Below are 71,481 nucleotides of genomic sequence, written 5' to 3'. Positions count from 1 at the left end.
CGGTTCTGTTACATAATTTCGATGTCATGTAAAATATAAACATTTTCTTAGTGATGCCAACATTATTAAGTCTTATACATACAAGATATCCCGTAGCAACATGCGGAGAATCCATCTAGTTTATTTAGACGTGCATGTCAAATTCCTAGTTATTAGATTAATTGTTAAATATATTTTCATAATAAATATATTTGGAGATATACATATTGCTAATATTTTTTATAAATTTAGTAAAAGTTTGACTGACACATAATCCAATACGACACTTATTTGGGGACAAGGACGTATCATACAAATATCTTTATTTCCTTAGGTGCTTTTGTTTTTCATAAGCATTTTTAGGAGTTGGGAGATCAAAATGTAGTAACACTCGTAACTAAGAATTGTCATATTGTCACCACTAAAAAGTTTTAGATTAGGATGTGCATAGAAAACACTAAATAAATAATTGATTTAAACATTCTCTAAAATTTCCCAAGCTTATTTTGTTGTGAAATAATATAGGGCAAAATGTTATTTCTAAATTTTTAATTCAATTTGATTTATTTGTTGTGTTCATAGCGATTGTATTTATTTATTATGCTAAAAATGAATTTAATTTTTTATAATTTATAAATAATAAAATTTCAAAATTTAGACTTCAAAACAAATTGAAATTAGGTCCTTGTTTTTTGTTTCAAAAATAAATTTAATTTTACTTTACAATCTTTGCATAAATATGTTTTGAAAGAAAGTATAAAATATAATGAATTATTTTAAAAAAAACTAAGTATAAATTTAGTTCAAGATTATTGTTTTAAATTTAGTTCAAAATTGTTTAAAAACGATACTTAAGACAATGTAAAAATGTTTAGAAAAATGTGTTTCAAAATTTTGTTGCAAAGGTATTTGTAAATAAAATTTGAACTTTTAAGTAAGTTTGAAAAGTTATTATAGTTAAGTAGGTTGAAAACATGTTTGGAAACTGGTTTAGAAAAATATAAATGTTTTCGAACTTTATTTGGGATAAAATACTTTTATTTTTTAGCCAAACTCCTTCTCTTCTTCTATTTATTGGTTTCTTATTCGACCTGGGCCAAAACATCCCTACCGGCCCATTACACGTTGATGGGCAATTGCAGTCTAGCTCTACACGTTCACAAAACATTCAAAATGGCTTCGGAATTTCAATTTTTCAACTAAACATGTTGCCGGCCGGTCCGGCTATGCATGGCTGAAGACTGATGCAAGATATGGTCTTGTTCTTTGATCTCACGGGGTGTGATCACAGGTCAAACTCAAACCCCACTACCACTAACCTTTCCTGACTTATTCCAACGGCCATGCATGATGGAGCCTTTCTTGCAGAGGTGATGAGATCATACCATCATAGCTTGCCTCACCCCAAATAATACTTGAATTAGTACTAGTTTTTTTTCACTACTACAAAAAAGTATTTCTAGAGGCGGCTGGTAAGCCTTTGTAGGGGTGGTTTGACTAGCCGCCCCTACCGAACCGTCTCTACAAATCATGCATTTGTAGGTTCCTAGGCCGTAGGGCGGCTGTAGTACCAACCGCCCCTACAAATACCTGTTTGTAGGGGCGGTTCAATCTAGAACCGCCCCTACAGTACATTTTCCCGCAAAAAAAAAATCAAATTTACAATTCAAAATCGCGTTGTCGAACGTCCCGCGACCAACGTTCCGAACCGCGTTCGCGTTGCCGAACGCCCCGCGACTGCGACTACAAGCACAAGAGTATTATATAAACTACAATTACAAGTCCAATTCACAAGAATATATACAATCCATCATTAAATATACAAATTCCATACACATTGTTATCAACGTCCTAGAGCTAGCCTTTCAGTCTCACGAAGGTGTTGGTACTGAGGATTTCTACCTAAGTCAGACTCTCGGTAATGGTAGGCGCCTCTGACGTGTACAATCTGGTCCAATATGAAGTTGCAAAGGTCGCCGACGAGCTCTAAGAGTTGGTCATCCTTATATGGGCCTCTTTTCATTCCTTTCTCTTCTCTCCACCACAAGAGAACAAGTTTTGGTTTAGTATTTCATACCATGTACGAAGTTTTTATACTACGGGTGAAGATGTTCAAACTTACCCTTAAGGGGTGTCTTCTGTAGACACCGGTGTTACTCATCATAGAACATATATAGTATCCATAATGTACGCTCCTAGGCTTCTGCTTGGGGCACTATGTGTTTTGCATATGAAAATGTTAAGTAATGCTTTTGACAGCTATGTAACGGAGTACCGAAGAAGTAAGTTACACTTACCGCACATAGTGTTTTTATAGCCAGCTTTTCCTTCCTTGCTAGATCATGCCTTCCGTGATGATTAGTGACATAGAACCTAAATGCCATGTTCAAATTATTTTAGCAAATACAACTTGTTAGTATCCAAAAGTGAACGTTACAAGTTTGTATACAAACATATAAACTAATGAGGATTATCGATATATATACGTCTTGAGAATCGATATTAAGTCTTTGTATGTCATCGTGTCCCTATCTAATGAATCAAAGACCCATGCCATGCTCCTCCCAACATCGACGGCTATACAAATCTAGTGGTTGCTGCATGGATTTAATCATAGAACTAGATAAGCTGTTTTGCTTCGAATAAAATATATCGAACAAAGCTTTAAGTATAGAGTTGAATTTACTCGAAGTTGTATGGTAGCCATATAGTAGAGTGTTGTTGGAGATTTTTGAAAGCCAGGGCAATGTATGCCGCAACCTTAATGGACTCTTCCCTTAGTTTCGCCGTACGGATGCGCTCTTTCTCCCAAAGAGTCTTTACAGCAGCTAGCTCTTTGGCATCCAGTGTCCACCGTTTAGGGTAATTAAAATTTGTTTGGGCTATAGCTTGAGGGTCTACATACCTGGCTTTCACACTTGACATTTGTTTGATAATGTGCACTTGCATTCTACAAATCACGACGTGGGTTAGTTATAACAAAATTCAAAGATTACATTCATATCATATCGGAAGGACAAGGACTTACAGGCACCATGTGTGAATTAGATTCATCTCCATTTCTCCCAGGTGAAAGCATGTTTGCATGTCATTGAAGTCAAAGACAATTTTTCTGACTGGGCTTCCAAATGTGCCGGTGAGGAAGCATGCTTGTATGAGATCTATGCTCGTTGGGAGAACACGCAAGTACCAATCATGGAACCTTCTCATTCCAAGTGGTAGGCGCTGGATGTCCTGGTTTGGTAGGAAGGGCTTGCCTCTTTCACATGTTTTCGGGCAATCCTTTGACCATTCGTTGGCATCAATATTTGGATACTGCTTTGCAATTTGGTGAAGTTTGCTAGTGACGGCCTTCTCAGAACCTCGTGATGCGACTTTTTTAACTTGGTTCTCAGGCTTGAACTGGTCATGGGAAAACCACTTGAACACCGACGAGACGTCTTTGATCGGAACATAAACTGGGCTTATGGTGATTGGATGCTTCTTTCGAAGTTCCCATTCAGGCACATCCTCATCTTCTTGTGCATCACCTTCTTCAGGAGGCACTCGTTGTTCATATCTCGGTTGTGCTTGTTGAGAAGACTATGGTATCTCATGATGCACTTGCTCGGTACGAGCTGGAGAAGGTTGTGGCATCTCATCAGGCACATGCTCGCTAGGAGGTGGGGAAGAATGTGGCATCTCAGGAATGTGGGGATCACGAGATGATGAAAATATCTCCCCGACCTCAACAACTCGCTCTAAATTTGGGAGAGGGGGAGGCGGCGAAGAAGCAGTCAATATAATGTCCCATTTGTGCCAGAGGATGAACTGCCCTATAACGTCTCTGAGTAATACTAGCCCCTCGGGAGTTGCGTAGTCTATCCTCCACTGCATGAACTCGGGCTTCACTGTATGCACCTCGACCCTAGTGTAGTCCGACGGTATCTTATTATTGTGGTGTAAGCCACCGGGAGGATATGCCACACCCATTGCCACCTCCATCACAGTGTTCTGTCGGCCGCTGAGAAACACCATGGTGCAACTAGTTGGTTCCCGTATGCGATCGACGGGGGTTGTGGCTGCAGTGGAACCTTGGCTGCTAGGAACTTTCGGAGGGCTACCAACTAATGCAGTTCTCCCAGCGGCGTCACTAATATCTATGGCTCCGTAGATAGTCCTTGCTCCTCCAGCGCCTTCGCAACTAGAGCCTTCACTTGGAGCTCAAGACTAGTCTCCCGATCTCTGCCATGTTTCTTGTACATGTGCCTGTCCTCTTCGAATCCTTGCTTCCAGGTCATCCTTTTCCCTAGCCCCCTGGTGCGGCCTGTGTGCTCCTTGTTTCCCAAGCCAAGGCTAAGCTCGTCCCTCTCTCTGGAAGGATTGAATGAGCACTTCTCCTTGTCTTCAGCATATTTTAGTATCCTTGATACTGCCTCTTGGGTCTCCGGCTTATCAAACTTAAGATTACCGCCGGATGATTCTGTACTCCTCGCATATATCCAGTTCCTTAAGTGTACCTTCAAATTCGTCACATCGATATTCCCAGCAGCTGTGGCCTCTTCATCCATCTTCCTAAACTGCTCTTCCTTGGCATAGCAGCCACCGAGGCCTAGATGATGGTGGTGTTTGTTCCTCTTCGCCAGCTCGGTGTTACGGGCACTGAGCTCCAATGCCTCCGGTGAAGTCTTCTGAGCCACGAGCTCCTCCCATTGACTAGGAGTTATTTTGCCAAACTTGTTGAAGGGAGTTAACCTCTTTTGGATATACTTCGTGTCGAGCTCCGACCTCCAATGTTGGAATGACTCTCCCATCATCCTGAAAGCATTTTTTTACCAATTCGTGCTTACCCTCCGAAAATCTAAAATTGAGCTTCAGTTGCCCATCCCATAGTGCATTCTTTGTGTTCTCTGGTACCTCTTTCCAGTTAGGGATTGCTGGGTTCAATTTATCTCTTACTAGAGCCCCGATCGCATTACAGAATCATCCTCTTAATTCCTTTGGCTCAAGGATCTCCCCTGCTGGCCCGACCTCTGTTATCACATTGCATGCCTTATCTGGATATAGATTTTCTTTTCTATCCCCTCGTTTCCTCTTAGGCTTGGTAGTCGTAGTTGTGTCTTGAGGTTGTGGAGCAGAGGCATCGTGATCCGTCTCTGTGGCTGTTGCCTCTACTCTCCTTTCCTCTACTCCGTCTTGTCTAGCGAGATGTCACGGACGTCGACGTCGTCTTTTCCAAGTTTCAGGAGGGACCTGTATACACGACAGGTCAAAGTGTTAGCAGAGGTAACACAGCTAAAGATTTAGTAAAATTTATAAGCTAAGGCTTTTTCCCTACCTCCTTGTTCGGGTCAAAATCCTTGTCCAAATCTTCCTCCGTTGGCCTCCTTCTGGCTTCACATGGGAAAGGATCCTCGGGACTTACACATCCCTCTTCTGAGTCCTCATCATCATCATCCTCTTCTTCTTCGCCTTCAGCAGCCTCTCCTGATATTCCTTCTACTTCCCCTTCATCCTCGTCACACAGCTCCTGAGTAATCATCACTTCTAGATCCTTTTCTACCTCGTTATCGAACTGCTCCTGAGTAAGCTAGTCCTCTCGTGCTTGCTCCTCATAGATTGGTTGCTCATCATGCTCGGGGCATCGGGCTGCACTATCTGGTGTCCGCAATATTATTTTGTGCTTTGTTCTAATAGATACAAGAAAGTGTGCTTTAAGTACGCGAGAAGGTATAAGAAATCAAAAAGGTCTATAAACCAAAGTAGTCCTATAAAACAACAATATATAAAAAACGAGAAGTAGCAGTAGTAGAGGCCTTAGAAAATATGTCAATCATCATCTGATCTTGAACTTGGAGAATCAAGGCATCATAACAGAGAAGAGAGGAGAATGTAATGTAGGGGCGTCTGCTAATGATGACAAGTTCCTCACAAGTTCTTGATCATCAGCCCATATTCCATATAATGTATAGACTTAGACAATTTCATCATCGGCAAAACAAAGGAGAGGAGAGGAGAGATTTGGCAAAAAAAAAGCAATAGCTACTTAACAAACATACAGAGAAAAATGTGTAAAAACAAGTGGCTACTGCTTCCCAAACATAGAGGATAGAAAAATTAGCCAAAAAACAGTTGACTGCTGCCACATGGTTGGAAGACCCCTGCAGATCAAAATCTGCTAACTTAGATAGCCAGCTAGTAGTAGTAGGAGAGTTGCTAGCAGCAAGTAGAGTAGCTAGCAGCCAGCTAGTACCAGTAGTAGTTTCTAAGAGTATAGGGAAGAGGGCAGAGCAGCAACCAACACTAGAGTAGTATAGAGTAGTAGTAGAACGGCAGTAGGACAGTAGTATAGAAGTAGCAGCCAGCAGTGTAGTTAAGAGCAGCAGCCAATGTGTTCCAGGAAATAAAGCCATTAATAAGACCAATGTGATAGAATACAAGCATCAGTAGTACCATGTTGACAATGTGATAGGAAATAAAGCCAATTTGTTGACATATTAAATGAGCAATGAAGGAAATATGATTTATTAACTTGCAAGAAGACTCACTGTGCATATATAAAACAGTGGGCATATATAAGCATATATTAAAACTGTTGGCATATATAAAACAGTCTATTTTCAAGAGTTCAAGAGCCATCTAAGTTTGATCTTCATTAAGAGCAAATTTGATTCATTTAAGAGCTTCATTAATCCAAAATGTAATAGAGTAGCTCATACATTGGCAAAGCCGGTCACAGGTGATGACAGTCCGGTTGGTCACATGTTAGCCCGACTTGCATTGAGAACCTGATGATCGCAGATTGTAATCTAGGAAGTATTTGATGAATGAATCTCCCTAGTCGTGCAAAGAAGAAGAAGAAAACTTCTAGAAAAGCCGAAACGTTCTATAATTTAGAAGGGTGAGAGCATCAGTTGTCCTTTGTGTAACAGAAAGAAGAGAGGAGGCTGGTTTGGAGAGACGAGTGTGGTGGCCTAGATGGTTAAGATGGTGATGACGCCCGGACGCACGCCCGGTGGACGTGGACTACATCCTGCCAAGGGGCTAGCTAAGCAAGCTTAACGTACGTACGCTGGAACACAACCATGCATGAAAGCTGGAACAGTGAAATGATTGTGCACACTCTACCACGCACTCCACTACGTTTGACTGCTAGGGTCATCGAAGTATTTTGCAGCTGGCTCTTTCTTTGTTTTAGAGTTCGAGGGCAGATCGCCCCGGCCTTCCATTATCGTAAAAGACCATAACATCATTTCAGTTACAGCACAGTTTGAAAGAGACCAAACCCAGCACACGCCAGAAACCAGCTGGCTCTTATTTGTAGTAGTGGTTTTTTTAGAATTATTGTAGTAGTGGTTATCTTTTCGCAATGGAAAAGATTCCTTTTTAGTTTTTTAATATAATAGCAAAATGGCGCGTAGTTCTGCTATGGAGTTGAGAGAAAAACAAATAAAAAGATGCTTTATACCTCTATAGAAACCCCACCTCCAATTAATCCTCCATCACCTCAAAACCCATAGTAGGCAGATATATAAGTGAGCCGTAGGCGTAATCACAGTAAGCTAAGGAGGAAGGAGGCCTAGAAGAGATCTGCAGGATGATGACCGGATAGTCTATCCCGTCGAATATAATATGATCATTGGTTCCATGCTTGTTTAATTTCCTAATCATCTCTAGGTGCCGAATAATATATATATATAATTAGATGTATGTTCATTCCGGCGCGCGTGCTGTGAGTCAGAGCTGCGCACGCGCAGTATATAGTAATAACTAAAATCTTTCTACTCAAGACATGAACTCCCCACTTGAATCAGCCAGCAATGAATCAAGTAATTTGCTCTTAATGAAGAAAGCAATTTGCTCTTAATGAAGAAAGCAATTAACAGCTCTGACTCACGAAGCCCCGAACAGCCAGATCAAATTTTGATTTTAATGAAGAAAGCAATTTGATTCATTTGTTGGGCGGGGAATCAATTTGATCTTTCTACGCACGAACAGCCAGCAATGAAGAAAGCAATTTGCTCTTAATGAGGATGATTCAGAGCTGGTCTCTTCTTTGCCCAAAAGAGATGCAAGGCTAGACCCTATATGGATGACACGCTAGTTGGGTTGGGTCTGCCCATCAGAAACAAGTTCCTGAAGTTTGAACTCTATTGATATCCATTACAGCTGCTATTATTATTTATGAGATTGTTTTTTAGTCTTAACCTGAAAGCCCATTCCTATCGATCTGATTGCTTCTGCAAACTAGACCCTTGATTTCACAGGTTGCAATCATTACATGACGATGAGAATGGTTGAACGCGCTGCATCCACTGTGTGCCAATCAGAACAGGATTAACACGGCACCTAAACTTTTCATGTGAAACATAGAATAAAATTGAGGTAGGTAAGCTACCTGACAAGTTTACAACAGTAGCAAAACAAACACATCTGACAACAGTCTGGGTGAACTAAGCTAGAGACTTGAAATTTGGACATGAAATTGAGTCCAATATGAATCATAGTGCATGACATTGCAAGGACTTGATCTCTATTGCACTGAGATTCATAAAATTGACAAGACAGCCTCGGGTTTTGAATGAAACTAGAAGGAATTTAAGGATTCGACTGCAGTACTGCAGGATACGAGGGCAGGGTCGGTACACACACAAGATAATATTTGCATAAGTTTGAAGTTAGCCGGCATCAAATAGCCGAATAGGCAAGTAGCTTTAAGTCAAGGGTTTGGGGCTCGGTTTCGCACGGAGGGAAGGGCAGAGAAGGGGTGGGAATACCTAGTGTGTGCTCGTCGCCGGCGAAGAGACCGATAAAAGCCGAAGAAGGGGTGGGTGCGCCGCCGGCCGCCGGTGGAGGTGCGCGGAGGCCGCCCGCCGGTGGAAACCCTAGGGCGGGGAGGAGCAGGCGCGCGGGTGCTGGGAGGGGGCGCGGGTGTGGGGAGGGGGCGCGCGGGTGCGGAGATGGGGCGCGCGGGTGCGGGGAAGGGGCACGGGCCGGCATCGCGACAGGTGCGGGAGGCGGCGTCGGTGGGGCAGCCTAACAGCGTCGGAGGAGAAGTGAGCGCCCAACAACAGACAACACCCGTGCACCCTTGGATTTATAGTCAGGATGATTTGTTATGTTTTAAATTTGAAAAATTGAAGTGCTTAAAATTTGTCAAATGAAAAGAATGACCAAATCAACACACTAACTTGATAGGGCAAGATTTTAGAAAATTTTAGGAAAAAAATCATCACATTTGGAGTTAGTATGAGGGAGAAAGACTAGTTACAAATTTAACTCAGAGATTAACAAGTAAAAGCACAACTGTTCATGATGATCAATAATGAACATGTGTGATTTCTCTTTTTAATCTGTGGCAGAAACTTGTAACTAGTTTTTCTCCCTCATACTAACTCCAAATGTGATGATTTTTTTCCTTAAATTTTATAAAATCATGCTCTATCATTTTAGTCTAGTCATCTATCTTTGTCACTAATTTTGAACAATTTAAATTTTAAATTTCAAAAAATGACAGCTTCAAACCTGATTTTCAAACACTAAATGATTTCATCTGTAAAGGTGATGAATATAAAAGTTGTATAACTCGTTAAGATTTTCTACTTTTATTTTGGTCATTTCTTCATTTCATAAAGTTTTAGTAGTAATAGAGTGGATGCTCAAATAGAGTCATCTGGATATTGCAAAGGGTAGTGTCACACACATGCATAAAAGTCGTCTCACACACATACAAAAATATGTAGTCTTACACGTACATAAATATATAGTCTCACACGTATCCATAAATAAAGTCTTACAAACACACACTTATATAAACACTCCACGTTCAACAACTAGCTAGCCCGCTGTAACGACTTTCCCTTGACACATTTTCGTTCCCATGGCAATATGTCTTTGGGTAGGTTCTTTTCCACAACACTGATCTTCTTAGGAAAGTCTGTGAATAGCGGCATCTCATCGTAGTTATTGTAAGCTTCAACATCGTCCACACCATCAACTCTAGTAATGTGCTGTTTTCTGGAGGCAACCATGTGATTTGTTTTCTTCTTTGGGGGGAGGTTACTTTGTAGGTCAGACATATAGAAAACTTGTGCGACATGTGAAGCGAGCACCCAAGGGTCATCTTGGTAGCCTAGATTCTTGAGGTCTAGGACTCTCAATCTAATCTCGTTCAGTTGGTGTTGTTTGATCCAGCGGCATCGAAACAGGGCCACCGTTATATCTCTTTCATAGTCAAGTTCCTATATCTCTTCAATAATGCCAAAGTATTGGATCTTTCACCCTAATCCATCGAGAGCCTCTATTCGAACGCCACTGTTTTGGTTCTCATATTTACTATCCTTTGCGTGGGTATAGTACGTATACCCATTGATGTCATAAGCATTCCAAGATGTCACTTGTCTCGATAGCCCCTCCGTTAACCTACGGATGGTAATAGAGTCTATGATTTCTCCAGGCGGTATGTTTTGGTCCTTCAACTATGTAGTTAGTCGCTGCTTGTGTTGTTTCATGACCCAATCATCCGAACGGTTATTTCTCTCCGCCATAATGATAGCCAAGTGTTCATTAATGTACGGTTGCATCAGTTGTGTACTCTACAAGACACTATAATGCGCCCGACTCACCTCTTTGTAATCATGGTCGATGAACACTTTTCTACCACTGGTGCCCTTCCCAGCCAGCCTACCTTTGTGACGAGAATCGGGTTTACCGATCCCTTTCTATACTTTTAGGTACTCTTGACAGCACTCGACGACTTCTTCAGTACTGTAACCCTCTATCATGGAGCCCTCTGGTATGCTCGATTATGCATGTATCGACTTAGAATCGACATGAACCGCTCGTAGGACCACATTTCATGCAAGTAGCAAGGGCCCAGCGCCTGTATCTGATGAGCCATGTGAATCATGAGATGTGGCATTATATCAAAAAAAGCAAGAGGTAAACACATCTCCAGTTAATTTTGTGTCTCCACCACAAATTCATATAGGTCACTCAGCTCTTGCTTGCCAATCGTCTTCTGTGAGATCTTCAAAAAGAAGTAGCACATGCGGGTGATGGCCATTTTCAAGAACTCTAGCTTTATAGCCCTGATTGCAATAGGTAGAAACACTATCAACATCACATGGCAATTGTGAGCCTTGCAGTGTGTTATTGACAAGTCCTTCATCGACACTAGCTTCTTCACATTTGCTGAAAACACAGTCGGGACTTTGATCCCCCTCAGGAAAGTGCATATAGCTATCTTGCGTCTGGTGTTAGGTAGAAGCACAATGCAGGCAGAGTGTATTTTCCATTAGCCTCAGGTACTGGGTGAAGCTGTGGCATCACGTTTAGTTGCACCATGTCTTTCCATGCTTTCAAACCATCCTTTGACTTGCCTGTGTCCATCAAGGTAGCAATAAGACTCTCAAAGACATTCTTCTGCACGTGTATAGCATCAATGGTATGGGGGACCTCCAAGTTTGGCCAATAAGGTAGATACTAAAATAAGATCGATTGTTTCTTGAAAGGTACTCCTTCAATAGGAGATGTGCTTCTATCTCTGTTCGTCCCATCTGGATTCTTCTTTCCATAGACGACGCGTATATTTTTCACCATTTTATACACATGTTCTCCGTTATGACGTCTCTCCGGAGGGGGTTCAATCTCCGGGGCGTTGTCATAAAATCTAAAGGACAATTTGTTGCGGTACTTGTGACTTGTCTTTAAGAAGCATCGGTTCCTTAGGTAAACTATCTTCTTGGATACATCCAGGTACACCCATATAGTACCATCCAAGAAAACCAAGCATCCCATCTTTCCTTTGATCTGTCCAAACAAAGCAAGCAGCGTGGGGTAATCAATGGTAGTAACAAATATCATTGCTCTACATATGAAGTCCTCTTTCAGAACGCATCGTACATCTGCTCCCCATGCCTCCATAGCCTCTCCATTTCTTGCATCAAAGGCTCGAGGAACACGTCTATATCAATGTATGTTTGTTTAGGGCCAGAAATAAGAATAGTGAGGAGAAGGTACTTTCTCTTCTGACACAACCATGCTAGGATGTTGTACATGGTCAAGATCACTAGCCATGTGATGTGGTCGCTCATCCTCTCATTGAAGGGATTCATTCCATCGGTGCTCAAGCCAAAACGTACATTCCTTGGGTCATCGCTGAATTCTTTATGCTTCTCATCAAACCTTTGCCACTGACTACAATCAGCCAGGTGTGCAATCTTATCATCATCCACCTTGCACTCATCATCCCACCATGTCATGAGTGTGGTTTCTTTAGGGTTTAGGAAGATACGTCTCAAGCGGTCGGTCACTGGCAGGTACCACATTACCAAGGCATGAATTCTTCTCTGCTTTGCATCGTTGCCTAATAGAGTGTCCTCTAGGGCTGAGATTCTTGTACCACCTTTTTTTGTACCCTTCTTATTCCTCTTTTTCCCCGTGGAGGCTTCGTCCCCACCGTAAAGGTCATTGTTTTTGTATCGGCTTGCCCCACACCGAGGACATTTATCTAGTGACTTGAACGTTTCGCCACAAAAAAGTATACAGTGGTTGGGGCATGCATGAATTTTTTCAACCCCCATTGTCAATGGACTTATGACCTTCTTTGCTTGGTATGTGTTGGCGGGAACTGAGTTTGGTTGTGGAAGCACCCATGACAGGAGATGCAATAGATCATTGAAACTACAGTCTAACCAGTCGTACTTAGCCTTCAGGATGAGCAGCTCAAGCACAAAACATAGCAATGTTCAATGTGTCGGACAACCCTTTTCAACACCATACACAGTCTCCTTCGATGCTTTTGTCACCCTTTCCAAATTTTCTAGACCTTTCAGGCTATTTAGTAAAATCTCTGGTCCATGGGCCCGAATCATGTCCTCCAAATTATCTTCATCCCCGATATGTGCTCCACCATCATTATTGGCACCACCTTCGTCGTTACCATCCCAACCACCAGCATCACCACCTTATTCATTGCCAAACTCAAAATACATTCGTGCATCAAGCTCTGCTGAATATTGGGACAGGGATTCTATGGTTTCGTCATCGTATTCGTCCTTATCCTTGTCGTTAACAATAACCATTTCACCATGATGAATCCACACTGTGTAGTCCTCAACAAATCCTCGTATAATCAAATGTGATCTGATGATAATCACATTTGTCCATGCCATACGGTTCTTGCAATCTTTACATGGGCAAATAATTGTATCCTTATTCTCTTTCAATGTTGTTGTATGCTTCTTTGCGGCTTCAATAAATTTATCCACCTCTTCACGGAAACCTGCCTTGAACCTTAACGAACCATACATCCAAGAGTTCATGTACTCCATCTTTTACAACAACAACAAAACAAACATTAAAGGACTACTTATTCAGATATATATAAAAATGAAATAAATTAATAATTACTTGAGAATAATTGTATATACTTCAGATATATATGAATATAAATCTAATATAATTACATGAAGCATACAAACACACCATGGTAGAGGAAAATTAATTAATGGCCCATTTATCCATAAATAATTAAAATATATATTTATTGATTATAATAAACAATTTCAAAGACAACAATTAGCAACAATTATACTTTACCCAATATCTTTTATACAAACCCTAGTCCAATTTCATCAATCATAAATTTACAAAAACGAAATTAATAAAAAAACCAAACCCTAGATCTAGATCCACATGCACATGAAACGTCTATAAAACTAACTAATTGTTCACTAAAATCAAAAAACATGGACCAAATAAGGGTATGATCTTGTTCCCCTCCCTAATTTACCCTAGTACATTTAAAACTTGGGTCTAATTTGCTTCATAAGTAGCTCAAGCACCATAGAAGAAAGAGAAAAACAAAACTCTAATTACTCACTAACCAACCATTAAAACTTTAAAAATGTGGAATAGCATTTTCTTACCTACTACAACCTCTCCACCAAAGGATTTGAGACCAAAATCTTTCCCCCTAAGTAGAGCAATTTTTTGGAGGTGCCCCAAGGCCTCCCCACCTTTTTTTCATGGGTTGGAGTGAGTGACCCGAGGAGAAAGAAGGTGCTGCAGTTGTTTTATACGTGGGCCATTTGTAGGGGCGGTTGGTGATTGAGCCGCCCCTGCAAATCGGAGTTATATATACGGGGACATTTGTAGGGGCGGCTCAATCTAGTGATTCAGCCGCCCCTACAAATCAGACTCCATTTGTAGGGGCGGCTCGTATCACCAGCCGCTCCTGCTGTTTTATTTGTAGGAACAGCTGGTATCTGGGCATCCGAGCACGCCACTGTAGGGGCAGCTCCATCACCAGCTGTCTCTACAAAAAAAATTCGAACCGTTGCTAAAAATCATTTTTTACGTATTGTTTGTTCTTCTTCTTTTCCTTCTTGACTCTGTCAAAGTCACAGCCGTTGGTTGTCGGAGATGACTGAAACCGCGGCAAAACCATGTATTTGTGTTGCCAAAACGACAGTGCTCGCCAATATGCTTCTTTACACAAACAACAACAACAAAGCCTTTGAGTCCCAAACAAGTTGGTGTAGGTTAGAGTTGAAACCCAACAGAAGCAATCAAGGTTCAGGCACATGAATAGCTGTCTTCCAAGCACTCCTATCTAAGGCTAAGTCTTTGGGTATATTCCATTCTTTCAAGTCTTCTTTTATTGCCTCTACCCAAGTCAACTTCGGTCTTCCTCTGCCTCTCTTCCCGTTACTATCCTGACTTAGGATTCCACTACGTACCGGTGCATCTGGAGGTCTCCGTTGCACATGTCCAAACCATCTCAACCGGTGTTGGACAAGCTTTTCTTCAATTGGCGCTACCCCTAATCTCTCACGTATATCATCGTTCCGAACTCGATCCCTTCTTGTATGACCGCAAATCCAACACAACATACGCATTTCCGCGACACTTAGCTGTTGAATATGTCGTCTTTTCACATGCCAACATTCTACACCATACAACATAGCAGGTCTAATCGCCGTCCTATAAAACTTGTCTTTTAGCTTCTATGGTACCCTTTTATCACATAGGACACCAGACGCTTGCCGCCACTTCATCTACCCTGCTTTGATTCTATGGCTAACATCTTCATCAATATCCCCATCCCTCTGTAGCATTGATCCTAAATATCGAAAGGTATCCTTCCTAGGCACTACTTGACCTTCCAAACTAACATCTTCCTCCTCCTGAGTAGTAGTGCCAAAGTCACATCTCATATACTCAGTTTTAGTTCTACTAAGTCTAAAACCTTTGGACTCCAAAGTCTCCCGCCATAACTCCAGTTTCTGATTCACTCCTGTCCGGCTTTCATCAACTAGCACTACATCGTCCGCGAAAAGCATACACCAAGGGATGTCCCCTTGCATGTCCCTTGTGACCTCATCCATCACTAAAGCAAACAAATAAGGGCTCAAAGCTGACCCTTGATGTAGTCCTATCCTAATCGGGAAGTCATCCGTGTCTCCATCACTTGTTCGAACTCTAGTCACAACATTGCTGTACATGTCCTTAATGAGCCCGATGTACTTCGTTGGGACTTTATGTTTGTCCAACGCCCACCACATAACATTCCTTGGTATTTTATCATAAGCCTTCTCCAAGTCAATAAAAACCATGTGTAGGTCCTTCTTCTTCTCCCTATACCGCTCCATAACTTGTCTTATTAAGAAAATGGCTTCCATGGTTGACCTTCTGGGCATGAAACCAAATTGGTTCATAGAGACCCGCGTTATTGCTCTCAAGCGATGCTCGATAACTCTCTCCCATAGCTTCATAGTATGGCTCATCAACTTAATTCCTCGGTAATTTGTACAACTTTGAATATCCCCTTTATTCTTGTAGATCGGTACCAATATACTTCTCCTCCACTCATCAGGCATCTTGTTCGATTAAAAAATATGGTTGAACAGCTTGGTTAACCATACTACAGCTATGTCCCCGAGGCATCTCCACACCTCGATTGGGATACCATCCGGTCCCATCGCCTTACCTCCTTTCATCCTTTTCAACGCCTCTCTGACCTCAGATTCTTGGATTCTCCGCACAAAGCGCCTATTGGTGTCATCAAAAGAGTCATCCAACTGAAAGGTTGTGTCCATATTCTCACCATTGAACAATTTGTCAAAATACTCTTGCCATCGATGTCGGATCTCATCCTCCTTTACCAAGAGATGCTCCCTTTCATCCTTAATGCACTTAACTTGGTTGAAGTCCCGTGTCTTTCTCTCACAAACCCTAGCCATCCTATAAATGTCATTCTCTCCTTCCTTCGTACTCAAATGTTGGTAAAGATCCTCATACGCTCTACCCTTTGCCACACTTACAGCTCACTTTGCAGTCTTCTTTGCCACCTTATACTTCTCTATGTTGTCCACACTCCTGTCATGGTACAAGCGTCTATAGCATTCTTTCTTCTCCTTAATAGCCCTTTGGACTTCCTCGTTCCACCACCAAGTATCTTTAGCCTCACGTCCCCTTCCTTTGGTTACTCCACACACCTCTGAGACTACCTTCCGAATGTTGGTTGCCATCTTGTCCCACATATTGTTTATGTCATCTTCTTCCTTCCAAGAGCCCCCTTTGATGACCCTTTCCCTAAATACCTCTGACGTCTCCCCTTTCAGTTTCCACCACTTTGTTCTTTCAATCTTAGCTTGTTTATCCCTACGGGCACGCATCTGAAAACGAAAATCTGCCACCAAAAGCTTATGTTGAGAAACAACACACTCCCCTGGTATCACCTTGCAATCCAAGCATGCTCGTTTGTCCTTTCTTCTTGCGAGGACAAAGTCAATCTGACTATAGTGTTGTCCGCTACTGAAGGTCACTAGATGAGATTCTCTCTTTCTAAAGAAAGTGTTGGCTATCATCAGGTCAAAAGCTACCGCGAAGTCTAGAGCTTCCTCCCCCTCCTGATTCCTACTACCATACCCAAAACCTCCATAAACTGCCTCGAAACCTGCGCTTGTAGTACCTACATGACCATTAAGATCTCCTCCTATAAAAAGCTTCTCACTACTAGGTATAGCTCTAACCAGGACATCTAAGTCTTCCTAGAACTGTCTCTTAGCACTCTCGTCGAGGCCTACTTGGGGGGCTGAAAGGTCCTAATGGCTAGAGGGGGGGTGAATAGCCTAATAAAAATTTCTACAACAACACTTAACCAAATGGTTAGACAATTATGAGGCGAAGCGAGTGTTGCGCTAGCCTACTCAAAATGCAAGCCACCTACCACAATTCTAGTTTAGATAGTGTCAATTCACACAAGAGCAATGACACTACCCTATGTTAGTGTGCTCTCAAAGGCTAACTAAAGAGCCACACCAACCAAGCATGCAAGCTCTCACAACTAGCTACACTAAAGAGCTTGTCAACTAGTTTGCGGTAAAGTAAAGAGAGTGATCAAGAGGGTTATACCGCCGTGTAGATGAATGAACCAATCAATCATGAAGATGAATAACAATGATGACCAATCACCTCGGAATCAATGATGAAGACAATGATTTTTACCGAGGTTCACTTGCTTGCCGGCAAGCTAGTCCTCGTTGTGGCGATTCACTCACTTGGAGGTTCACGCGCTAATTGGCATCACACGCCAAACCCTCAATAGGGTGCCGCACAACCAACGCAAGATGAGGATCACACAAGCCACGAGCAATCCACTAGAGTACCTTTTGGCGCTCCGCCGGAGAAAGGTCAAGAACCCCTCACAATCACCACGATCGAAGCCGGAGACAATCACCACCTCCGCTCGACGATCCTCGCTGCTCCAAGCCGTCTAGGTGGCGGCAACCACCAAGAGTAACAAGCGAAATCCGCAGCGAACCACGATCACTAAGTGCCTCTAGATGCAATCACTCAAGCAATGCACTTGGATCACTCCCAATCTCACTATGATGATGAATCAATGATGTAGATGAGTGGGAGGGCTTTGGCTTAGCTCACAAGGTTGCTATGTCAATGAAAATGGCCAAAGATAATTCCCTTGAGCCGGCCATGGGGCTATAAATAGAGCCCCCATCAAATAGAGCCGTTATACCCCTTCACTGGGCAAAACGCGCTCTGACCGGACGCTCCGGTCAAACTGACCGGACGCTGGCCCTCAGCGTCCGGTCGCCCGATGGACGCCACGTGTCATCCCCTTCAAACGATGTTCGTCAGATTCCAACGGTTATGAAGCTGACCGGACGCTCCGGTAAAACTGACCGGACGCTGAAGCCCCAGCGTCCGGTCGTTTCCAGTAAGCTCCCCGAGACATGTTTTTTCGACCGGACGCGTCCGGTCCACCTTGACCGGACGCAGACCAGCGTCCGGTGCTCAACCCTACCTACTGTGCCGTCTGACAGCTCGACCGGACGCAGCCTTTCAGCGTCCGGTCGCTGAGTGACCCAGCGTCCGGTCAGTAGACCGACGCCAGCAACATTTCGACCAACTCCATTTCAACTCTAACTTCTTCACCCTTGCTCAAATGTGCCAATCACCAAGAATTTTGCATCCGGCGCAATAGAAAATAGACATTTTATTTTCCCGAAAACGCCGAATCCCGCCTCGCAAGCTCGGCGGGAGGGAGAGAGGGACCCAAACCCATCTCAACCCTGCAAACACCTTGTGCATATGTGTTAGCATATTTTCACAAATATTTTCAAGGGTGTTAGCACTCCACTAGATCCTAAATGCATATGCAATGAGTTAGAGCATCTAGTGGCACTTTGATAACCGCATTCCGATATGAGTTTCACCCCTCTTAATAGTACGGCTATCAAACCTAAATGTGATCACACTCTCTAAGTGTCTTGATCACCAAAACAAAACAGCTCCTATGGTTTATACCTTTGCCTTGAGCTTTTTGTTTTTCTCTTTCTTCATTTCAAGTTTAAGCCCTTGATCATCGCCATGCCATCACCATTGTCATGCTATGATCTTCATTAGCTTCTCTACTTGAAGTGTGCTACCCATGTCATGATCACTTGATAAACTAGGTTAGCACTTAGGGTTTCATCAATTCACCAAAACCAAACTAGAGCTTTCAGGGGCATACGCACTAATTACGTTCAAGACCATATCACCAACGACAAGCTTGACTAAGATAATCCTATCTCCTTGCCTTCTCACTCCCACCACACCATTCTTGAGGCTCTTATCAATCAAAACTCCTACTCCATTTCTATTCGCGACTGTCCCTGTATACCAAAGCTTGAAACCTGTATTGTCCACCTCCTTCGCCTTCTGACCCTTCCATTTAGTCTCTTGAACGCATAATATATTTACACGCCTCCTAGTCACGGTATCAACTAATTCTCTTAACTTACCTGTAAGTGACCCTACATTCCAACTACCTAAATGGATCCTAGTTGGTTCGACTAGCTTCCTTACCCTTCACACCTGTCGACTCTGATGCGAAGACCCTTGCTCATTTTTCACTACACCCAGGCGCCGATGTAGCGCGCCACTAAGGAAGCGACGACCCGATCCTTGGTTACTTGACACCATGCCCAGATCACGACACGGCGCGTCACGGGGGTGACGACCCGGCCCTTGCCCATTTAACACCATACCCGGGTTCCGATATGGCGCGTCGCTAAGAGGGTTACGCCCCAACGATTTTCTTTCGGGTTTCATCTCTATTTAAGTGGCTAAGTTTTTACATTGGCTCGCCACACCTAACACAACCCTCCTCCTTTATCAGGGCTTGGGACCTGCTATGCTGGGACACCAAAGGCGCCCCACCAAAAAAAGAAGAAGTAATGGAGTGGAAGCCATATATTGCTCAGGATATTTGTAGCATGTCCATGCATGTAGCAGTAGCAATCTCGGAAGGACAATGCAAGGGCCGAAAATCTCTAGCGTAAAGGTCACAAGAGGGCCTGCAAATCTGCAATGATAGACGACGTTGATCGATCAGAAATATGGTGCGGCAATGCCCTTATCCTCAGGCTAGTAGTACTACGTTGGAGGACGAGGCAAAAGCCTGGTGAGCATCGACCACATCTCACCAAGAAGAAGCATGCATGAATTGGTCAAAAAGCAAGCGCCGGGCCCGGAGTTGCGTTGGTCCAGGAATATTTGGTGATGCAATGGATCGATCGGTACAAATAATTTATGTGATGATATATATATATATATGTTTGTTATTAATTTTCTCTACGTAATGGTAATTAGCTTAATCTGTACCAGAGTGTAAATGTGACGTCTGGATGGGGCTCGATCGTACGGGCGCTGATGAGGTGAGAGTGAGAAGATGGAAAAAGGCGTGAGCCAACCTCCGAGGGCACCGGTCTAACAGCTCGCGTGCCCGGTTAACATCGCATGATGATGCTCTTACAGTTTTCCTCTCTCTCTCTCTCTCTCTCTCTCTCTCTCTCTCTCTCTCTCTCTCTCTCTCTCTCTCTCTCTCTCTCTCTCTCTCCAGTACACAGTGTGCACCGATGAATGATTACTCGGATCAGGTTCGTAGGAAAAGGGAGATCCTTGGACGTATTATTGTCAGTTAGGGCCGGGCAATGTATACACGCGAGTCGTCTCACTACTAAGTTTTTTGTTTTTATTAGATCGTGTGGATATATGAAATTAGCTATAGCTTGGTTATGTACAATCTGAAAACCAACAGATTTAATTTCAACTGTCAGGATGCATCTTCGCGGGTGTTTGTATCGAGAGACTAAAGTTTAGTCTCTATCACATCAGACGTTCGGATGTTAATTAGGAGGACTAAATATGAGTTTACTGTAGCACCATATTGTCGAATCATTGACTAATTACGTTTAATAGTTTCATCTCACAAATTTGTCTTATATGTGCAATTAGTTTTATAATGAGTCTATGTTTAATACTTTAAATTAGTGTCCAAATATCTGATGTGACAGGGACTAAAAATTAGTCCCTAGAACTGAGCAGCCAAGACTTTGCAAAGCATGGCAAACTAGCCTACTCTTACATATCTCACTTGCACATCAAAATTGCTCTTGGTTTAGATGCTCCGCGAAATTTAACATCGATTGTTGTGGATGATTATTGGCTCATCAATACAGGGGTTAAACAAAAGAAAAGTTCTTCTGAGGTGGCTGTGTGCCCTCTTTAGAGGAGCGAATGGTTATGTCGAAACTATCTGTAACATCTTTCTTAATTATATATGCAAATTTTATTTAGAGGCACATATTGGTTGATATTGTAGAGATTGTTGCAAAACAAGGCATAGTGAGAAGATATCACGATTCACGAAGGCATGCCATATGGCCATGTCATGGAGGTGGTGGCCATGGAGTTCTCTGCAATTGGTTTCACAGTACATGTAGGCTATGTGTTTGATGTTACTTGTCTCGTCCACCACGTTTTATTTTTGTTTATTATTATGCCATTCAAACTTTATGATTTTACATTAGGTAGTAGTATTTTGTAATGGTGGTAAGTGACGGTGGTTGTATGCATCATGGTGCAAAAAGAGCCTCAACGTTTTTCTTTATCTAAAGAAAAATCTCACTTGCACATAGTAAATTATTTACACTGTGGTAAATAATTAAACCTTAGACTTATAATTTCCTCGGAAATAACGAGCTACGTTTGGCTAGTTGGTATGTGAACAAAAACAAAACACTATGCAGCTCAATATGTTGCACTCAAATAAAGACAACACTAACACCTCACCTAAACATCAACCAACTCTCGTAGGGGCTAAAATACAAGACACTGGTCCAATTAAGCTCAGTGATGATGCCCTTTTTGCGTAGTCATATCGATCTGCAGCTGGCTATAATCTCTCATGGTCTCCTCCCTTGGTAGGCAAGTAGTGGTGTACATACGCAAGGAAACCAAATCGTTGCATGTCGGTGTGGGTACATACATGGCCAATGCGAGGCCACCTTTCTGAATCCTGCATGAGCCTGTACCACTAGAATTGTCAGTGTGTGCGGTGTATGGCAGATTTTTGGTTCGCCAAGTGGGCCCTCCGGGGAGGAATCTCAGTAACAAACTGGCTCTTCCTTCTGAAAGGCAGCCCCGGCGATGCCGCTGTCGATCTGCCGATCCACAAGGAGGGAACCAACAGCTGCTTTCTCCTACCCAATATCAGGTTGCCCCCTTCTATATACCCGATCCCTCCCTCTTCTTCTCTCTCTACCCCTCCACTTCATATATATCGGCAAGAGCTATAACCAACCTCGCCAGCTTCCTTAGTTTAATCTTGCACTGCTTCAGTGCTAGTGTTGCTATCTCTTTTCTGAAGAAAAAGGTTTGGTACTCCTGTTAATGTGCGTCTTGCCTGTTCATTTGTTCTTTGGGCTAGCTAGCTATTATATTGCACCCTGTTGTGTTTTGTTTTTGGTTATTACTTAACTCGATCTCCTTAATTCCTTTCCCTACACAATCCAATTTTCGTCGACCAGATGAACTTTTGATCGAAGTTGTTCTTCCCCAGCCCATCTCCTTTTATTTGCTTTCTGTTCGTTGGGTATAATCAGAAATGCAAGGCCTTTTCTAGCTAGGGCAAAGCTTCAACCACTTGCATGTACTGAACTCATGATGCATTATATTCCATCTCAGCCAGTACTCATCCTTTTATTTGCTCACAGATCAGTCACTGCACTTCCTTTTCGTTTCCTATGTCCGCAATCTTCTTCCTTTTCGTTTCCTCATGTCCGCAATCTTCTTCGTTTTAAGCTGTTTAGTTTCTCCCCATTTCTTGAATCATTATTGTTGGAACTTGATGTACTGATCTATATTTCTGTTTGTGTGTTTCAGTTCAGTGTGCAATTAAGCAGCAGCGAGCGATGTATCACCCGCAGTGCGAGCTCCTGATGGCGCACGAAACCCCGGACCTGGACGCCACCGGCCAGCCGCACCTCGCCGTCTCCGGCGTCGCGAGCAGCATCCCAGCAGAGCTGAGCTTCCACCTGCTCCACTCCCTGGACGCCGTGGCGGCGGTCAATAATTCCGTCACGCCGCAGTCCACCATCGACTACTTCCTCGGCGTCGGCGGTGCCGATCCTCACCAGCCGGCGCTGCAGTACGAGCCGCTGCCGCCCTCTGGGCACCACCAGCACACCATGAACATGCTGCGCGACTACTGCGGCAACGGCGGCGCCGGCCACTACACCACCGCCGAGCCGTACCTCCGCGGGACGAGGACCGGCGCCCTCGTGTTCGGGGCCGCCGAAGACGACGACTCGGCCGCTGCCTACATGCCCGGCGGGCCCTTTGTTGAGACCTCCCCGCCGCCACGGGCCACCGGCGGCAGGAAGCGGGGCAGGGCGCTGGGCGGTGGTTTCCATGCTGGGCTGGCCAACGGCGTCGAGAAGAAGGAGAAGCAGCGCCGGCAGCGGCTCACCGAGAAGTACACCGCCCTCATGCACCTCATACCCAACGTTACAAAGGTACAGCGTACTGGAGTATTTCTATTTGGTTGCTATCGGAACAAATTTCTTGACGAAACATCTCTTCTGTTCATCGACCTCAATTTACATTAATTCACGATTCTTGCTGTTTATTTTTTGGCACTGATGCAGCCTGATAGGGCGACGGTGATCTCGGACGCGATTGAGTACATCCAGGAGCTTGGGAGGACGGTGGAGGAGCTGACGCTGCTGGTGGAGAAGAAGCGTCGCCGGAGGGAGCTGCAGGGGGACGTCGTGGACGCGGCGCCCGCCGCTGTGGTGGTCACCGCGGCCACCGGTGAGGCGGAGAGCTCGGAGGGCGAGGTGGCACCGCCGCCGCCGCCGGCGGCCGTGCAGCGGCAGCCGATCCGGAGCACGTACATCCAGCGGCGGAGCAAGGACACGTCCGTAGACGTGCGGATCGTGGAGGAAGACGTGAACATCAAGCTCACCAAGCGCCGCCGCGATGGGTGCCTCGCGGCTGCGTCGCGCGCGCTGGACGGCCTCCGCCTTGACCTCGTCCACCTCTCCGGTGGCAAGATCGGTGACTGCCACATCTATATGTTCAACACTAAGGTACGTTAATTAGACGCCATCGATCTGTAATTCTGTATCCTGACGATTTCATGCATTACTTTTCCCGAGGTTTAAGTTCTTTGCTACTGTACCTAGCTACGTGCTCAAAAATTAATGCAATTTTCAGATGACAATATATACTTTTTCTCTTTAATTAATTTGTTCACTTTGATGCAGATTCACAAGGGTTCTTCAGTGTTTGCGAGTGCAGTGGCCAGTAGACTGATGGAAGTGGTGGACGAGTACTAGGCTACCACTTCAACTTCTAGCCTATACTGATGCCTGCTAGCTTCTACGTACTTGGATGCAACTAGTTTAGTTATAGCGTTTCTTGGATGCAACTAGTTTAGTTGTTACGTTCTATCTTTGCTTCAACTTACTCTGCTTGATCTATGATCAACAATCAGAGACTGAGTTGTTCTAAAATATCAAGGTTGTTTTGGTCAGATTGAATAAATTGGCACACTGGCCCCTGTGAGATTACTATATTTATGTGTATTATTATTGGTCTATTTGTCGGTATTATTAGATTTTTGATCAAGAAATGATGTGATGACCATATATGCATAGATAGGATGAGTAGGTTCACTTGCTTCAGTTCACCGGTATAATTCTCGATGCATCTGGTTAGGTGATCCTTTGGTCAGCTGTCAGCTTAATTCCACGCGATATATTGTCGTATTATAAGGGAAAACAACAATACGTAGCTCTTATTATGTTTTCCCCTAAAGCTTCATGACTCGTTTTGTTATCATCTTTATTCTCTACAGTCTACAAGCTAATTTATACTGAACTCATAGAAAAAAATAGCAGGCCATAGCGGCGCTATGGCGGCCGGAGAGACACAACGCTAAGCTATTTCTATTTGTGCCACTATGCCAACTTTAACCGCTATTATGTGCTATAGCCCCGCTAATTGCATAGCTTTGACGTTGAAATAGTGGTGCTATTTCAAATTTTACCATCACTAATAGACAATTTAATTTGTTATTTCCTACTTATCATTTGCTACTAATTTGGTATTTTGGATAATTAAACATTGAACTTTCATGAACCATGTTGTAATCTCATATTAGTAATGTTATCTAAACTTGTGGAACCTTAGAAACATATTTTTGTTCATTGAAATTCATATTTACCATGTTTTTTCATCAATTATTGGTGTTTTTCATATTTTCTATACAAAAACGTTAACCGTCGTAGCGCCGTTATAACGCCACTATAGCCTCATAGCTGTTGAAAAAAAGTTACCGCTATTTTCAATAGCCCGCTCACTACCGGACAGAGCATCTTTGCTGAGGGCCTGATGATTTGCCGAGGGAAAAATGCTCGGGCACTCGGCAAAGAGTCTTTGCCGAGGGCCTGACCCTCGGCAAAGAACAGCCCTCGGCAAAGACTCTTTGCCGAGTGCCAGACCCTCGGCAAAGACAAGCACACGGCAACAATAATTATTTACCGAGGGCTAAGCCCTCGGCAACACCGCCTGACACGACGTCCATCCCCTGCCGTCAATCTTTGCCAAGGGCATCACCGTTAGGCCCTCGGCAAAGACTTTTTAACCATTTTTGAAAATTTTCTTTTAAAAAATTATTTGTCGAGTGCCCCTGGACCAGCACTCGGCAAAGACAGTCTTTGTCGAGTGCCAAGCTGGCACTCGGCAAATTTTCAATTTTTTTTTTGTTTTTTTTACCCCAAATTTTTTGTTGGGCCCACCTACATTGTTTACAACTTCATGTTCAAATTTCGTGCTTTTTCTAGTTTTTTTTGTTATATTTGGTTGATTAATTTGATTATGTTGAATTTTTATATACAATTCAAATTTGAACTGCAAGTGCATGGAATATTGTAATCTAGTGCTTCAAAAAATGTTATTCATGGTATTTGGTGTATGTTGAGTCTCTATCCACGAACTCGCATTAAATTTCGCACATCTTCTTCACGTAACATGACGAGCCACTTGCCGGAAAAGTGTTTTAAAATTATATAAAGTCCATACGAAGTCCGAAAATCACGAAACTTGTCGAGGTGTCATGTTATTGCATGTGTAGGCTGTGGTAAAAAATTAAGAATGTTTCGAGCAAGTTGCGACGTTAGATGCATAAAACCGACGTAGAGAGTAGGAACACCGCGTAGATGCAATTCATGGTTACATTACTATGTGCTGTATATGTGGAAGGATGGAAGACCGTCAGTGGATGTACACGGGCCGGAGAAGCAGGAGTGACTTTGACATTGAGTGGGTGAATGGGACAGATGCTTTCTTGGAACATGCATGGAGCTCGGGTGTAGCTAAAGGACATTCTAAACTTTGGTGTCCCTATAGCAAATGTGACAACAACAGAAGGGTAGACAAGGTGACTATGGGTAAACATCTTGTGTACAATGGTTATACGGCTGGCTACCACCGATGGATCCACCATGGTGAAGCAGATCGTATAAGAGCGGAGGTGGTGAGACCACGCCTCGAGGCTTTTGATGATGATGCCAGAGTAGCAGACATGCTAGATGACACTCACCAAGCTCACTTCGCAGAAGGACATGAGAAGGAGGAGATGGAGGAAGCCGCTAAGGCCTTCTACAAAATGTTGGACTCGGCACAGAAACCCCTTCATGAGAGTACAACGGTTTCTTAGTTGGATGCCATTGGACGTGTTATGGGGTTGAAGGCCGAGTTAAATCTGAGTCACGAAGGCTTTGATAAGATGTTGGTCGTGTTTGGCAGCATGCTACCGGAGAAGCACATTCTGCCGAAGAACTTGCACGAGTCACAGAAACTACTTTATATGCTTAAGATGCCATATGACAAGATACATGTTTGTCCGAAGGGGTGCGTCTTATTTAGGAAAGATCACAAGGATGCAAAGTACTGTCCGAAGTGTAAATCCTCAAGGTACCTGGAGGTAGACTCTGGAGATGGCCAGAAGAGGCAGCTTACGATCCCCATGAAAGTCCTACGGCACCTTCCGTTTGTGCCAAGGATCCAATGGCTTTTCATGACCGAGGAATCCGCGAAATAGATGACATGGCATAAAGAAGGTGTACGGTACAAGCCATGGACGATGGTGCATCCGTCCAATGCCGAAGGATGGACGTACTTTAATGACAAACATCCTGACAAAGCAGCTGAGGCTCGTAATGTACGTGTCGCGCTTGCAACAGATGGGTTCAATCCTTATGAACAGTTGTCTACCCCATACACATATTGGCCCGTGTTTGTTATCCCCCTGAATCTCCCCCCGACATCTTCTTTCAACGGCATAACGTCTTCTTATCGTTGATAATTCCTGGACACCCGGGGAGTAATATGGGTGTGTACATAGAGCCTATGATTGATGAATTGATCGACGCTTGGGAGAAGGGGGTATGGACATACGACCGAGCTACAAAATCATCCTTCAAGATGCATGTTTGGTACCACTACTCCCTGCATGACTTCCTGGCATATGGGTTATTCGCCGCCTGGTGTGTCCACGGGAAGTTCCCATGCCCAATATGCAAGGAAGCTGTGAGGTTCATTTGGTTGAAGAAGGGTGGCAAGTATTCGTCGTTCGACAGGCATCATCAATTCCTCCCTTCTAACCATCCATTCAGACAAGACATCAAGAACTTTACGAAAGGTGTTGCGGTGATAGACCCTAAACCACGCATGAAGAGTGGTGCTAAGGTGCGTGCTCAGATAGATGCTCTCGTGCCCAATGAAGGAGGTGGTTTTGTGGGATATGGTGAGGAACATATGTGGACTCATAAGTCTGGCTTGACGAGGCTCCCCTATTTTGATGACCTTCTTCTGCCACATAACATTGATGTAATGCACACCGAAAAGAATATTGCCGAGGCACTTTGGGAACTCTCATGAACACTGACAAGTCTAAGGACAACGTTAAGGCTAGAGTGGACCTAGCGACGTTGTGTGATAGACCGAAGCAAGAGATGCGGCCTCCTAGTGGCCGAAACAAACAATGGAAAAGACCTAAGGTCGATTTCATCTTGGAACCCGATCAAAGGAGGGAAGTACTAAAATGGATCAAAACGTTAATGTTCCCAGATGGATATGCAGCGAATCTGAGTAGGGGAGTGAACTTAGGCACTTTACGAGTCAACGGGATGAAGAGTCATGACTACCACATATGGATTGAGCGGCTTCTTCCGGTGATGGTCCGAGGCTATGTCCCTGACCATGTCTGGCAAGTGCTAGCAGAGTTGAGCTTTTTCTTCCATCAGCTTTGTGCCAAGGAGATATCTCGGACTGTCACTCAGGACTTGGAAAAAGCGGCACCTGTGTTGCTCTGTAAGCTAGAGAAGATCTTTCCACCCGGTTTCTTCTTGCCCATGCAGCATCTGATTGTGCACCTCCCATCCGAGGCATGTTTGGGGGCCCGTGCAAGCCCGGTGGTGCTATCCAATCGAGAGATGTCTAAAGACTCTTCACAAGAAATATACAAATAAAGCCAGAATTGAGGCTTCCATTGCAGAGGCAAGTCTAAGGGAGGAGGTGGCAAACTTCACAACACTATACTACAAGCCAAAACTTCCTAGCAATCATAATCCACTCCCTCGTTACAATGTTGGCAAAAATGAATGGACCCACAGCCTGTTCCAAGGCCAACTCAGCAGCGCAAGTGGATCGACCAATAAGATATTAGGAAATGAAGAGTGGCGAAGTGTCATACTATATGTGTTGACCAACCTTCCTGAGGTGCAGCCGTTCGTCGAGTAAGTTCTCAACGAACTTGTTTCAATACGCCCTAAATATTCTTCATGCAACCCCACTGATTCTCGTTCGGACAGGGAATTTGTTCGTGAGTCCTGGCATCAATCAAGGGATCCTACCTCGCAGGAACATGACACCCTTCTTTCTCGGGGTGCGGGTGTGGGGAGGCCTGATTTCATTTCTTGGTTCAAACAAAAGGTAATGTCCAATTTAGCTCCCACGTTCCATATTCCAAGTTTCTCGTTTGTTCGATTAATATAACGACCTATCATGCTTGAGCTTGCAGGCCTAGACTAACTCATCCATGAGTGAGGAGTTGAGACAGGTTGCAGACGGCTATGACGTTAGGGTGCAGTCATTTACCGATTATGACGTGAACGAATATCGCTTCCACACAACAAGATATGAGCAGACTCGGCCCAAATGGAAAACCACAAATAGCGGAGTTTGCACACCCAGCACTAATGGCCTCGACTATCATGGTAGAGTTGAGGAAATCTATCAACTCTTATTTCATGGTCACAAACATAAACCTGTCATGTTGAAATGCCACTAGTTTAATCCTCGAGAAACAAGACGGACCCCTCATCTTGGGCTAGTCGAGATTCGAGAAGATTCTGTCTATCTAGGAAAAGATGTCTACATTGTGGCTCAACAGGTCGAGCAGGTGTACTATACGTGATATGCCAACCAAGACAAAGTGGATCTTAAGGGTTGGGCTACTGTGCACCAGGTGTCTCCACATGGTAAACTACCTGCCCTAAACGATGATGATTACAACTTCAACGCAAACACATATGATGGACAGTTCTATCAAGAAGATGGGCTACCAGGCACGTTTGAGATAGTCTTACCCGAAGCGATCGAAATGGAAGTAGACAACAAAACGGAGGATGACAAGGTTGATGGAGATGTGGTGCAAAATGCCAAGGACATAGAAATGCTTGACCGATTAAGGCTAGGCAATGACGACGAAGACAACATAGAACCTTCAGATAGTGTTGCCCATTTGGACAATTTTGACAGTGATGACGACACCTATGATCCTAATCATGAAGATTATTCCTAATACATGTAATACTATGTTTGTTTTAGTTTGTGTTTTCTTTATTTATTATGAATCTATTTCTAATATATATACTAATAAGTCTTGTTCATTCTTTGTGATTGCAGGTGATGACGAGCAGCCGTCCACGACGTGAGATGGCCTCCCTTTACGGGAGACCATGCCCTCCCATTTCAGACGAGGGGTCGGGGTTAGGGGTAGCGTCCATAGGAGGTCAGAGGAGGAGGACCAGGGTCAGCAGGAGGCAGCAGACTCCTTCCCCACCACCTTCAGACGAGGTGATGGAGGAGGAGCACGTGATGGCCATGCCCGAGGATGAGGTCGAGGATGAGGACGTCCGACAGACCGAGGATGAGGCGGCCGAGGACAAGGTGACCGAGGACGAGGCCGCCGAGGGCGACAGTTCTGCTACCCCGACTGTCTACTAGCGAGGTCCCGTGAGCCTCCCTTAGCCTCCGCTTCCTTGCAACCGGGCACTGATTTGCCCTATGGCAAAGAGTTAAGTAACTATAGATGTTATCACAACTACTTCATATGATAATGTTGAAAATCAAAAGAGGAACTGATAAATTTTCTTAATCACTTGTGCAGGGCCTGGTTGGTTTTGTTGGGTACTCCTGCACGCTCCCCCATGAGCATCCTTGGTGTTTTGTGCAGGAAATGGTACCCCGGCCTTGTGAATGTGTCCGAGGACGTGCGGGAGCCGGCCTACACATGGGATAGGTACCAGTTGGCCCTTGACTATAGGTACCACAACAAGCAGGAGCGGGTACTGGCGGAGTTTTGGGTAAGTCTCTCTCGTACAACATTTTCATTGGGCAAGTCTTTTATTGAAATAATGAATGGATACATCAGTTTTGTATGCAGAGGTATTTCAAGCCGAAAGAAGGACTTGAGGCTCGGGCGGATCAGGTGGCTGCCGCCGCCTGTAGGAAGTACGTCACCGACATGCACCACGAGGCGTGCGTGCAGGCCCATAGAGACTACTACGCCGTGGTGTTGAAGCAGTCCATCAGTAAGCCTGATGCAAGACAGGTGGAGCTATCTCGGGCCTAGTACCTTGAGGTAGACGAAAAACATTAATAATGATTCGTTTTGAGATTAAGTCGGTTTAATTTTATCTTTTTCTATGTCAAATAATCGATGACTTGTAGGTGATTCCCTAGTGGTGCCGATCCCACTCCGTGTGCTGGGAGATGATCGTGGACAGGTGGTTGTCCAACGACTTCGCTGAGAACCACGCGAGGCAGCGGGACCAGCGTCTGCTAAGGCAAGGTGCTACTCACTATCAAGGCAGCTGCAACCTCCCCGCCTACAAACAAGCATATGTAAGTGATTTCTTTTATCTTATTTGACGCTGAGTTATGCCTTATTTCTCACCATCTTGCCGTCTTACTCGTAGGAGGCTGCACACTCGGGCGTGGAGGTCTCAGAGTTCTCTACGTGGGCTATGTCCCACATGGGCAGGGCGTCTTCCTCTGCCTCCTTCGACCCATCTACCCCGCACGAGGTGTACTTCGACCCGACCATGCACACTAAGGTCCAAGAGTACACCTCAAAGGTGAGGGAGGTCTATGGGGAAGATTACGATGTGCGCACTGAGCCCATTGATGCAGAGACCATCATGAGGCTAGGAGGAGGCAAAAAGCATGGGTGGCTGTGGATTACAGATGGCGCCATCGACTCCACCACTGTTCCCTCTCTCAACGTGCTCTGAGCACGGAGCACGACCTCCAGCCAGCCCATACACCCACGGCCTACTCCGTCACTGCAGCGGGTCGACGCTCTCGAGGTACGTCCTATTTTACTCGTTGTATGTTCATCTTTGCACACCTAAGTTACATTTGCATTACTAAAACATTGAAGTTTGTATTGCAGGCCGAGCTGTAGGCCCAGAAGCTCGTGGTCGAGGCTCAGAGCACGCAGCTACAGGCCCAGAGGGAAGCATTCGCGGCCCAGGAGAGGAGGATGCAAGAAATGGAGGCCTTCATGAGGAGTGTCCAGCAAGGGGGTGTACCTTTGCCATTGGCAGCTCCTCCACCGCCTACTCCTACAGCCACTCCTGTAAGTATGAAAGTTCACTCTTACTAGATGCTTCCTTGACATACAACCATGGTTGACATACAAACTTACTAGATGCTTAACATAGAAACTTACTAGATGCTTGACATAGAAACTTACTACATGCTTGCACTAGCTATGACATACAACCATGCTTGACATTCTCAATTTACTAGATGCTTGACATAGAAACTTACTAGATGCTTGCACTAGCTATGACATACACCAATGCTTCACATAGAAACTTACTAGATGAATCTCACACATGCAACCTCTTATCCTTTTTGTAGCTTCCGTCGGCGGGTTCGAATAACCCCACTCATGCGTCACCGAATGATGGAGCCTTTGCTTCACCATCGTGTCATAGGCCATTTTTTGAGGAGTTGTGCTTCGTCATGTGCTTGGACTTGAGCTTCACTTGTGGTTGTGACTTGTGCTTGGACTTGATGGACTGTGGTTGTGAATTTGTGACTTGTGGTTGTGATATTTGACTTGTGGTTGCGATATGTTGTTATTTGAGTTGTGGTTGTGATATAATGTGTGAAAATGGTTTCGTTGTGATATATATGTGATTATTATGATGTTTGTGATATATATGTGACATGTGATATATATTTGAACTGTTTGTGTCAGTGGAATGCAAAAAACAAAAAAAATTACAATTTCGGTTGATTTGCCGAGTGCAATGGTCATGGCACTCGGCAAAGCTGGGAAACTTTGCTGAGTGCCAGGACATTGCACTCGGCAAAGATTTTTTTTAAAAAAGCAAAAAATCTCTGCCGAGTGCCAAGCTGGGGAGGCACTCGGCAAAGAGTTTTTTAAAAAAAATTAAAAAATGTCTTTGCCGAGTGCCTTGCCGCCGCGGCACTCGGCAAAGAGTTTTTGAAAAAAAATAAAAAATATCTTTGCCGAGTGCCCTAACTGTCGGCACTCGGCAAAGGCGCCGTCAACGGAGCAGCACCGTTGACGGCTTCTTTTCTTTGCCGAGTGTCGCCGTTGGCCCTTGAAAAAGGCTTTGCCGAGTGCCCGACAAATGGCCCTCGACAAAGAGCCTCTTTGCCGTTAATTTTTTTTCGAGGGCTCTTTGCTGAGGGCGGCGCTCGGCAAAGCCTTTGTCGAGGGCTTTTAGGCCTTTGCCGAGTGCCCTGGGCCCTCGTCAAAGAGGCCGCCTCCAGTAGTGGCTATTTAAAACTATAATGAACTTGACAAGTACATTCTGGTTTGGATGGTTTTTTCTTACAAGAACAAAATTGTCTTCGGCCTTTGTGACTACATACAATTTAGTTCTTACAATATTTCAGCTCAATAGGTGCTCAAAAAAGAGAACACAAAAAAGAAATAATTAAAAGAAAAATCTTGTTGTTTCTCCTCTATTTTTGGCCAAACGTTCAACCTCTAATTCAACTGCAAAGCCAACTTCAACTAACCCCCATTTTTTTACAATTTGACCTTTTTTAAAGAAAATTTACATTTAGCCCCCTGGGAGACGAAAACTCATCTACGGACACTGGGGGTCGGCGCCAGGACTCATGGCGCCGAGGTAACACGTCTCGGCACCACAGATCTTGGCTCCGAGGTGCCTGGCCGAGCACAGCAGGGCATCCTAGGTGACATTGACGTGGCCGGTACCTCGGCGCCAGAATACATGGCGTCGAGGTCGGCACCACAGATCTTGGCGCCGAGCATGAATAACCGTGTGTGGCCGCCACAACCCTCTCTCACGCTCTATCTCTCCCTCTCTCACGCTCTCTGTCTCTCCCTCTCACCGCCGCCGCCAGCCAGCCCCGCCGTCGCCCACGCCTCCTCCGCCGGCTGCCGCCCGCTCCACCGCTCGCCGTCCCCCGCGCATCGGTCGCCTCCCCATCCCTCTCCTCTCCTCCTCCTCTTTCGTTGCCGCTGCCGACGGTGCCTGCCACATAGCGGTAGGCCGCGTCTGCCTCCGATGCGCCGTCCCCTCCTCCCCCTCCGGCGCAGCGGCACCGGCACCAGCACCGGAGGCACCGACAGCAGCCCCTGCCCCCGCCCCTGCCGCCCAGGTGCCCGCTAGCAGGCCACGTCCAGGTTCAGCATCATGTTTCTACGCGATTGAGTTCCACTTGCCACACCGGGTGCCAATTTGGGTTGAGGCAGAAGTGGCCCGTGGAGCTATTCTCGACGTCAATAGACTTGCACAAGTAAACGTGTTTGAACTGTTGTATACTTTATTGAATATTATGACGTGCACACATGCTAAGTTCTGAATATAGTAAATGAGGTCATTGTCTTTTACTGATGGTCCAAATTGGGGACTACTCTGCAATTTTCTCAGCAGCCTGTACAACACTTGTTATCTGCTTGTGCTCTCACAGTTTCAGCATGTGAGATGTTCAATGTTTGCACATGTAGCTCAAGTTTGGTTCTGTAGTTCTGAATTTGTTATGCAAAGAGATCAGTGAAAAAATATCTGCATGATAGATTTTGAGTAGAGCATAGTGTCATACTGACAACAGGAATTTGCTATATGGCCACACTACTAGGACAAACCAATCTTTTAAACGGGCCACATCCATGTGTTTGTTTTTTAGTTTAATCATCTAAAGCATGTTAGGGTTAGTCGAAGGAACTATGTACCCTTGTTTGGCACATGCTATTTCATGTGCTTTATTGTTTGCTTTAATTATTTAAGGCATGTTAGGTTTAGTCTAGGACCTCTGTACCCTAGTTTGGTACATGTTATCACATGCCATTTCATGTGTTATGTGTGCTGAATTAGGTAATCCACTACTTCGTTACGGTTTATTTGCACTATGTGAGCTCATTTCACTACCTATGCAATATTAAACTCAATATTATAACAACAAATAATAAAACCAACAACACTATGAAAGGTCTAATAATAGAGCACATTAATCAACATAACAACATTTGAAGTACATGATGATAAACTAAATAACGCAGAACATCCCTAGGTACGTCCATACTTAAAGTGCATTACATGACAACATAATACAAAGTCTAAGATTAGACAACATTGTTCATGAATAAACAATAGAACTAGCAAATCATGAAGACTACTGAGTGCAATGAGGCCACTTTCCTTTTCTCTAGGCATCGGGATTCTCCTCCATCACTGCCATAACTAGGCAGAGGCAATGGGTCGAAGGCATTTTCGGTCATCCGGCCATAACTACAATTGAACCAAATTTGTTCTAAGAATCGAAAGCAATGAACATTAAACCCTATACCTAGGTTTTTCTATTTGTTGCACATAAATGAAAACATAATATAACACGATGATAAGAGATTACCTTGGCTTACTAGCTTTACCACGCCTTGACATCCTACCGTTACATAATACAAAAAATAAAAAAATCACTTCAAACATTAGGTAATAACCAATGTTTTCCTAAACGGTAAACGGTAGACAGTCGGCGAGGTCTTGTGTAGCGTTTAGACCGTGTACACGGCGTGTACACGGTTTTACACGGATTACTCATTTTTTACTTTATTTGTAAAAATAACTATAATAACCTGTGTATATATTCCTATAACATAGATAATATAGAATTACACAACAACAGTTAGTCCAATAATATAGAATTAAGAACCTAAGTGCTAGACCTAATAGCCTAAGTGCCTAATAAAATACTCCCTCCATCCCAAAATAAGTGCACATCTCGCTTATCGAGGAGTCAAACTCTTTTAAGTTTGACTAAGTATGTAGAAAGTAATATTAATATTTGTATATTCAAATAATTTTATTATGAAAGTATATTCCACAACTAATCTAATGGTACTTATTACACATCATAAACATTGGTAATATTTTGAAAATAATTTATTTTCAAAATATTACCCAATGTTCGCCTACACGGCCGTGTAGACCGATTACACGGCCGTTTTTTACCGTTTACACGGTGATCCCGTGTAACCTACCGTTTATGGTCTAAACTGCACGTTCGGCTACCGAGTAGCGATTACACGTCGAGTAATCGGTCTACACGGCCGTGTAGGCGAACACTGGTAATAACGTATCTAGGGTTGCAAAATAGACGTAATATATACCAAATCAATGCGTAAAAAATAATAAGGGGAGAGATGATACCTTGCTCGCGAAGATGTATGGATCAAATCTAAGTGTCCAAGGTCAAATTCGTCGATTCAAGAGATTGGGCGGGTTAGGAAGAGGAAGAACCCGAGAGGTAGGAGAAAGAAATAAAAGCAGCCTCGACAAGAAAAACTTGGCCGTGGGTTTTGAATCCATGCTCAGCGTCAGAGTGCGTGGCACCGAGCTCGACGTCAAGATCTGTGGTGCCGAGCTCGGTGCCAAGATCTGTGGCGTCGACCTCAGCACCATGTATTCTGGCGCCGAGGTACCAGCCACGTCAAGGCCTCCTAGGATGCCCTACTGTGCTCGGCCAGGAACCTCGAAGCCAAGATCTGTGACGCCGAGACGTGTTACCTCGACGCCATGAGTCCTAGCACCGACCCCCAGGGTCCAAAGATGAGTTTACGTCTCACAGGGGGCAAACGTATATTTTCTTTAAAAAAGGGCTAAATTATAAAAAAAAAATTAGGCCAACTAACCACTGCAATTTTGGAGAGCCTTTAGTTTATATTGTGCGTGGCCTCAATTTAAGCGGAACAGAGGAAAGTACGAGTGAGGAGGACATAATTTTAGTTGGAAAATAGAATCTTACTAGGATTGCTAACGGGAGGCTTCAAAGGAGGCTCCACAAATATTCTCATCAAACACAAGCTAGAAAAAAGATAAATACCAAAGATCGCCATAAAATTCTAAAACATTTGGCCTTTAATTTAGTAGGACTAAGCTCTAATCACATCACCAACAATAGCCATCGGATCAATTATTCTAAAAAAGTTACTCACATATGCCATTTAGAAAATAGAGACTAACTCCAAGATTTGCATCAGACACCATTGTCATTATCAAAAGATAATTAAAATAATTGCATAAATTTATATAAATTTACACATTTGTCATATGAAAGATAATGCAAAGTAACCTCTAGATTTACTTTTAAATTACACACACATCTACTTACTATTATAAAAAATAATATAAGTAAACCCTTTAATTTACATTTAAATTACCGACCTCTATCATCATAAGAAATGAAATAAAATATCCCTCAAATGTACATAGTGACACATACTCCCTCTCAAATTAGCCAATATCATTTTAATACTTTATAACAATATAATTTATATGTTGGTACTTTAAATTATTTTAATAATTCATTAGTACATATTGGCATTTTACTTTAAATTATTTTAATACTTCATGACAATATAATCTATAAGTTGGTGTACTTTAGATAATTTTATACATTTTGATTGGAACAAATTATTTTTTTTATGAACAATACCAATACACATACAATTCTTCGACATAGCAAACACTACATGTTGTTGGTGGTTGTGTGTGTCTATTCTGGATTGGGATTAGTTGTATTTTGTATGTGAAAATAACAGAGGAGGTGGGAGTTTTGGTAATTCCAAAAATTATTAACAGAGACAAATGTCTTAATTAAGCCACATGCATGTGTTAAAAACATTAATAGAGATGGACGTTCTAAATGTGTAGCCTATGTTAATGAGATTAATAGAGGCCAATATCCCAACCGCCTTTGGAAATGGTCCGCCTCTAGAAATGGAAAACGCCTCTTAGTGTTGGCACGCATGAACCAAAGAAGAGAAAGAAGCAAGAAATATCATCCTGCCATAGACACACTAATAAACTATAATTGTCATGAGTGTCATAGGGAATAACAATACGAAATACTAGCGCTAGCCTGGTTTTCCAAGATTTTTTTTTCTCAGTTTGCCTCCGTGTAGCCTGTAGATACTTTTCCTTCTTTCTACTAAAGGCAGAGCACCTGCTAACATCGCTAGCCAAAAAAAAAAAAAAGCTGTTAGCTTAGTACTCTGGCTACTTGACTGCCAGATCAGCGTACCATAGAATACGATCGAAGCAGACGGTCAGTCGGGCCAGACGTGGAAAATCACCAAACCATGTTGGGCATTGTTTAGATGCCATCCAAATTCTAAGTTTTTTCACTTTTTCTTCGTCACATCAATTTTTAGCCGTTTGTATAGAGTATTAAATGTAGGTAAAAAAAATAACTAATTGCACAATTTAGTTCAAAATCACGAGATGAATCTTTTGAGCCTAGTTGGTCCATGATTAGACAATATTTGTCAAATAAGACGAAAGTGCTACTATTCATCGGGTTAAATTTTTTTCGCAATCTAAACGAGGCGTTGGGCTCTCATGGAATGGGCCCTTTTAGGTTCGGTGACGAAACACCCACAGGCCACAGCCTATAGAGGGGGAGATGGGTTCCAACTCCACTCGCTCTTGCCGGGCTCGACCCAGCGAGTGCGACGCGACCGACCTTCACCCCCTCGCCAGCATGTTCGTTTGCGGTGGCTTATCGTAAAAGATAGTAAATTTTTAGTTAAAACAGTATTTTTATTTTATATAAACTAGCCGATCGTACTTCTTTATCCATCAACATCGTAAATTTTTAGTTAAAATAATATTTTTCTTTCACATAAATCAACCAACGATACTTTTCACAGCCAGCCATCATAATAACCAACCAACTCAACGGAGCATCCCCTACCGGGTCCAGGTCGACGCCCGGAACCCCGTCGCACCAGCTATAAATGGTCTTCGCGAGCACGAGCACGATCACGCCCCTCTGCGTCGGCCGGCACAGCGGGTCGGATCTACTGCTATTACTACGCCGTTTCCGTAGTAGCAGCGCCGTTCCGTTTCTGTCTTCCCCTCGCATCGCCGCCGCCGCCGCCGCCGCCGCGAAGTTAAGGTGAGGAGCCGTGCTGCCCGTCTATGTCCTTCCTACTCCGGCGGTCCGGCCACCGGTACTATGCCTCTCGTTATTCTGTTATACTCTGCGAGAGATTGATTGGTTGTCGATTATTTCTTTCCGCGTCTCCTGGGGTTTTGTCCTGTTCACTGAGCAACGCGTCCGCTTTTCCCGGAAACTAGCAGCATGTTCGGCTGGCTGGTTGATGGATGCCGATTCGTGAGGAAGTGCTGGCTGATTTATGCGAGAGAAAAATACTGTTCCAGCGAAATTTACGAACGTTTACCACGAGCCACAGCCAAATGAACATGCTGTAGATTAGCGGCTACCTTTTCTGCTCAATTTTTTCTTTTCTTTTTTGTCTATTAGCCGGGTTGATCACGAACGGGTAGGTTACAGCCAAGTCCTCTCTAATTGGTGGCCCAGATCTAGTCACCTGGCGTTGTTTCTTCTTGCGGCCGTCTTGGAAGGTTGTGTAGCCATTTCTCCTTGTAGCATAGTATCAAGTACTAGCATTGTAGGATCAGCGCCGATCAATGGTGAATGTGTGCTTCTATAGCGGAATCTTACTGTCGCGCACTGAAATTTTGCAACTTTGATTCTTCCGCACCTAGATAGGCGGGGTGGAAAGGTTCATTTTTTTTATGCTTATTCGCTGCGTAGAATCTTGTCCATTGAAGAACAAAGCTGGTGATGGCTGACTCAGATGCTTGTACCATGTGGGATTGGCTTAGTCACAGACTGTTTCGTGTGAAGTCAAGTGGAGTCCAATGGGCCTCTTGTTGTTTCGTGGAATCTTGTGTTAACTCGTGTAAATTTATAGTTGTCTTTTCTAGCAGATTCAAGTAGTAGTAGTATTTAGCATATTTCTTAAGTTTTCCACTGTTGAGTAGGTTCAATTCTGAGCAGCAATTGGCTTATAAGCCGTACTTTTTCAGCCAAGGAACAGTATTTTTCTCTCCCAACAAATCAGCCAACAATACTTTCAGCCATGGTTTATCAGCCAAGCGAATAGGGCAATTGGCTTGGACACATTTTCAATGTGATCGGTAATTTTAAATGGTGTTATTGATGAACAAGTCATTGGATTTTGTATATTTGCCTTGTTTGAGACTTTGAATAACTTATTTCCGGATTCTGTTCGTTTGTTTGCTAGCAGTTCTTTTTAGCGCTGTTTTATTTTTGTCCTTTGTGATTCCTACATAAGCATCTTCTGCAACTGAATTCCTTGGATTGTACTAAAGTTTGGACAGGACAATTCTGTTCTTTGAAATGAAATTTCAAGTCATATGGTTTGGTCAGTTAGGTTCTATACAGATAGTACCTCATCTTGAGATCTGTACCATATCAGAAAAGCTCATCTGCTTGTATATTCAGCAGTTTTCTTATCCTTCATTGATTTGAATCAGTTCTATTTGAAACTAATGTAGATTTATGGCACTGATCAAATATGTCCACTCAAAGAAGCCATTGGAATTTTCTTGAAGTCTGAATCTGGATAAGTTTCCAGGTACTGTGTTTCTTCTGACTTCTGAGTTGTGCATGCTACCATGTTATGCAGGTCCACGAAGATGGCTGAACTTGACACGTTCCTTTTCACATCCGAGTCCGTCAATGAAGGCCATCCTGATAAGCTCTGTGACCAGATATCTGATGCAGTGCTTGATGCATGCCTCGCTGAAGACCCTGACAGCAAGGTTGCTTGTGAGACCTGCACCAAGACTAACATGGTCATGGTCTTTGGTGAGATCACTACCAAAGCCAATGTTGACTATGAGAAGATTGTCAGGGATACTTGCCGTGGGATTGGCTTTGTGTCCAATGATGTAGGGCTGGATGCTGACCACTGCAAGGTGCTTGTCAACATTGAACAGCAGTCACCTGATATTGCACAGGGTGTTCATGGTCACTTCACCAAGCGTCCTGAGGAGATTGGTGCTGGCGACCAGGGGCACATGTTTGGATATGCAACTGACGAGACCCCTGAAATGATGCCCCTGAGCCATGTTCTTGCAACCAAGCTTGGTGCTCGCCTAACCGAGGTCCGCAAGAATGGGACCTGCCCATGGCTGAGGCCTGATGGGAAGACCCAGGTGACTGTTGAGTACCATAACGACAATGGTGCCGTGGTCCCTATTCGTGTCCACACTGTGCTCATCTCTACCCAGCATGACGAGACTGTTACCAATGATGAAATTGCTGCTGATCTGAAGGAACATGTCATTAAGCCTGTCATTCCAGAGCAGTACCTTGATGAGAAGACCATTTTCCATCTCAATCCATCAGGTCGCTTTGTCATTGGTGGACCTCATGGTGACGCAGGTCTTACTGGCAGGAAGATCATCATTGACACTTATGGAGGCTGGGGTGCCCACGGTGGTGGTGCTTTCTCTGGCAAGGACCCAACCAAGGTTGACCGCAGTGGAGCCTATATTGCAAGGCAGGTGGCCAAGAGCATTGTGGCCAGTGGTCTTGCCCGCCGTTGCATTGTCCAAGTGTCGTATGCCATTGGTGTGCCTGAACCGCTGTCAGTGTTTATCGACACATATGGGACAGGCAAGATCCCTGACAAGGAGATTCTGAAGATTGTGCTGGAGAACTTTGACTTCAGGCCAGGGATGATCATCATCGACCTTGATCTGAAGAGAGGTGGGAATGGCCGTTATCTCAAGACGGCGGCGTATGGGCACTTTGGCAGGGATGACCCGGACTTCACCTGGGAGCTTGTGAAGCCCCTCAAGTGGGAGAATCCTTCTGCCTGATCAAAAACTTGCAGCCAGCTCTACATTGGAACCTTTTTTTATCTATATAAAGTTGCATTGTTACTTTTGATACCAGTCTACCTGTCACTACATGTTATCTCACTTCCCCACTCACTGCTCGAGTAGAAAGTGTGTAAGACCTTATGCATACTGTTTATCTCTTCAACAAGCTTGTGTTGTGGGGTTTGTGATGCCTTTTCTTTTCGTTGTCATGTAATGTCGGTCGAGCCAAAGATGGGAGAGTACCGGAGACATGAAACTTCCTACGCCCTTGTACGCACAGGTGGTGACCGTCATCTGATTGGGCACTTCTGAGTTCTGACCAGCTTTCTGGTGGTCTGAAACAATTAATATGTTCTTATAAAAAATTAATGCCATTTGCTTGGTCCACTGGTGAAGGGCGGGTCTGATGTAAGCAGTAGAGTCTTACCGTCTGACTGTAAGATTCCGGATTCGAGTCGCGGTCTCCTTGCATTGCACAGGCGAGGGTAAGGCTTACCACTAACACCATTTCCTAGACCCTCCACAGAGCGAAAGCTCTCTACACTGAGTACGCCCTTGGTCCACTAATAAACGGCATTAATTACTGTTACAGACGATAATTAATGGGACAGGTTATTCGAGAAAAAAAAAGGAACAGGTGAGAATTTGGTTACCTACTTACCTGCCATTCTCAGCTACATCCCCCAACCCAAAAAAAAAACAGAATGCAGAAGTAAAAGGTTTTCTTCCTCTCAATGGATACAAGTAAAAGCTTTACCTCAGTCAGGATGCAAATGCAATATTGGAGTTACAAGCTAGGCAAGTTAGAGCACTTCACAGGTTATATTGTAACAAAAATTTCAATTTAGGCATTTTAGTCTAAGAAACATGTACATTACTAGAATCTAGCTTCGCTCAGCGCAAACATCTTCATCATACACTGATACAATTGGGCTGGCTCTTGTGCAGTCTATCAATTGGGGCCCCAACGTATATTGTCCCAGAGGAAAGGCCTCATACAAGCAACTTGTGGCGGGCTCTTCATGAGCAATCCCACACAGACACAGACGGCAGCAATGGCGACCAAGGAAAGCATCGCAGGCCTATTAGACAAAAACCTATTTGTCCGGGGATGGAAAAATGCAAGCTGCTGGACCTGCTGGACACATTGTCTGCAGCTCGATGTTTGGTTGATGCTTGGTTGTTTCTCCACACCAAATGTGATTTGATCGGCAGACTTCAATCCGCTAGCATGCTTTTCGACAGTATCAATTGTGGTGGGGATGGTAACCGAGACATGATCTCTGCTCACCCTTCTGTCAATTTTGTCCTGTGCCATTTGAATATAGGATACGTGGCCTCTCTGTCGAGCATATTCCTCAGGAGTGAAGCCAGTGGCGTCACGAGCATTCTTCCACGCTTTGATTCCCAACTGAGGCATTTAGGCAGAAAGAAGCCAGACAGCAATTTTTTCAGTACTTGCACAAATTCTCAAAAGTAAACAGAAAAGTTTTAAGGTAATTTTTTTTATTCATACACCTTACACAGAACTCTGATGTGATATTATATACCCTACACGATCTATTCGACAATCAATGTAACACACAAACCATGTTTTGGTGGAAGTCCTTTTTTTTTGAGAAGTACATAATGCATTTCGGATGAAAATGTTTCATGTGCAGACTTAGGTTCTTACAATAAATGGTGGTCTTAGCTTTTATTTTAAATGTGGTACACTAAGAATCGGAAATCTGCTACTCAGTGATGCTACAGTTAAGAACATGATAATTTATAGTAGTTACCTGCTGAGGATCATCAGTTAAAGCATCTAAAACACCAGTAGCATCACTGATTGTGGCTGCAATATGAAGAGGTGTAATATTTGACAGTCCTGTCATCGCAGGAGTGAACAAGAACTGAACTGGAGCACCGTCTCCACTGCCCACTGGAGCATAATTTGTTGCTGTGTATCTTAATAGACATTCAACTAAAGGCTTTGAGCGTTTCCTGACAGCAGTAAGCAACAGATTTTCTCCCAAGGCAAATTCAATTGGTGACGGGACATCTAGATCAATATCACCCTGGAACATGGTGTTCAGAAGCTTCCTTACAACAGCACACCATTCATGATCAATTGCAAAGGATAGCAGCCATCTAAATCTTGCAACAGGGAAACGGTCTGGACAATACTGTGGCTGCTCAGACGTAGCTCGCGCGTGGCTCCTTTGAAGGAGCCATCCGATTTCATGCAAAAAATGTAACGACCGACTGCGATAAGCCATCAGATCATCTATTCTTTCCGAGGTTTCATCAAATGAAATTAAATTCAATCCATGCTCCAACGTCCGAATTTCAGAACATACATCATTGTCGGTGACAACAAAGGGAACAGAAAGGCTGCTTTGATCATAATCTTCAACCTGAAAAGGGAGTCAAGTCTGTAATATGAACAAAAAATGAGGACATAAAAAAATACACGAACCATGCACCTCTATGAATCCTCTTCCACTTGTACAAGGAAAGGAACATGAGAAGGTTAGGCATTGAGGGCCTTGCTGCATAGTTGAATCTTCAAGTAGCATTTGTGTCTCTTCTTGAATTAAATATTTTTCACCAAACACACAAAGTAATCTAAAACAAAATTCAGATTTACCAGTTCACACAAGTTGGTTTAGACGAGACATTTAAATGTGAAAAAAAGAGATACATACTTTGTGGTTGGCTGAACTATATTGAAACCTCGCACAGAGAATTTTACAGATGAAGAACAAGCAACTGCAATAGGAGTTACACAGAGTCTCTGAAGCTTGTCACCAATTACCGGTTGCCAGGGAGATGCAAACATAAGACTACCTACCAAAAATAAGGAAAGAAAGACAAATGAAGCTGGTCTTCGAATATATGAAAAGAGAAGGAAGCAGAATAATGACTACAGATAAGACGAACGGACCATTGCAACTCAGTGTTAGGCAGTCCTGTACCCTAGCATACAACCATCCTTTTCTCCAAAGTCCATCATTGGATAAGCTAAGAAGCTTTTCTATCCAAGAAGCTGGATCATCATCAAGCTTTAATAGAAAAGGAAAATAAGAGTAAGTAAGCGATTTGCTTCTGCACCATATACTATAAAGAAAACATATACATATCTAAGTCGCAGTTAATGTAGTGCAATACTACCTCATCCCACATCCAATTAGGGAGGCGAAGGTAAATAGTTAGAATAACACAACCAGGCCTAATATAGCTTTCCATATCAGTTGGATAATGAGACAACCAGTTTTTAATCTGTAAATTCAAACCATTTAATGAACGATTTTGCATTAGCAACATAAAATCTTCACACTGATAAAGTTGTTAGAGAAACATGATTCCAGTTTGTAACATGATAAATGACCTGTTCCCGTAGATCTACAGGAAAATCTTTCGGCTCTTTTCCAAAGAGCTTGAACACAATTTTATCTGTTCGGCTCTGCAAATGTTATGTGCATAAGAGGTATTGGGCTAAGTAGGAATCAAACATCAGAAATACATCTTGGAGAATCAATCTAAAAATTTCAGAGTAACTTTCAGAAAATTATACTAAAATTGGAAAACCTGTTGCAAAACTATACTTTTAGAAATCACTTTCACAAAACTATACTTCTATTGTCAAATAGCATCATCAAATCATACATATGCGCTCAATTCGTACTGGCAAAATACACTTTTTAACAGCTAAAAATTGTAGTTTTGTGATATTGAATGGCAATAACTGTGTAGTTTTGTGATTCAGCTGGACAATAGAAATGTAGTTTCACGAAGTTGCTTCTCAAAAATATACTTGAGAGTAGAGACATAGATTGACAATGAAAGTGTAGTTTTTTTAGACTGGTTTGCAAAAGGTGCAGTTTTACGATGTCTGTTCAAGATTATTGTAGTTTACGAAATTTACTAAAAATTTACCTCAGCTTCTTCAGTGCAAGCATCATTCAAATCAAAATCCTGTACTCGCCTTTTCACTGGAGGCTCTTCTGAGAAAACAAGTTATTCAAATCATTTTCTTTTATAACTTTGGTATTTGTCACGCTAAACAGCATCAAGTAAATGATAAAATGTTTTACCTGCTAATGATTCCCTCCCGATAGGAGTTGATCGTATAATTTGCTCATGCACAATAGAACCATTTGCAGCATTATTACCAGCATTTGCCGATATTGAATTTGAATTTGCATTCTTTAGAATATCTTGATATGACTGTGTGCTAGCAATAGCAGCAAGGTTCTTCAAAATGTTAACCAAAGAATTAGGATGATTGATTTGCTCAGAAGAGCTACCAGCTGCCATCCACACAAGCACACAGTTAGAATTACTATGTCTGGAACTCTGGATTGCATGTGGTTTGAGATATTTGCATCTAAAATTGCTAATTGAAGGAGAACTTACGCTCTAGCCCAGAAAGTTGTTTTAACAGAAGGAATAAGGCGCTACTTAGGGATTGATTTTCATTCATGGAATTCCCATTCACAGCAGCTTGTGGTTGAACTTTCCTTCTCCTTCCATTATGTTTTGCTAGACGCGAGCGGCAGCTCTTCTTCCCTTCATCAAATTCTTGAAGAAGGTGAAACCTATCATGGCATACAGAATAGTTACTTTCTTCAGCTGATGAGCAAATGAAAGCAAATGAGAAATGCTTGCAATATTAAAATATGGATTCCATGTTTGATGCTAAACTCAAGATCATGATAAGCTGCTAAACTCAAGATGTATGTAGAAGAAAGAACCATGGTTGTTTTTTTTTCTTCTACATACATTTAGCAGCTTCTCATGATGTTACAACTTACAAGAGAATTATATAGCACTGCCTAGAGCAACACCAAACTTCAATTTTGCAGCCTATCATGATGTTACAACTTACAAGGGAATTGTATAGCAATGACTAGAGCAAATGGCCTCTCATTAATCAAACGAGTCAACACCACTCTATTGATATCCCCAGCAATTTCATTGAATTATCTATGTGCTCTTGTCTCTGATATATAGAGGTGAGAAATTATGATAACACATCATTAAATGAACCTTTAGCTATATATTCCTTACCCAAATGCCAATCAACTGAAACCATCACTTCAACAACTCCCTACAATTTTTTTAGTCTACTGTTTTAGACTTGATGTAAGGATATTAAGAAAAGTGCACAAACCTCTACTAAAAGTACATCCTTAATTTAGTGTCTTCTCAACTAACTATTTGCGGCCAATGAACTAGAGACATATAGCTGTCTCTACATGGAATCCTAGAACGACAAACAAGAAAGAATACTTTTCACAAGTAAAACACAAACAAACGAAAAACGGAGGTGGTAACATCGAAGCAGAAGAATATCTTTCTTCAATAACAAAAGGTATTCTAATAGTAGCAGAAGATAAAAATATGAGATAATCATAGAATGATATTGTACCGATAGCAATAGCACAGATCCAGGTAAAAGCACTTTTATATTATACTAACTAGTATTATGTGTGGGGGCATAAGCATTCCTCAAGGTACATGATCAGCATCACCTAGAGTTCTACCAAGCACAAAAATCAGCTTGGAATTTCTCAAGATAATAATCAGCATGAACTGGGATCCTTTCATGGGGCATAAAACTAATATGTTCAGTATTTCTCAAGGTTAAATGATCAGCAATTCATTTGTGTTGTGTGTTTGACACCCGGGTAATGTGTCCTGGTGTGTTTTTTTTCCCTCTTTTCTTTGCCGCTTTGGGTTTTTGTACTGGATCAATCTTTCTTTTCTTTCTCCAAAACAAAGATGCGCGGGAGAAAAAAAAATGATCAGCAATTGTAATCTCACAACGAAATTGGTGGCCAACCTGCTGCACTGCTGACAGAACCGATGCTCTACATTCTTGATGCAGACCACAGTCGTCCTGGTATGGGCTTCACACACCTTGTGCCTCTTATGGTAGTCCCTGGCACCGCTGAGATCGGCGTGGCAGCCGTCAACCTGACAAGTGGTGCTCGAACTGGCACCTTTCCTGGGTCTCTCCTCCTCCTCCTCCTCCTCCTCACTGCTCCGCCCTCTCTGAACAGACACCACGTGATTGTTGTCCCCATCGGCTACCGCAGAATTGCTGCAGTCGGCGCTGCCGTCCTCCACTGGCGAGAGCCGCCGCCTCTTGTCAACGACGACGCCGAAATCGATCTCCCCCTGAGCTCGGCTCAGCTCCCTGATGCTGCACTCGGACGGCGCGGCGGCCGCCGGCGTGGCCAGGAACAGGTTGGTGTCCCACCTCCAGTCGTTCAAATTCCAGTCGAGGCTCTTGTTCCTGTTCCCACCGGTCATTCTGGCCGCACTGGCTTGGTCGCCGCTCTCTTTCCACAGGAAACCGGCTTCCATTTCCACTGCCTTCCCCTCCTCCCTGTCGCCCCTCTTGCTCTTCCTTTGCTGCTCTTTTGAGGGGAATTGATCCTCCTGTTGTTGGCACGTATGACAAGAATCCAAAGATCCCTGAATTCAACTACATCCCAGACTACAGACGAAACAAACACAGAGAATTACCAACCTTGGATTGGGACAAATCCTGAAACTAATGAAGAGGACAAGAACCAAGAAGTACCTGAGCTCGGGCCCGGCGGCTATAACGATGCCGTGGTTATCCAAGGGAAGCAACGCCCTTGAACTGAAAGGCGAGAAATGATTGAAGAAATGGAGATGGAGTAGTAGCTCATGGAGAGAGCCAAGTCAAGAATTGGGTACCGTGCGTTACGACCGATTGGGGATGGGGCTGCTACTACTACTACTACTTTTCGTCTCCCGGATCCTGTAGCGGCCGCGGTGGAACGGGGGGCGAAGTATCCTGGGGAGGCAGGGCCCTTGGCCCCCGGCATATTCACTTGTTCACACCACCGCCGCCTCTTTTTCATCACGCCTGTCTGAAGGCTTTCCCTGATGCTATACTTATAGCTCAGGTGCTATACAGGTTCGAATAAAAAAATATAGATGCTCTGTATATATGTTTGGAGAGAAAAAGTGATTCATGCTAAAAAAGAAGAGAGAGAAAATAAAGCTAAGGCATAATGAAAACAAAAATATTTCTATACAAATCATAAGTAATCTTAATGTTTTCTAATCTATCCTTATTTATACCAGTAGAGCATTAGTCTTCATTCGTGGTCTCTTGTCCGGCGCTCGGACAGCGACGCCACGGCCAAGGGTCCGGTTGCCGGTTGGAACTTGGAAGAGCAGCATGACCTGCTGACGCAGGGCGGCGATTCCCTCGTTTCCGTGACGCTGGGCGGTCGGCCCCACGACCGAGGCTGCGCTGCAGGCCTTTTCGTCTCTGCATGTTCATCAAGCGACTGAAATTGGATATTGGTCCTGGTCCAAAACTTAAGCTAAAAACACTGTTTTGGTTGATTTGTTTTGAGAAAAAATACTGTTCGACTGGTTTAGTGAACAGTAACTATATGATTTTTTTTCTAGGTAATCATGAAACGAAAACGTACGCATTAAAATAGGTTTCCATGGTGTATTGTCTCTGAGAAGCCTCATGCCATTTTGATGATTATAATATTACCGTATAACACAATTTTGTATCATAATGTTAATATTTTTTATATAACTTTGCTCCGGCTTTAAATCATTTTAACTCCTCAAAAGAAGTGAGAATTGCATCTTTTCATGAACGGAAAGAGCATTTAATAGAACTAACATTATTTGTTGTCCTAAATTATATAGTCCATTTTAGCTTTTTTTATAAGTTAAGTTTTCTCAACTTTGACCCACATATGCAATTATAAACTACCTTATGAAAGGTAAAGGCATATCCTCCACTCTCTATAGAATAAGAATTCTAACAGGTTTTATTAAAAGCAGTATTACGAGATAAAATAGAGATCGAAATCTTAATTAGTTTATTTGCCTCTCCATAACCCGAGCTCACACTCTCGGGAGGGCCTACATGTATGCACGAGATATCAATGGTGGCCACCAGGTACATCCATTTAAAAAAAAAAAATCACTGTAGCACTTCCAATTCTATGCCTCTGTATACAATATAAGTCCTCGCCAAGTGTCCTTCTGTGCTATTGATTGAATACTTCACGCATCATCAATGACGTCTCCAAAGAGGAAAAAAACCAAAATATATCAATTTTGACAATCATGTATCTAATTTGATAGCTTATTTAGCGGTGACCTAGAGGAGTAACATATTATTATCAACGAGACTATGATGCATAAAAATAAAAATGACTTTTTGGTATCTAACATGCAATTGGTCCATCGATTATCCAACAATGTGCATGCCTTAAAAGCTCACAAGAAGCATGACATAGACCATTCATTTTTTTTGTCACGCAAAGCTAAATACCGGTGACAAGGCTCAAACTTAGGGATATGTTAAGTATTAGGATAAGAGGTTCCCTATCGAAGGACCCCCGACCGATCCCTTCAGGATCGCTTGGGAGGCAACACCCATCAGGTACGCTCGTACGCACCTTCCAGCCAAGGATCGAGCAAAACCCCGAGAACGCCCTCGACAGCTGCTCGGGACCCCGGGGATCACCTGAGCGCCAGGCTCTCGATCAACGGCTGCCCGAGGCTGATCCTCGTCTGCTTACACTAGAATTTTTATGCACTCTAAAAATAACGGACACTAGGGTAGAGTTTAGGTTCTTTGGAAAAGAATTTGCTCCTAGTTGGAAGGAACTAAGCCTTTTACTTGGTTTTCATGCACGCTGCTCAGTTGATTTAGATTTAACATTACCTGAATTTGAAAGAGGGCAATTTTGGCAAGAGATTACGGGGAAAAGAGAGTTTAATTATTCTCGAACCAATGACATTATCGTTGGTTAGGCATGACCATGTTTCCTAGTGTCGGTGTTTTTGGACCACCGACGAGTAAATTTGTATTTGCGCGCCTGGCTCGGATGGTGTGCTCGGAGGACACAAGGGTTTTACTGGTTCAGGCGGAACGTCCCTACGTCTAGTTCGTTGTTGTTCGTGTTATCGGCACTTGGTTTGCAGTAGGGGTTACAAACAGGCGAGAGAGGGAGAGGATTCCAAGTCTCTAGTGGAAGGAGTGAATGGGTGCTGAGAGCTCGTTTGCTGCTCAGCCGTGTGCTCGTGTCGTGCTCTTATGTTCAGATCCCTCCCTAGGTAGGGGCTCCCTACTTCACCTTTTATAGGCGAAGGGAAAGCGTGTGTTACAGAGGAGGAAAAGGAGAAGAATGAGAGAGAAGAAGGCTTCCAAGATTGCCGGGTCCTTCTTCTCCTTCATGCGGGTCCCACCGATCCTATAGACGTCAATAGGGATAGCTCCACGTCGTGGTCCTATTCATCACTAGTGCCATGCGCAGGCGTCATCTGCTGGTCATGGCGTTCCACTCCATCCTCGCGGATGTCGTGGTGAACTGACACGCCTGTCAGCGTTCGTACGAGGGTTAGGTAGAACAGCACCGCACACCCGACACTGTTCTTGATGTGAATCCCCAGATATAGCCCGTCATGGCCACGTGTTACATCGAGGTGTGCCAGCCTCTTCCCTGGTATCAGAGTTTTGACCCAAGCTCATACGCTTGGACCTGGAGTGGTTGGCAGCGGTATGGGTCCCCGTCGGATGAGACGGAACCCGCGTCTTCGAGGTTAGGCAAGACGGAGCCTGCGACCTTGGGTGGGACATAAACCGCGTCCTTGGGGTCGGGCGAGACAGAGCCCGTGGCCTTGAGGTCGGGCAAGACAGAGCCCGTGGCCTCGGGGTCGGGCGAGACGGAGCCCGCGGCCTTGGGATAGACGGAACCCGCGTCCTTGGGGTCGGGCGAGACAGAGCCCGCACCCAAGGGGTTGGACGAGATGGAGCCCACGGCCTCAAGGTCGGGCGAGATGGAGCCCACGACCTTGGGGTCGGGCGAGACCTTTTAATATGTCTCTAGCCATCCGAGGAAGTCAGCGTGGGTGCTAACTTCTTTGCTTTGGGTATCCCTATTGTCAATACCCGATAGTAGCCCCCGAGCCTGCGGAGGAGTAGAATACTCCTTTGGAGGCTTTTCTGGACAGGACTCTGAGGGCCTTGGCCTTCTTTTTGTAGCCCGTGGCATATCCTGGTAGGACGGTGATTCCCTTTTGTCATGATCGGTCTTCTTGGGGACATGTAACCGTAGGATTCGGGAGGTTGGAAAGATTTTTCTTGATTTCGGTCCCCTAGGATCCGATCGGTCTGCCGTCGTACTGCGACCAAGCGTTCGGTCTCCTTGCGAGTGCAACTTCCCTCAAGCCCCTACGTGTAGCAGGGGTCCGGTCGAGGGTCGACTCATCTTTGTGATCGTCATCCCTCAAGCGTTTTTTGATAAAACAGAGGGGCTGAGCCGTGCCATGTTTTTCCTTGATGGACGAAACATGGAGCTCGGTCAGCTGTTAACGGGCTAGTTCGAGTAGGGCCCCAAGTTATCATTCGTGGGGGTCCAGCATGGGTCAGCTAGTGACCGACTCTAGACTCTTGGTGGCCAATCCATATAGTTCTTGGATTCGTTCAACCGGTCCCAAGGGCTCGTTGCCTTTCTTCGAGAAAAAAATCATGGACTGAGAACTAACCAAGACTCGAACGTGGGCCAGGATGCCCGCGGCGCTTGTGCGCCCGGGTACTGGCCGCTAGTGGGCCCATCCCTTTCCACCCCTCGCTCTAAGGGTGCCCTAGAGCCGTCATCCGTGCAGGTGGTCATGTCTGTGGTGGGGCGGACGGAAGGGGGTGCACCCAAGGCATCCTTCGTGGATGTGGTGATAGGGCAGGCCTCCATGTCCACATCACCTGCCCCCTCTATTGCTAGAGGAGCTGCTCTAGAGGAGCTACCACCGCGAGAGAGGTCGACGCCACTTGAGGTCGGCACGAGGACATCCCAGTCTCTGGTCAGGGTGGCTGCCGTCGATGACATAGTAGAGGAGAGGGAATGGGGGAGCATCCACATGGAGGTTGGGGACGTGGTTCGCACCCTAACCACCATGCTGAGTTTGATGCGCGACATTGTCACCCTGGTTAGCCAAGTATGATTTGATCGTACTTTCGACCCTCATGTTCTCCTTCTACACATATAAGTCTTGTCTTCTTCACAGATCCTTATGGCCTGCTACTGTGAGAAGTCCTAGTTCCTTGCCGAGGAGACGCGGCAGAGTAAGGGGCTGGCCGCACAGCTCGCTATCGCCTGTCAGAAGGTGGCTGAGCTTGTCCCTACCACCCAGGAGGTGGCCGACCTCTGAGTCATGGAGAAGGATGCTCGCGACGATGCCCGCGAGGCCAAGGAGAAGCTCGCAGCCCTAATGGAGAGGGTGCGCACGGACGCTATGGAGGCCGAGTGGCTACAGAAGGAGTGGGACAATTTGCTCTGGGCTATAGAGGAGCTTCGCATGGGGATTGACCTGGCTCACCAGGAGTGCGCCGACGCTCAACAGTGGATCGACCACCATGAGGATGAGCTTCAGGGGGAGAGGGACCTGAAGGTTGCAGCTGAGGGCATGGCCATCGGGCTCACCGTGGAGGTCAATCAGTGCCAAGAAGAGGTCTGGCGCCTAGAGGCTAAGGTGACCCATCAACGCGATGAGGTGCACAGGCTTTGGTCGGACGTGAACGGTAAGTCTCTGGTTTCCCTTGTTGTCTTTCTACCTGAAATCCATGGTAAGCCTTTTAACATGGTTGGTACGTGAGTTGGGTAGGTCTCGACGACAAGTTTGGGGCGGAGGTGGTGAAGAGCCGTGGTCTAGAGAAGGAGCTCAGAGAGGTGAAGGACACCCTCCAGAAGGAGAGCGACAAACACGACAACCTGTGCGTCGCCGTCTAGCTGGTCTACGATGAGCTCGAGCTAGCCCCAGAGCAGGACATAAGCTCGCTCATGGTTCACGCCACCCGGATCATGGACCAAGCACGTGATATGGCAAGGGGCACGCTTTGCTTTGGCATTCACCGATCGTTCATGATCGCCCGTTCTCATTACGAGAACATCGATCTGGAGACGATGAGCCAAGGCTTCGTGCCTGTCTATACCGATGTCGAGCTGAATGACATTGAGAAGGAGGTGGCCCCCCTGGCTTGACCTTTTTGCCAAGATAGAAGATGAAATCATCGCCCCAAGGGGTTAGTTTAGTTAGATAGGTCGGGCGGCACATTTGTAATAAGTGGACAAGTTCCAACCCTTCTGTTTCGTTTAAACAAGCTTGTTCTTTTGTTTCGGTTGAACAAATTCATTCTTTCTCCCTTTTTATGTGTAAAAAGGGTTAATGTGTTTCGACCCTTCCTATTGTTAAGACTATAGAGCTTAAGGTGTGGGCAAAAAACTCTGATCACGCTGGTAAGCAAGAGTGCCGTTGCTGCTGGGGTGTAGGTTCCTTGCAGTCTGACCAGTTTTACTCAGTGTTTGTTTTCCGCAAACCTTGCCTCTAGGTTTTTAATGTGAGAAAGGGTCGGGCATGATGACTATTTCAGAATGGATACATATACCCTTATCAGCCCCCAAATGAGGACTGACCCCTTGCCATTGCTGGGGTCAGGTTTCACTAAAGATCGAGGAGACGATTGCGAAACTAGTAAGAGAAAGCATTTTTTATTTTAGAAATGTTATTCTTAGTTTTTGTACGTACCCCTCCCTAGGTTTCGAGCCATCGTCCTACGACTGCACATTTGGTCTCCTTATGAGTCCAACTTCCCTCGACCCCCCATGCATTACAGGGGTCCGATCGAGGGGTCAGCTCATCTTTGTGATCGTCATTCCTCAAGCGTTTTTTTGATAAAATGGAGAAACTGAGCCGTGCCATGTTTTCCCTCGATGGACAAAAAATGGTGCTGGATGAGCTATTAATGGGCTAGTCCGAGTGGGGCCTCGACTTCTCATTCACGGGGGTTCAGCATGGGTCAGCTGGTGACCGACTCTAGATTCTCAGTGGCCAATCCATATAGTTCTCAGGTCTATTCAACCGGTCCCAAAGGCCCATTGCCTTTCTTCGAGGGAAACCATGGACTAGGAACCGACCAAGACTCGAACATGGGCCGGGATGCTCGCGGCGCTCATGCACCTGGGTACTGGCCGCTAGTGGTCCTATCCCTTTCCACCCCTCACTCTATGGGTGCCCTGGAGCGGCTGTGAACCCATCGGAGGGCCAGCCTTCGAACTCCTAGGCCTGAATGGGCCGTAGAAGCATTTTTGGCTCCGTATCCCACCTTACCTGTGATGGTTCTCATGCCTGTCTACCCCAACACTGAGCTGGACGACATCGAGAAGGAGGTGGCCCTCTAGCACAAGACTTACCTACCGAGATAGAGGATGAGATCATCCCCCAAGAAATTAGTTTGGTAGATAAGCCAGGTGGCGAACTCGTAATAAGTGTACAAGCTCTTAAATTTTGTTATGGCCAAACAAATTTTTAGCTCTTCTCCTCTTTTTATATAAAAAGGTTAGTGTGTTCTGACCCTTTCCATCATTAAGGCTGTAAAGCTCGGGTGTGGGTGAAAAAACTCAGATCACGCTGGTGAGCAAAAACATCGTAGCCGCTGGGGCGTCGGTTTCTTATAGTCTAACTAGTTTTACTTGGCATTTGTTTCCGCAACCCTTGCTTCTAGATCTTAACGTGAGAAAGGGTCAGGCATAGAGAATGTCTACCGGATAGATATACTCTTTAATGCATTCTGACTCTTTCCATAGTTAAGGCTAAAAAGCTCAGGGAGCAGGCAAAAAACTCTGATCACAATGGTGAGCAAAAATGCCATAGTCGCTGGGGTGTAGGTTTCTTGTGGTCTGACCAGTTTTACTTAGTGTTTGTTTCCGTAACCCTTGCTTCTAGATCTTAACATGAGAAAGGGTCAGGCATAGAGAATGTCTACTAGATAGATATACTCTTATCAGCCCCCGAGTGAGGCCCGACCCCTTGCCGTTGCTAGGGTTGGGTGTCACTAAAGATCGAGGAGTCGACAACGAAATCGATAAGAGAAAGCGTGCATAGATTAAGGGTAAAAACGACATAGCTATTTGATGTTCCAAGCGTTGATGAAGACTTCGCCGTCAATGGTCTTGAGATTATAGGTGCCTAGTCGGAGCACCTCCGTGACGACGTACGGTCCTTCCCATAGCGGAGAGAGAGCTTGTGGCAGTTCTTGTTGCTCTGAACGAGGCAAAGCATATAAAAAGGTTAATGCACTCTGACCCTTTTTGTTGTTAAGGTTGTAAAGCTTGGGGTGTGGGTGAAAAAACTCTGATCATGCTAGTGAGCAAAAACGTCGTAGCCATTGGGGCGTAGGTTTCTTACAGTCCGACCAGTTTTACTCAGCGTTTGTTTTCGCAACCCTTGCTTCTAGATCTTAACGTGAGAAAGGGTTGGGCATAGAGAATGCCTACCAGATAGATATACTCTTTAATGTGTTCGCTAAAAAGCTTGGGGTGCGGGCAAAAAACTTTGATCATGTTGGTGAGCAAAAACGCCATAGCCGCTGGGGTATAGGTTTCTTGCGGTCCGACCAGTTTTACTCAGTGTTTGTTTCTGCAAACCTTGCTTCTAGATCTTATCGTGAGAAAGGATCGAGCATAGAGAATGTATACCAAATAGATATGCTCTTATCGCCCCCTGAGTGAGGCCCGACCCCTTGCTGTTGCTGGGGTCGGGTGTCATAAAGTTCGAGGAGTCGATAGCGAAACTGATAAGAGAAAGCGTACGTAGATTAAGGGTAAAAGCGACGTAGTTGTTTGATGTTCTAGGCGTTGACGAAGACTTCACCGTCGATGGTCTTGAGCCTATAGGTGCCTGGTCGGAGTACCTCCATGATGACGTACGGTCCTTCCCATGGTGGAGAGAACTTGTGGCAGTTCTTGTTGCTCTGGATGAGGCGGAGCACTAGGCCCTCGACGTTGAAGGCCCGACCCCGCACTCGATGGTTGTGGTACCGGCGCAACACTTGCTGGTACTTGGCCGAGCAGAGGAGGGCAACGTCGCATGCTTCATCTAGCTGGTCCATGGCATCCTTGAGGGATGCCTCAGCTCCCTGTTTGTCATACGCCCTTTTCATCGAACAACTATGTTGCTCTACCACCAGGGACGCTGCACTTTGAGGGCATGTCCCTCTTCTTCTCGCTCTACCACTAGGGCGGCACTGACCACTTATATGGAGGCTGCAATATAGAGCAGAAGCGGTTCCCCATTGGTTGGGGGGACCAGGATTGGGGCCTTTGTCAGGAGCTACTTGACTTTGTCAAGTGCCTCCTAGGCCTCGGACGTCCATTCGAAGCGGTCGGCCTTCTTTAGAAGCTGATAGAGGGGTCGGGTGCTTCCTCGATGACCTCCTCCCTAATGGCCATAAGCTCTTTGGAGGCAACAATTGCCGCGGCGTGTTCGCAACACTCAACCTCGCACTCGTAGGCGTGCTAGAAGGAGGTGCCGATGGTGATGACCTGCATGGACCTAGCATCTTCAACTTAAGATAGGTGTAGTTGGGGACGACCATGAACTTCGCGTAGCATGGACATCCCAGGATGGCGTGGTAGGTCCCGTGGAACCCGACCACCTCGAAGGTAAGGGTCTCCATCCTATAATTGGTCGAATTACCAAAGGTGACAGGCAGATTGATCTACCCAAGTGGCACGACCTGCTTTCTTGGCACGATGCCATGGAAAGGCACCCTAGTCGGCCGGATGCACAATCGATCGATGCCCATGGCATCGAGCATTTTAGCGTACATAATGTTGAGGCCGCTTCCTCCATCCATCAGTACCTTAGTGAGCCACTTTGTGCCGATGATCGGGTCAACCACGAGCGGGTATCTTCCCGGCTGCGGGACACTTTTCCGAGTGGTCAGTCTGATTAAAGGTTATGGCAGACTCCAACCATCGGAGGAAGGAAGGCACGACTAGCTCGGCCATATAGACCTCGCGGCATGCAAGCTTCTGGCAGCGCTTGGAGTCGTAGGCCACAGACCCTCCGAAGATCATGAGGCAGCCATCCAGCATTAGAAATCCGCCGTCCTCCCCCTCGGCGTTGTTTATGGTAGGCTTGGGCTCCTTCCCATGCTCTCCCTTGTTGGAGCCTCCAGACAAGAACCGCTTCATGAGGACGCAATCCTTGTATATGTGCTTGACGGGGAAAGCATGGTTTAGGCATGGCCCTTCGAGCAGCTTCTCGAAGTGGTCCGGGGTACCCTCGGCGGGCTTCTAACCCCCCTTACGGTTGGTAGTGGCCATGAGTGAGCCCTCGCACCACTACTTGTTGTTCTTCTTGTTGGGGCGGTGGGAGGCGCCTTCGCCGGCATCCTCATCGCACTTTTCCTTGCCCTTGGGGCGGTCGAAAATTGCCCCGACCGCCTCCTCACCTGAGGCATGGCTTGTGGTGATGTCGAGGAGCTCCTTGGTGGTTCACGGGCCCTTACATCCCAGCTTGTGAACTAGGGACTTGCAGGTGGTCCCAGACAGGAAAGCTCTTATGACGTCGACGTCGGCGACGTTGGGCAGCTCGTTGCACTGCCGGGACAAGCGCCGAATGTACCCATGAAGAGTTTCCCCTGACTTCTATTAGTAGTTTTTGAGATCCCATGGGTTCCTAGGACGTGCGTATGTGCCCTGGAAGTTTCCTACGAAGATCTCTTTTAGGTCTGCTCAACTTTGGATTCAGTTGGACGGAAGGTGTTCCAACTACGTTCCCGCTGAATCGGCCAGGAACAATGGAAGGTTGCGAATAATGAAATTGTTACTATCCGCTCCACCGGCTTGGCAAGCAAGCCGATAATCCTCGAGCCACAGTCCGAGGTTTGTCTCCCCGGAGTATTTCGAGATGTTGGTTGGCGGTCGGTACCGCGGTGGGGAGATGGCGCTGAGGATGTGTCGACCAAAGGCCTGAGGTCCTAGCAAGTCGGGGCTCGGGCTTCGGTCCTTGCCGCTATCATAGCGTCCGCCACGACAAGGGTGGTAGCCGCAGCTAGCCTCCTCCCTCTCATCACCGTGGGCATGCCCGTGGACATCTAGGGTGTTGCGTGCATCACGGTGGAGGGTACCTGCCATGAAACATTCTCACGAGGGATGATGTTTCCCCCTGCTGGAGTCAGAGTCAGAGGGTGACTCTGATTCTCCCGCGAGAAGGTCGTGGAAAGATTCTGTGATGTATTCGGTCATCCCCAAGAACTCATCGTTCATAGGGGATGGGGGCATGCGCTATGCCACAAGGTGGCTTACGGTCTCTGCGGCGTTGTGCAGACCGAACAGGAGCGCTATCAGGGCGCTCTGGATGAGGTATTTCGGGGAGAGCGGCTCTCCTGTGGCAAGTTGTGTCATGACATTGACGAACAAGAAGATGAGGCGGCGTTGGTCCTCCTGGAATGCTCGGGGTCCTAGGAAGGCGCTGAGCTGTCACTCTAGCCCTCCGTAATCGAAGCTGAGGAGTTGGTCGCTCCTAGGGGTGCGAGCCTCCGATGCGTGCAACTACAGCTCCTCAAGCGCCTCGGCGATCGCGTTGAGGCTGGCGGAGTGGAGAGGTTGGACGGCGGTGGGAACCTACGTCAACTCTCTCTCTGTCGTAATGATGAAGTTCAGGTTCCCGAAGCACACGTGCATGCCCGGGACCTAGCTAATGCCATGACTAGCCATTCGAGGCCTGATGTGGACGTCGAGACGCGCAAAAAGCCCTACTCGGCGTGCCAACTGTCGGTGTTTTCGGACCACCGATGAGTAAATTTGGATTTACGCGTCTCGCTCGGATGGTGTGCTCAGAGGACACAAGAGTTTATACTGGTTCGGGCAAAACATCCCTACGTCGAGTTCACTACTGCTTGTGTTACCGATACTTGGTTTGAAGTAGGGGTTACAAACATGTGAGAGAGGAAGATGATCTCAAGTCTCTGGTGGAAGGAGTGAACGGGTGCTGAGAGCTCGCTTGCCGCTCAGCCGTGTGTTCGTGTCATGCTCTTGTGTCAAGATCTCCCCTGTGTCTAGCCCCCCTTTTCATGGGGTGCCCTGCTTCCCCTTTTATAGGCGAAGGGAAAGCGTGGGTTACAGAGGAGGAAAAGAAGAAGAATGAGAGAGAGAAGAAGGCTTCCAAGGTTGCCGGATCCTTCTTCTCCTTCATGCGGATCCCACCGATCCTGTAGATGTCAATAGGGATGGCTCTACGTTGCGGTCCTATTTGTCACTGGCGCCATGCGCAGGCGTCATCTGCCGGTCATGGTGTTCCACTCCATCCCGGCGGACATCGTGGTGAACTGACGCGCCTGTCAGCGTCTGTACGAGAGTTAGGCAGAACAACACCTGCATGTCCGACAGTGTTCTTGATGTGAATTCCCAGGTATGGCCCGTCATGGCCACGGGTTACCTAAGGCGTGCTAGCCTCTTCCCTGGTGTTAGAGTTTGGACCTAGGCCCATACGCTTGGACCTGGAGTGGTTGGCCGCGGTATGGGTCCTCATCGGAAGAGACAGAACCCACGTCTTTGAGGTCGTGCGAGACAGAAACCGTGTCCTTAGGGTCGAGCGAGACGGAGTCCGCACCCAAGGGGTCGGTGCGAGACAGAGCCCGCGGCCTCGAGGTCGGGCAAGACGGAGCCCGCGGCCTCGGGTTTGGGCGAGACGGAGACCGCAGCTTTGGGCGAGTTGGAACCCGTGTCCTTGGGGTCGGGCGAGATGGAGCCCGCGGCTTCGAGGGCGGGCGAGATGGAGCCCGCGGCCTTGGGGTCGGACGGGACCTTTTAATACGTCTCTAGCCATCCGGGGAAGTCAACGTGGACGCTAACTTCCTTACTTTGAATATCCCTAATATCGATATTCGACACCTAGCATGGATACTCGTACCGTCAGAATTGATGAATTAAAATTGCTATATGCTATGGTCAAGCATAAAAAGGTTTACCCGTAAAATGCATGATGACCTAATGGTTAGAAATTTTCACTCAGACAGGTGACGTTGAGTGCACTTCCTTAGTCACTTGTATTGCTAATAATTTGGGCTTGCTAGCCAACGCTTCAGTTCTCTATCTTCCTGATCAGCGCACGTATATAGATTTTGAATACTTTCGCCAGGCAAACATGTTGAAGGCAGGTGCAAATGATACATATACTATGATTTATCGCGGGTATACGAACAAGATTCCGTTACTTAGCTGGAATTTCGGTTTGTATTCTGTGTATTCACTAACCCTGCCCTTAGAAAGAAATGACGCAGCACCTCGCAGAAGTGCCTCTGCTCGAATGACACGTGGAGCGTATCAGCCACATCTACATGCCAACATGGATCCAGCACCAGAAGAAGCAGCATACACGAGCTATGCCGATTGGGAACAATGGGAAACTTCCCGAAGGTTTCACCCTGGAGCAGGTCAACATTCCGCCTGGAGCCAACAAACTCCTGAACGATCAGAAGGTGGATGGCTGGAGGCCTCAAGTGGTCAATGGCAAGCAGCACACCCTCACTATATCATCCTAGCACTGGACAGTATAGCTGGCCAGAACAAGAGGTAAATTCTTATGGACACCATTCATCCTAGGGAGGACGTTCTCTGGACGTGGCTATCATGACATGCAGCAGACCTACAACCAGGGACGAAGCTAGGAAAAAATTTAAGATGGGCTAAACAACGACGATTAACAAGAAAAGAGGTTCAGCAAATCTCAGCCCCTCCTATCTGTACATCTATAACTGAAATTTCAGACGACGGCTCTACGGGGCTTCGCTTGCTCGCGAGCGGTAGGGGGGCTGGAGCCCCCACTGGTAGAGAACCGAGCTTTACTCCCGGTGGGGAACCCCCTCTAGTCCCGGTTCCCCACCCGGGAGCAAGCATCCGGGACTAAAGGGGGGGTCCTTTAGTCCCGGGTCAGGAACCGGAACTAAAGGAGGACCTTTAGTCCCGGTGGGTAACACCAACCGGGACTAAAGGTGCCTCCTGACATGCCACGATGGCCGGCACCTTTAGTCCCGGTTGGTAATACGAACCGGGACTAAAGGTTTTTTTCTTTTTTCTTTTCTTTTCATTTTTTTGTTTTCTTTTCAAAATAGGTTTTCGAAGTCGTATTGTACGCTGCTAATTATACATTTATATGCGCATATAGTATGTTTCGGTTCAAGCACAATGAACGTATTAAATCACACAATTCAAGCATAGAAATATATATATATATATATATATATATATATATATATATATATATATATATATATATATATATATATATATATATATATGCATGCATCATATATATATTTACATGCATGCATGCATATGTGTATTTTACATTATATTATTTCATGTGCATATATTACAAAAGATTGCATTATAGTTGTTGTGACATAACAAGTTTCTTCTCATCCTCTAGCTTGGCTTCAATGGCAGTGTTGGGTCGAAGTAGAACTCGCCCTTGGAATCGATGACCTGCTCATTAAAAAATCCGGCTATAGACTCTTGAATTGCTTTGATTTGGTCTTGCCGTATGACCTTTTCCTCCAACCATCGAGTCTACAGGTTTGAATTAAAGGAAAATAAATTAATATATGTACATATATATATATAAAGACATAGTAACACAATCAATAATAATAATTAAATGAATATATAGTGTATTTTTAACGTACTTTGAGTCTCTCTGTAGGAGTTCTTTGGGAGAGCACCTTGATAAACTTGCAAACATAGTAACCACAGTAGTTGTTCCCCTATTCCTGCCTCAGACACCACTTTACGAGAAAAAGATTTGTCATCCAATCTGGTGATCCGGTGAAAGCTATATGTTTAATTAATAAAGATGATGCGATTCAGGGGACTTACTTTCAATGGGATTACATTCAGTGGCGCTTTGCATTTTTCCATGTGTTGCTTCTCAATAAAGGTTTTCCAAACACTGCCCAATAAAAAATTTGCCACGTCATCAGATATAGTTAATCATCATGTTTGTGTGTATATATAGTTGCTAGAGATCCCGAAATTACCTCTGGATAATATCTATCATATCTTGGTAGTCTTGTTGTGGTTTTCTCATCGAGTCATAGATTATCAAGTGACTTTTCACCAGATCGATGTCCATCAATATCCAGTGATTGCTGCATGTGTTTATAGGATATAACGCATAACACTCATTAATTAACTAGAATCAACATATGAGCCATTAAGGCTATGATCGACATGATTAACACTCACTTGAAGTTATAGGGAAAGAGTATATCCTTCTTGTGGCGTTGGTTCACTAAGAAGTTCATGAGGTTACTCTCTGACTCAGACTTCCAATTAGTCATTGGAGTAATTGGGTCTTTGAATACTATATGGGGATCAACAAAACCAATTTCATTGCAGCCTTCCTTTCTGAGCTCTGTCATTGTAAATCTGCATATATATAGTACTTGTTAGGATAATTTATATGCATATACACACATATGATGAGTTTAATAATAGATCGAAAGAATTATTACTTACAGGCAATAGCAGCTAATGATAACTTTGTCCAGAGAGGTAAGGTGGCATAGTTGATGAAATTCTGCAAAGTCAACATACATAACATCATCGCCACAGAACCAATGTTCGTCTCTAATTCTGACACCAACGCAGAAGTCTCCACTGGTAGACGCCTGCATGTACCACTTGTTTAGCAGGTACATTTGCGTCCCCAGATCAGATAAGGCTTGAGGGTTGTATAGACTCTGGCCTAGTACAAATTTTTTCTTCCAAATATCAACCTCCGCCGCACTCTCAATGTTTCCATCACCAAACATCTGGTAAAGGTCGAGACCAGTCTCATCAAGAAATTCACCAAGGTGATCCAAATCGACATCCGGAGGTATGTTTGCCTGATGCATTAATCCTAAATTCGAACCATATTCATTACCAACAACTAGCGGGGGGATTGATTGGTGCGCTTGTTGTCCGAGTTGGGCAACTCCTTTCCCTGCCCGCTTCTTTTTCTGTGCCGCCTCAATTGACTTGGTGAGAGTGCGGTCATAGTCTGATAACGTTGATTTGGACGGCTTACGAGATTCCCGCTGTTGATGCTGGTAAGAAGTCACCTTTTTTCTTAAAATATCTGGAGCTACGAAGAAGTACGGTTTCTCTGGGTTTCTCCTTGCTTCTTGATTCATTTTAAGTTTGTCATAGAATCTAGACATGTCTTTTTTATATGCATCAGTTCCTTCTTCCTTCTCTTCAGATATTATTTTGGGAATAGCCCTTGGTTTCACGGTGGCTTTCTTTGCAGGCGGGGACTGATTCTTCGTTTGAGGGGCTGGCCTCTTGCTAGGCTTCTTGGTAGGCGGAGGCGGGGGAGGCGTTGGAGACCTCCTTGGAGGTGTTGGCAGCGGCGTTGGAGACCTCCTTGGAGGTGTTGGCAGCGGCGTTGGAGACCTCCTTGGAGGTGGCAGCTGTGGCGTTGGAGACCTCCTTGGAGAGGGTGTGGATGCAGCCTCGTCTTCCAACACAATGTCATCGTACAGAGCACTATGATGATCTGGCGATTGAACAATTGGATTTAGGTTGGGGGAGGATCTGCTACAAAAAAAGGAATGACATATTATTATGAGCAGATTGTTAATTATTTAAGCCAATACAAATTAATGATGTAGTGTTTTCATCCGCACGTACCTATGGTGAGGTAGTTCAGAAGGAGGTGGAGCCGACATCCCTGGAATGATGATGTAGCGCTTGCGCCATAGAATGAATGTCTTCTCCGCTTCTCCTAGAGTCTTCTCGCCATCACCTCCAGGAATGTCAAGAGGCAAATCACTAAAACCTTTTTCAGCTTTATCTACCGAGATGGTGGCATATCCTTCTTGGATTATATTCCCATGAATCCTTGGTGTCTTGGTTCGGTTGATAGGATTAACAAGACCGATAGCCACCTTGATTGTGGAATTCTCCTTCGGAATGTGTAGCTCACACGTTGTACAAGGTTCAGTGACGTCATCCACAGGGAAGCGCAGTCCTGTGTCCCCTTGATTTGGTACCTCCGTGGAAGCGCAGCTGCTTTTCAACTGAACAGATTGGCTAATGTTGATTCCTGGCTCTGATGCCTGCTTGCTTGCACTCACTGCTATTTGCACTTGCCTTTTGATTTCCTCCTGCATTCTCGCTTCAAGGTTTTTTTCCCGCTCCTGTGCTTCACGCACCGCTTCCTCCAACCTCTGGAGCCGGTGTGCCTCTTCTTCCTTCTTTCTCTGGCGACTTCTGTAGGAAGGTCTGTCCTGAGGGAATCCATGCTCCCACGAGACACTTCCTTTGCCTCTAGTTCGGCCACCATGTTCAATAGTCCCGATGGCGTATGTCAGCTCATCCTTCTCTCTGTTGGGCCTGAACGCACCACTAGCAGCAGCTCTCTGAGCATAAAACAATCTTTCTGCTGCTTCTTGCAGTCTTGCGCCATAAACGCACTTCCCTGTCTCCTGGTCTAGTGTTCCCCCATGAGCGAAAAACCAATTCTTTGCACGTTCTCCCCACTCGAGTGATTCTGGTCTGATACCCTTGGCAAGAAGGTCTGCTTCCATTTTGTTCCACTTCTTAATGGCAGTCGGGTAGCCACCTGATCCCAAGGTATGGTGGTATGTCTTCTGTTGGGCATTACGTTGGTTCTTTATCACCCGACTCACACCCTCTTCTGAAGTCTTGTACTGTACAAACTCATCCCAATAGGGCCTCTGCTTTGAGATCGGGCCTGGGACAGTAAAATCTGGTGCTATGTTCTTCTTGACATACGTCGTGTATAGGTGTTTCTTCCAAGTCTGAAACTGGGTGGCCATCTTCTTCATTGCCCAATCCCTAACTCGCTCCTTCAATTCATCACCATCTATTATATCATCATAATCATCTGTTTGGAGCGTGAAATGTACCAAGACATCATTCCAAATTAACGCCTTGTCACGATCGGAGACAAAACTGATATGAGGAGCATTGGTCTTCTTCTTCCATTCACGGGTACTAATCGGGAGCCGGTCCCGTACAAGGTAACCACAGTGGTGCACAAATTTCATTTTATTCGGCCCCCCTGGTTCTCCTGTATCCACATTGAACTCCGAGATGATGAAGCGACCCTCCAATGGCTTTTTGGGACCTCGAACATTTTTACTCTTCGTTGTAGTTGTTGATGTCGATCCAGAGGGCTACAAAACATAAACATTATTTTTAATGTCATGAGCACACATAAGACATATGATAATATATATATATAGCTAATAATAAAAAATATATACTTGGCCAATATGTTGTTGCTCATTTTGTTCAAGAGCTAAGTACTGACTCCCGTCATCTACATCCTCTTGCACGTTATTTTTAGCACCATCATCGCCGGCAACTTGAGTGCCAGTGTTGATCAAATTCATCATCAACTCCTCCTCATCCATATTTCTCGGGTCGGCCATCTAGCTTCAAAAAACAAAACCAATATATAGTACGTCAAATCTTTGCTTATTACATGCGTAAAATCTACAAACAATATGCATTATTAAATCTTGCCCCTCGATCACGGACGCAATTCGCCACACTAGGACGAACTACGTCGGTACTAGGGCGAATTAGGGCACGAGAAAGGGCGGTGTGACAAGAGTGGCGGTGCTCCACTCCGCCGTATATATGTCTGTACACATGGGTGAACGAGGGCGGTGGTGCTCCGCCGTATACATAGAAACGCATGGACGAAATGCATATGAATACAAATGACGTATATATACGTGTCGGCGCGGTGGCCGGTGTGCTGACGACGATGACGTGAGGCGGGCCGGCGTGCTGACGACGACGACGACGTGAGGCGGGCCGGGGCGGTGTCGGTGCGTGATGTTGTGATCCTATGTACCATGTGATCAACCATGTAGTCATTCATCATATGAGAAAATTCTATGTTAATAATATAAGTATAAGCCATTATGAAATGTAAGTATATGTGTCTTATTGCTCATATAACCATTACTATTTCTGAAATGATAAGAATTTATTTTCTTCTTCTACAGGCGATCTCTGATGCTATGATATAAAGTTTGAAGATAGTCTTCCCGGAAAAAAATATGTAATGCTCATATTACTTTAGCAACATTAATATATTATATCTGTATATTCAAAGTTCACAAATGAAGAAACATGTGATATTTTTGATAAACTAAAAAACGCTTAGTTTATAAACTGGGTATCAAAATTGAGTTCCTATTTGACCATTATATATCCTACAACAAATCCTTAAAAAAAAAAGACCCTACATGAATATATTTGGATAAAATTTCGTTAACAAACATTGATCTATGAAGATAGAAAAAATTCTTCTATTGAAACTGCATCTTGAAATAATGGCATATCATATAGTGATGAATATATGGCGGTTGATGGGCTGGATCATTAGCGGATGGTTCGTAGCGTTGTTTCCAAATAATATATAGCGTGTTTATTATACAAGCCATGGATTTACATCGATCTAATTAATTTCTAAAGTAATTTCATTGGTGATCCTTAATTATACTTGTCATTTAGAGTTCCAAATATTCAAAACTTGCCTTAAGATATGTTTTTATTTAAAATCATTTAGAGTTCCAAATATTCATTTTTAGTTTCTATAGATTTTGTGATTCAAAATTTGGAATTTTCAATCGACCTCGACCGTTGACACATGGCTTACACCAAAGTTGTAGTTTTCGACGTGATCTATAACTCGGCAGTGGAGGGCTCGGACGAATGTACAAAGAGATCGACGAATATATCACCTCGAAGCTCGGCAGTGTACGTACTGGAGGGCCTCGGGCCGGCGCGGTGGGGCAACGCGCGGTGGAGGGCCTCGGGCGCGGAGGAGGGCGCGGTGGAGGGCCACGGGCAAGCGCGGAGGAGGGGCACGGGCGCGCGCGGTGGAGGCCGCACGAGGAAGAAGACGGCGGCGCCGGTGTCACGGAAGGCGAACGGACGCGGCGCGAGGTCGAAGAAGAGGGCGGCGGTGTTCGACGAGGAAGAAGACGAGCAGATCGATCTGCCAGGCGCTGGAGGTTATATAGCAGAGGAGAATTACTCCCGGTGCCAGCCACCAACCGGGAGTAAAAACCCTTTACTCCCGGTGCGTATAACCAACCGGGAGTAAAGGTGCCTTTACTCCCGGTGCGTGTTACCAACCGGGAGTAAAGGTATACCTTTACTCCCGGTTGGTAACACGCACCGGGAGTAAAGGCTTTTTTTTGGCGGGCCACGAAACTGCAGCCCACCTTTACTCCCGGGTGGGCTTCCCACCCGGGAGTAAAGGTGGCCTGCAGTTTCGTTTCCCGCCTGTTTTAAGCAATAGTCTTGTTAAATACAATAGAAATGCAATAGTTTTTATTAAATACATAGTAAATTAAATAAAAGGCATAAAATTATTTTGTTAAAAATATGAATTTTATTTTTGTTTATTGCACATAGGAAAAATCGATAACCTAACTTTTTTTATTTTTTGTTAGAATTATAAAACATAATGTAACTAATATTTATTATTTCGTTAATGCAAAAATGTAGTGTTTAATTAAAATTATTAAAATTATTGGTTTTGGACAGGAAATTTGTTTTCACATCATTTTAACGTTAATATTTTAATTTTTCATCACTCAGTATCCTAATTTACCTTTTTGAGAGAGAAATCCCACCAAATCAAACATTGATTTAATTTGAAATATGACATAATAAACATCTGAATTCACAATTATTACATAATATCTCAAACACACACTATATTAAATCACTATATCATCAAGTGGGCACAGCAGTGAACTTCTTCTTTACGTATGTCCCTTGGTTATGATCGCTTCGTAACCATGGAGTGTCCTCATCATTTACCAAGATGCTAGGGTCTTTGTTCACTTTGAAGGGCGGAATTCGGTCATCCTTTTCATATTCTTCTGACATGTCCGACTTGTCCTCAATTCCCACGATGACTCTTTTCCCTGAAAGAACTATGTGGCGCTTTGGCTCTTTGGTTGAGTCATTATCGTTTTTCCCTCTTTTTGGTTTGGTAGACATATCATTGACATAGAACACCTGATTCACATCCTTGGCAAGGACGAATGGTTCGTCTTTGTACCCAATATTACTAAGGTCTACTGTTGTCATTCCATACTCGTTGTCTACTGTTACTCCGCCTCCGGTCACCTTGACCCATTGGCACTTGAACAATGGGATCTTTAAAGTAGGTGCATATTCTAGTTCCCATATTTCATCTATGCGTCCATAATATGTCTGCTTATTCCCATTCGGGTCTGTGGCATCTATGCGGACAGCACTGTTTTGGTTGGTACTCCTTTTATCTTGGGCTACTGTGTAGAATATGTTCCCATTTATCTCGTACCCTTTGTATGTGACGATATGCCATGATGGTTGCATAGCCAATAAATACAGTTGCTCATGGATGCTCTCATCACCTTGACATTTTTTTCGCAACCAACCGCCGAAAGTTTCCATGTGCTTATGCGTAATCCAAGCTTCAGTCTTCCCTGGAAACTCGGATCGTAAGAGATCCTTGTGTGTCTCAATATACGGATCTACCAAAGAGGAGTTCTGTAGAACTGTGTAGTGCGCTTTATTGAAATAATCATCATCCGTACCAATATATGTTTTCCTCCCTAGTGTCCCCTTTCCGCTTAGTCTCCCCTCATGTCTCGATTCAGGAACACCAATCGAGTCAAGGTCGGGAATAAAGTCAACACAGAACTCAATGACCTCTTCTGTTCCATAGCCCTTGGCGATGCTTCCTTCTGGGCGAGCACGGTTGTGAACATATTTCTTTAGGACTCCCATGAATCTCTCTAAGGGGAACATGTTGTGTAGGAACACAGGACCGAGAGTGAAAATCTCCTTGACTAGGTGAACTAGGAGGTGTGTCATAATATCAAAGAAGGAAGGAGGGAACACTAACTCAAAGCTGACGAGACATTGAACCACATCATTCTGTAGTTTAGCTAGATCAGTTGGATCAATTGCCTTCTGAGAAATTGCATTGAGGAATGCACATAGCTTTACGGTGGCTAGACGTACATTTGGAGGTAGAATTCCTCTTAATGCAACTGGAAGTAATTGCGTCATGAGAACGTGACAGTCATGGGACTTTAAGTTACAGAATTTCTTCTCTGTCACATTTATAATACCCTTTATATTCGAGGAGAATCCAGATGGTACCTTGATGTTGTTTAAGCATTCAAACATGATTTCCTTCTCCTCTTTGCTTAGAGTGTAGCTAGCAGGACGTAAGTAATGGCGTCCATCATCTGTCTTCTCTGGATGCAGGTTGTCTCTTTCTCTCAAACAACGCAGGTCCTGTCGTGCTTCAAATGTGTCCTTAGGCTTTCCATACACACCCATAAAGCCTAGCAGGTTCACACAAAGATTCTTCGTCAGGTGCATCACGTCGATCGAGCTACGGACCTCCAGGACTTGCCAATAGGGTAGGTCCCAAAATATGGACTTTTTCTTCCACATGGGTGCGTGACCGTTAGCGTCTTTCGGAATAGGTTGGCTTCCATGTCCTTTTCCAAAGACGACTTTCACATCATTGACCATATCGAGTACATCCTCACCGGTTCGGTTGCGAGGCTTGGTCAGGTGGTCTGCTTTCCCTTTAAAATGCTTACCTTTCTTTCTTACGGGGTGATTTGCAGGAAGAAATCGACGATGACCAAGGTACACGACCTTTCGACATTTTTTCAAGAATACACCTCTAATATCACCGAAGCAGTGTGTGCATGCATTATATCCCTTGTTTGACTGTCCTGAAAGATTACTTAGAGCAGGCCAATCATTGATTGTTACGAACAACAATGCTCGCAGATCAAAGTGTTCCTGTTTGTACTCATCCCACACACGTACACCTTCTTTATTCCACAAAATGAGAAGTTCATCAATAAGTGGTCTCAGGTACACATCGATGTCATTGCCAGGTTGCTTCGGGCCTTGGATGAGCACAGGCATCATAATGAACTTCCGCTTCATGCATAACCAAGGAGGAATGTTGTAGATACTTAGAGTAACAGGCCAAGTGCTATGACTACTATTCTGCTCTCCAAAAGGATTGATACCATCTGTACTTAAAGCAAACCTTAAGTTTCTTGCGTCATTTGCAAACTCCGGGAATTCTCTATCGATTGCTCTCCACTGGGACCCATCAGCAGGGTGTCTCAACATATTGTCTACCTTACGGTCTTCTTTGTGCCATCGTAACAATTTTGCATGTTCTTTGTTTCTGAACAGACGTTTCAAGCGTGGTATTATAGGAGCATACCACATAACCTTGGCAGGGATTTTCTTACGTGGACGTTCGCCCTCAACATCACCAGGGTCATCTCGCCTGATCTTATACCGCGACGCATGGCATACCGGGCATGCATCCAATTTCTCGTACTCTTTGCCACGGTATAGGATGCAGTCATTAGGACATGCATGTATCTTCTCTATTTCTAGCCCCATAGGACAGACAACTTGTTTTGCTTCGTAGGTAGTGGCGGGCAATTCATTGTACTTCGGAAGCATCTTCTTTTGGATTTTTAGTAACTCTCCAAATCCCTTGTCAGATACACCATTCTTTGCCTTCCATTGCAGCAATTCTAGTGTGGTTCCCAACTTTTTCTGCCCTGCATCACAAGTTGGGTACAACAATTTCTTGTGATCTTCTAGCATCCGCTCGAACTTGATCTTCTCCTTTTCACTTTCACATTCTCTTTGTGCATCACGAATGACCTGACAAAGATCATCAGCCGGCTCATCTTCTGCGGCTACCTCTTCTTCAGCTTCTCCCATTGCAGTATCATTGAAGCACGCACCATCAGGAATAATATCATTGTCGTCCCATTGTTCTTCTTCATCTTCTTCCATTACAACACCGGTTTCTCCGTGCTTTGTCCAACAAATATAGTTTGGCATGAAACCCGACTTGAACAAGTGTGAATGAAGAGTCCTTGAGCAAGGATATTCCACCGTATTCTTACATATGGCACATGGGCAGCACATGAAACCGTTGCGTTTGTTTGTCTCGGCCGCACGTAATAAAGAATGCACGCCGTCAATGAACTCTTGTGAGCGGCGATCAGCATTATACATCCAATGACGGCTCATCTGCATTACATGACATAAATATCATATTAAAACCTAGATCATAATTAATTATTTATACAACATGCGTGCCACCACAAAAGATACAAATTTATGAAAGCATCGCTACAATGTAGACAATCCCAACTACCACTAAAAGAACTAAAGCTAAAATACATTTCAGGAGCACAAGGATT

General features: G+C 44.7%; 3 protein-coding genes across 9 annotated transcripts; 2 read left to right on the top strand and 1 right to left on the bottom strand.

Annotated features, from left to right (window-relative positions):
- The first annotated feature begins 22,002 nt into the window (after positions 1–22,002).
- Positions 22,003–24,383, top strand: LOC136452066 (transcription factor TIP2-like). 3 transcript variants are annotated; one of them, XM_066452710.1, is made up of 4 exons: positions 22,003–22,027; positions 22,696–23,327; positions 23,460–23,903; positions 24,081–24,383. In XM_066452710.1, exons 2-4 carry the CDS (start codon positions 22,725–22,727, stop codon positions 24,150–24,152), a joined length of 1,119 nt encoding a protein of 372 aa, XP_066308807.1. In that variant the 5' UTR covers positions 22,003–22,027; positions 22,696–22,724; the 3' UTR covers positions 24,153–24,383. The 3 variants fall into 3 exon arrangements, with proteins under 3 accessions (XP_066308807.1, XP_066308805.1, XP_066308806.1); XM_066452708.1 differs by lacking the exon at positions 22,003–22,027 and adding an exon at positions 22,083–22,186; XM_066452709.1 differs by lacking the exon at positions 22,003–22,027 and adding an exon at positions 22,107–22,205.
- Positions 24,384–38,379: 13,996 nt separating this feature from the next.
- Positions 38,380–41,531, top strand: LOC136452065 (S-adenosylmethionine synthase 4). Of its 3 annotated transcripts, none has more exons than XM_066452705.1 (2): positions 38,380–38,574; positions 40,136–41,531. In XM_066452705.1, exons 1-2 carry the CDS (start codon positions 38,414–38,416, stop codon positions 41,334–41,336), a joined length of 1,362 nt encoding a protein of 453 aa, XP_066308802.1. In that variant the 5' UTR covers positions 38,380–38,413; the 3' UTR covers positions 41,337–41,531. The 3 variants fall into 3 exon arrangements, with proteins under 3 accessions (XP_066308802.1, XP_066308804.1, XP_066308803.1); XM_066452707.1 differs by having other exon boundaries at positions 38,458–38,574; positions 40,005–41,531; XM_066452706.1 differs by having other exon boundaries at positions 38,492–38,629.
- Positions 41,532–42,046: 515 nt separating this feature from the next.
- Positions 42,047–48,213, bottom strand: LOC136449881 (squamosa promoter-binding-like protein 1). 3 transcript variants are annotated; one of them, XM_066450104.1, is made up of 12 exons: positions 47,917–48,213; positions 47,170–47,829; positions 45,741–45,922; positions 45,419–45,634; positions 45,261–45,325; positions 44,713–44,787; positions 44,496–44,603; positions 44,269–44,386; positions 44,030–44,171; positions 43,808–43,949; positions 43,121–43,738; positions 42,047–42,750 (listed from the first exon to the last, which is right to left on the bottom strand). In XM_066450104.1, the coding sequence occupies exons 2-12, from the start codon at positions 47,694–47,696 to the stop codon at positions 42,292–42,294; spliced, it is 2,652 nt and encodes an 883-aa protein (XP_066306201.1). In that variant the 5' UTR covers positions 47,697–47,829; positions 47,917–48,213; the 3' UTR covers positions 42,047–42,291. The 3 variants fall into 3 exon arrangements, with proteins under 3 accessions (XP_066306201.1, XP_066306203.1, XP_066306200.1); XM_066450103.1 differs by having other exon boundaries at positions 42,048–42,750; positions 45,261–45,328; XM_066450106.1 differs by lacking the exons at positions 44,496–44,603; positions 44,713–44,787 and having other exon boundaries at positions 45,261–45,328.
- Between the last annotated feature and the right edge of the window lie 23,268 nt (positions 48,214–71,481).

Source organism: Miscanthus floridulus, chromosome 5 (assembly GCF_019320115.1).
Source record: "Miscanthus floridulus cultivar M001 chromosome 5, ASM1932011v1, whole genome shotgun sequence".
Classification (NCBI taxonomy): domain Eukaryota; kingdom Viridiplantae; phylum Streptophyta; class Magnoliopsida; order Poales; family Poaceae; genus Miscanthus; species Miscanthus floridulus.
The sequence above is the reverse complement of the archived record's forward strand: the minus strand, read 5'-3'. Positions and strand labels throughout refer to the sequence as shown.

What these genes read in the sequence shown, in the direction of transcription:
- LOC136452066 (XM_066452710.1), top strand. Translation starts at nt 22,725, where the DNA reads ATGTATCACCCGCAGTGCGAGCTCCTGATGGCGCACGAAACCCCGGAC. An exon ending in TCATACCCAACGTTACAAAG is followed by an intron (nt 23,328 to 23,459) that starts GTACAGCGTACT and finishes GCACTGATGCAG; the next exon opens with CCTGATAGGGCGACGGTGAT. An exon ending in TCTATATGTTCAACACTAAG is followed by an intron (nt 23,904 to 24,080) that starts GTACGTTAATTA and finishes ACTTTGATGCAG; the next exon opens with ATTCACAAGGGTTCTTCAGT.
- LOC136452065 (XM_066452705.1), top strand. Translation starts at nt 38,414, where the DNA reads ATGGTCTTCGCGAGCACGAGCACGATCACGCCCCTCTGCGTCGGCCGG. An exon ending in GCCGCCGCCGCGAAGTTAAG is followed by an intron (nt 38,575 to 40,135) that starts GTGAGGAGCCGT and finishes CATGTTATGCAG; the next exon opens with GTCCACGAAGATGGCTGAAC.
- LOC136449881 (XM_066450103.1), bottom strand. Translation starts at nt 47,696, where the DNA reads ATGGAAGCCGGTTTCCTGTGGAAAGAGAGCGGCGACCAAGCCAGTGCG. An exon ending in CGGGAGGGAATCATTAGCAG is followed by an intron (nt 45,329 to 45,418) that starts GTAAAACATTTT and finishes TTGTTTTCTCAG; the next exon opens with AAGAGCCTCCAGTGAAAAGG. An exon ending in CTGTAGATCTACGGGAACAG is followed by an intron (nt 44,604 to 44,712) that starts GTCATTTATCAT and finishes TTGAATTTACAG; the next exon opens with ATTAAAAACTGGTTGTCTCA.